Genomic DNA, 72,089 nt, shown 5'->3' with positions numbered 1-72,089 from the left:
TTTAAAAGAAATTAAATTAAAGATTCCCAATAAATACAAAGAGAAAAATTAAACATTTTACCTTAAAATGGAGAAAAGTAATTTTATTATTATATAAGCTAGAAATTAATATTTGAGTACAGACAAATATTTCTTTTAATTATTTCTAAACCAGTTGCTGGAACTGGAATTGTTTTGAAAAATACATTTTCAGCAAAAACTATTTTCAAACATCAAAAAGCCTATCTGTTCCAACTAAACAGCATAACATATATATATATATATATTTTTTTTAAAGACAAAAAAAAAAGAGAGAAAACAAAAGGGTCCGTCAGAATAAGCTACAAACTCACGAAAGTCACTCGACAAACCATGCCATTCACTATGGCCATTGAGAATCTCTCGCCCCAAATGAACTTAGAATCCACCGTTTTTAACATAAAATCCAACTGCCTCGCTGCATAGAATGGCTCACGGCTACTTGAACCTCTCTTTTTTCACCCCTCCTTTCATGTGATAGAGGCAATCCAGTCCATTACAGCAAGTCCAAAAGGGATGGCTGCTCCGACTGTGGTTTGGCATGGGTAGATCTTGAAGTAGAAGTGGCCCCTCTTCCTATTCCGCTTCCTCTGCCCACAGCAGTAGATGGTGGCGGAGCAAGTTTAGGTGCAAGCTCGTTTTTCTTTGGAACCAAATATTGATCCAAGATCTGTTGATTTCTTATCATTATATGGACCCAAAGCAGACATACCTTGATTTTGTTTCATGAAACCAATTGATTTCTGAGGATTATGACCACTATTCAAACTACCAGCACTCATTGTAGAAATCCCTTGGTTTGATTTCAACAGCTCAGATGAACTTTGATTTCAACAGCTAAGCATATTGCTTAGTGGTGTATAAATTGAAATAAAAATAACTAAGTAATTGAAATAATTATTTTCACGTATAACCTTATAAAGAAATATAGAATTTCATTAATTTAAAATCTTTTACATGTTTATAGAACTTTGGAAGCAATTAAATTAATCAGGATCTTTTTTGTTCGTTTATTCCATGTTCAGTCTTATTACTCATACCTGTGATCTCTTCGTGTACTTATTTAAATTTAAGGCTTATTACTCTTATCTGTGCCCAAGTAATCCATAACAAACTATAAAGACTGGATACAAGGAATATACTAGTTAAATATCCGTATGTCTAACATGTTTACATCTGTCATGTTAGGCACAAGGCCAGCGAGCAGGCATAAAGTCAAAAATAAAATCAGGCACAATGGCTAATGGGCAGGCATGAAGCTTGAAGAACAACCATATCAGACATATGTTGTCTATCAATGATCATTCTTGTGGGTAGTACTGCAACCAGTAATCTCTAATTGGTATACCAATCGATCCATGCTATATATATAAGTCTAAGTATACTTTGGACAAATTAGTATTATTAAGTACTTGTAATTTCATTATTTCATGATATGTACTAATTGTGTTTCATAACATTTTCATGTCACTTGTAAAGGGAAACATAAGTCCCACATATATATTCATATTATTTTTATGTTTAACAAGTCATTTTGATTAATTTTATATCATATGCTAAGTTATTTTATGAACCTTTCTCAAGGTCCAGATTTGGTGTCTTTACTTCACCTAGCAAATTGTTCAAGATGTGGCCACTGTTTGGCCACACTTCCTTCATGGAAGTTGTTCCTCTATGTCTTGTCTTTGTTTTCCTTTTTGATTCATGTCATTTGGAGTTTTAGAACTCAAGTTATGGTCAAATAACCAAAACTGGTTCATTAACTCACTCTAGTTCCAGTTGCAAGTAGATTCTAGAATCAATTTTTTCCTAATTATTTAGACATATTACAGCCACTTTTAGGCCTAATATTCTTCATAGGAGTTATTACTCTATGTCTTAAGATCACTCAGATTTAAGATTTGCAATTTTTCAAGTTTTATAGAATTAATTATAGCAAATTAACTGGCCTGGACTCAAGTACCCTGTCTTTCAGGATTCCAAGTTCAAGTCAGTGGCTTTGTCTCTCATTTTAGGGTTCTTACACTCAAAATTTGAGGAAAGTTTATAAATCAAAGTTGGAGCCCTGTCTCTTAGGTTTTCAGAACAGTTTGGCTCATCCCAATTTGAGTTTTTTACTAAAAGTTATAGTATAAACACTGTTCTAGAGTCAAGTGATTTTTTGGTTCTATTTCAGGTTTTGGCATACTGACTTGTCCTAGTTAATTGACTTAGTTCCATTGGGTTCTAGGTTTTGGTCAAAACACCAAAATTGTAGTTTTAGGTCTTATAGAGACTTTGACTTTTGTTTCACTGCATTTTCAGTTTTGTGGATCGAGTTATGGTATTTTTGCCAAAACTGGTCGGATAGGTTCAAATCCGAATTTCAGTCGGTTTGGTTACAGATGAATTGGTGACCTAAATTGTGCTAGGAATTTGGTTGGGTTAGAGGTAGAATTAGGTTCTGTATTCTTCATGAAAAATGTGATCCTATGTCTAACCTTTCCAATGGTTCAAGAATCAGGTCATTCTGACCTTCCTATAATCAGTTATGGCCATTTGAACATTTACTGTTTATTTGGTCATTTTTCCAGGGCCAGATTAGGATTATCCGGATTCAAGCAGTTTTTAGGCCAGGTTAGGGACAGTTTTTGGGCATGGTTTCTTCATGCAAAATGGGGCATTATGACCCTAGTTTCATCTCCAATTGTTCTCACACTAATTGGAGTAACACAACTCTACTTATGGCTCAATAGTCACACTAGACTCATAAGTCCCAAAACCTGCATGAAAATGTAACACTCCCAATTTCAATTCCTCCCAACTCCCAAACTTCAATTGACATTCATAGCACTTCTAATAGTTAACAATTGGTCTCAACATCATTAATTTTCAAGTCATACACAAAGTTCCCAAAGTTAGGTCAAAACCCTAACTCAAAATCACAATCTCTTGCAAACACATGCCAATCAACTTAATTATTACATATACTCATCAATAACACTAATAAACTTAATTAATTTCATCAAAACCATCAAACCCCATGTAACGTCCTCACCAAAGGTAGTCCGTACATTTTACTGTTCTGATGACTAATGTCTGTACGGACAATAAAAATGTCTGGAACTACACTTAAACTATAGTGAGGAGGCATAAATTAATGAAATAAATATTAAAAAAATATAGGAAAAATTTTGAGAAATAAAATAAAATTTAGAGAATTTATTTATTTGGTACAAAAATAATAAAAATAACCCGATATGCACCATGAAAGGCATTTTGGTCATTTCACCCTAGATGTGAATTTTGACTTAAATGTCAAATTAAAATTTGGAAATAGAATAATTAACATAAATTAATTTTATGAATTTGAAATTGAAAAATGAGAAGAGAAAGAAGAAGAAAAGAAAAGAAAAGAAAAGGAAAGAAAAGAAAAGAAAGGAAAGAAAAGAAAAGAAAGGAAATAGATTTATGAAATTTAAAAACAATAAAGTACACATAAATATATATATAAATACCCACAAGAGACAAAACCCACCAACCCTCTTCTTCTTCCTCTTCTCTCTCCCTCCTTGCCGTCTCCCTTAGTGTCTCCCTCCCTCCATTTTTGTTCTTCTTAAAGCTTGATTTTCCAAGCTTTCTCCTCCCCAAAACCCATAGACCCCTTCACAAAAATTTAGCCCACACCATAAGGAAGCTTTAGATACCCATTAGAAGAAGAAAGATTAAAGTTTGAAGTGGGTCACAAGAGGTTAGTGCACTAATCCCTCTTCTTCTCTTTATTAAACATGAAAAACATGTTTAGCTAAGCATAAATACCATTAAAACAAAAAGAAAATCTAGAGGAAAGAACCCTTGAATTTTTGGCAGCCATGGAACTTGAAATTTATTGCTTTTAAGTGATGAAAAATGGTTCTATGAGAATGTGTAATTAGTTGAAATGTTTGGGTGTTTGATTGTGTAGTGTTTGTGTAAATTTGAAACTTTGAAAACTAGGGTTTGTGTAAATGTTGAGGACTTTGTGTAAAATGTTGAAATTGATCTATTGGGATGAGATTGTTGCTTATAGAAGTGTATTGCATGCAAATTGAAGTAAGGAAGTTGGAGGAGGTTGAGTTTTGGAAGTGTCAATTTTCTGCAGGTTGTGTTTGTTGAGGGCAGTGTACATTTTAGGCCATAAATAAAATTGTGTGACCCCAATTGGTATGAGGCCAATTGGAGGTGAAACTAGACCCAAAATAGCCCATTTTCCATGAAGAAACCATGCCCAAATTCTGTCCAAAACTTGACCTAAATACTGTCCAAATTCGGATTTCCCTGCAACCCAACCCAGAAAATGACCAAATGAACAGTACGTGTTCATTTGGTCATAACTCTCTCTATACTGGACCAAATGACCTAAAATTTTAACAATGGAAAGTTTAGACATAGGGCTACACTTTTCATGAAGACCACTTAACCCAGTTTTTCCTTTAACAAATTCAAATTGTTAGCACAAGTTGGGTCACTGAAACTGCCAACCCAGAAAATGACCAAATGAACAGTACGTGTTCATTTGGTCATAACTCTCTCTATACTGGTCCAAATGACCTAAAATTTTACCCATGGAAATTTTAGACATAGGGCTACACTTTTCATGAAGACCACTTAACCCAGTTTTGCCTTTAACAAATTCAAATTGTTAGCACAAGTTGGGTCACTGAAACTGCCAACCCAGAAAATGACCAAATGAACAGTACGTGTTCATTTGGTCATAACTCTCTCTATACTGGTCCAAATAACCTAAAATTTTAACCATGGAAAGTTTAGACATAGGGCTACACTTTTCATGAAGACCACTTAACCCAGTTTTTCCTTTAACCAATTCAAATTATTAGCACAATTTGGGTCACTGAAACTGCCAACCCAGAAAATAACCAAATGAACAGTACGTGTTCATTTGGTCATAACTCTCTCTATACTGGTCCAAATGACCTAAAATTTTACCCATGGAAAGTTTAGACATAGGGCTACACTTTTCATGAAGACCACTTAACCCAGTTTTGCCTTTAACCAATTCAAATTATTAGCACAAGTTGGGTCACTGAAACTGCCAACCCAGAAAATGACCAAAATACTGTTCCTTTGGTATGCTTGACCAGTTTTGGCAAAAATGCCATAACTTGGTCTCCAAAGCTGCAAATTGAGTGAAACTAGTGCCAAAAGTTTTATAAGACATAGCACAACAATTTTTATGTTTTGACCAAGCTCTAGAAACCATTGCATCCTAGGGAAAATATTAGCCAAAGTTAGGAATTGAAATCTAGAAAATGTTAAGTTGAACCCAGAATGCCATTTGATACCTGTGTGTTCATTTGGCCATAACTCCCACTAGGAAATTCCATTTGAGATTTGCCAATATGATGTAGAAACATGATACTTAGGGATACAATATTGATTTAGACACCTTTGCCAAATTCTAAGTGTAAAGACCCTAAAAAGAGGGTCAAACATACTGCCCTGAAGTTGATTTTTGCCCTTATAGGACTGAGAGTCCAGGTTAATACATTGACCATAACTCACTATACCAAGCTTGAAAAATTGTGAAACTGTACCTGGGAGTCCCTAAGACATAGAGGAACATATCTTGTGAAGGAACATAAGTCTAAAAATGACCATAAAATGATCAAATGACTGGTCAAAGTTTATTGACTAGAAATTGTAAATTCTGGACAGCTTAGAGGCAAAGGGACCAGTTATGGTATTTTGACCATAACTTGAGTTCTATAACTCCAAATTCAGTGATTCAAAAACTGAAATTCAAGTTTAAACATAGAGGAACAATTGTTATGAAGGAAGTGTGACTAAATAGACATCCTAACCTAGTCAAATTCCTAGATAAAGATAACACATCAACATGAACCTAAAGAAAGGTTCATGGGAAAAATGCTATATATAATAATTAAAATACTCATAAGGATAATTAAATATTAAAAATGATATGAATATGTAAATTGGGACTAATGTCCCATTAATATGAAATTAATGGTACCGATGAACAGTACTAGGAAATAGTAACAGTGAATAGTGCTAAAATAATTAAAAATGTTTAATTGCCCATAGTATACCTAGACTTATTTATTTAGTTTGGATAAATTGGTATACCAATTAGGGACCACAGATAGCAGTACTGCTTATAGAGCAAATCATGAACTGACAATATATGTCCGATATGATTGTTCTACAGGCTATATGCCTACTTATCGCCATTGTGCCTACTTTATTTCGGCTTTACAAGCTCGGTAGTCCGTGCCCGACGGTGGCCTCGTGCTGATGTGATGTATCTGAGGGTAGACATATGGCTGTCTAACCGTATACTCCGTGTATCCAGCTTTTATAATTTGTTATAGGATTCTTGGGCATTGATAATAATTAATTAATACTGAATATACAATAAGTAAACAGAAAGACCCCAATAATTTTAATTGATTCCAAAGTGTAAAAAATGTAAAAGACCCAGAAGTTATGATTTGTAAATATTATTTCAATTGTTTAATTATTATTATTATAAATTATGCACCACTAAGCGTTATGCTTAGCGCGTTGGTTTTCCATCGCGTAGGTATCAAGATCGGCCGCCACGGTGAGTATTCGGACAGAGTTTCGACTGGATCGCCACCGATCAGAGTCACCTCATCAGTCTTTTGTATTTTAGTAGGGCCCATGTGTAGCCTAGTATTTTGGTTCATTATGTCTAGTCATTATGTAATTACTAGTTTATGATGTATTTTATTTTGGACTTGAAATGAAAACTTATAATTTATTATCTATGAATTTCAATATGAATGCAATAGATGACACTTCATTTTGAGATCTCATAAATAGTTGCGAATGATATGATAAAAGAGAATATGATATGGAAATATGTGAGATGACTATGAATATGTTAACAGGTGATAGTGGAACCCGCCAGATGCTAATAAAACAGAGGAGGATCTGTCGGGTCTCCACAAAAATAAGATATAAAAAAAAATTTCTACACGTAAATTACCTGATTTAAAGGACATTAAAATTTACAATAGACATGACAAGACAAGATAGGGTGCTCTGGCACCGAATGTGGCACTTCTTGCTCGGCTATACAATAGACGGGTAAGGGGCGTCACACCCCAACTCTTGTCATGGTCTGAATTCTAGGGTTCCATATACACATGGTATTTCTTTTTAATTTCATGCAAATTTGTCTTAATTTGACATACTTATACTAGTTAAAGAAGAAAATGGGGTGCATAGTGCACTAACCTTGTTTGTGTCCAACTTGGACTTGCTAAACTTTAAATTTTTCTTCACTTCTTGGCTGCCACTATCTTCCTCAATGTCTAAAAGTAAGTTTTAGTGAAGGGAGGTATGGATTTTAGGTTAAATGGCATGGGAAATCAAGTTAGAAGAGAAAACAATGGTGAAAGCTTGGAGGGGGTGTTGGTTCGGCCATGGAAGAACCAAAAAGAAGAAGAAGACTAAATAGGATAAGAAGGAATTAATTGAAGTTGTCTTATATATATACACATATGTCTAAGTTTAATTGGCCTAATATTTTAATTATGTCATCTTATGTCATGCTTACATCATAATTAATTTCCTTTTTCTTTTCTTTCTTTTCCTTTCATCTTTCTTTTCTCATTTCCATAAATAATTTCATAATTTTAATTTATTTTTATGTGTTTTAATCTCTCTCACTTAATTGAGATTTAGGTCAAAATTCATCACTGGGGTGAAATGACCAAAATGCACTTTGTTGGACTTATCGAGTTATAACTGTCCTTACCGATTGGCTAAATTTTCTTGGATTTTTCTTTGGTATTTTTATTATCATTTAGACTTCATAATTCCTTCAATTTAATCCAAAATATTTATTTCACAGGATTCCTTGCGGGTCTGGGGTTGACAACGGTCTTCACAGTCGCTTCCCATTAGGGTCACCTATAACCGTGATCTCCGGCTCATTTAACTCATTTGCAATTCATTTCTTTTATTTTTCCTTAATTTTTTTTAGTCTTTATTCAGTCAATTTATGTCTCCTCACCCTAGTTTAAGTGTAGTTCCAGACTTTCTTGTCCAATGCAGAAAGAGAATGTACGGACTACCTAAAGTAAAGGCGTTACAAGTTTACTAAATGTTGAATCAATATTTTTCATGTTGATAGAAGAGTTGATCCCTTGGACTTTTGCAATGTTTGTGCTTTGTTTAATTTTTAGAATTAAAATTAAAAAAAAAATGCGTTCACTCATATCCAATTTATTAAAATTGCTCCTAACGATATTTTATTATGAGGGAGTAGACCACAAAATCCTCAAACATAACAATTACATAAAAATTGAAATACATATATAAATTAAATTCAGTGGGTAGACTTGATTGTGTTGCTAATATCAATAACAAATCGATATCTAACATCAGCTTTCAACATGCGTTCCATGGCAGTGTTCACATACTCAATTGGGATAACTTCAATGTCTGCTGTTATGTTGTGTTTGGCTGCAAAATTAATCATTTCTTGTGTTTCCTCCATTCCCCCAATGCCACTACCTCCCACCATCTTCCTTCCTGTCAATAGTAAATATATATTTGACATTGTTAATTAATTTTTATTTGAATTATGAGTAAGAAGTAGACATATAGGAATGGACAATTACCCATTAACAAAGGAAAGGCTGCTAGCTCAAGTGGCTTCTCTGGAGCACCAACCAAAATCAGCTTTCCATTAGTCTTCAATAGCCCAATCAAAGGTACTAGAGGGTGCGTTGCAGACACCGTATCAATTATACCATCCATTGTGCCCATTGTAGCCTGTACCAGCAAGATTTATCAGGATCAGAAATTAAGTATACATGCACATAGGCAACTTCTCTTGAGTGTAAATTATAAATTATACGTACCTTCATTTGATCTTGGTCACGGCTAACCAAAAATGAATCAGCACCAAGATGTTCAACAGCCTCCTGTTTCTTGCTAGGTGAGGTGCTAATCACAGTCACCTTAACCCCCATACCTTGGCAAATTTCACTGCCATATGACCTAGCCCACCGAGGCCAACTACGCCCACATGCATGCCGGGCTTGTCAAGTCCATAATATTTTAAGGGGCTGTACACCGTGATTCCAGCACAAAGGAGAGGAGCAGTAGAATCAAGAGGCAAGGTATCTGGAATACGAACGATGAAGTGCTCATCGGCAACCATGATGTCAGAGTACCCGCCGTAAGTGATGGTTCCGTCATAGTACTTCGCACCATAGGTGAGTATCGTTTCTGCGCAGTAATTTTCAAGATTGTTCGTGCAGTTATGGCAGGAGTGGCATGATCCCACAATGCAGCCCACACCAACTTTATCTCCCACCTTGAATTTTTCCACTTTGCTGCCAACCTCTGTCACCACTCCCACAATCTCATGTCTGCATCATAAAATCACCAGAAAAGATCATTTTTAATATTGGTTGATGGGATTCCAACGCTTAACTTTACACCGTTAAACATTTTAATTGCTAATGTGATCAGAATACGTACCCAGGGACAAGAGGGTAAGTGGAAGTGCCCCATTCATTCTTGACCATGTGAAGGTCCGAGTGGCACATTCCACAGTAAAGAACCTTGAAACAAACGTCTTTCTCTCCTGTTGCCCTGCACAAACATGTCATTTATGGATAATTAGGAAGAACTGGATTATCGAATTTGTTCTCAGACATTTAAGAAAAAGAAGATTTGTTGATTTAAAAAGAGACACAAGAAAGATTTATGGAATTATAAGAAGAAAAAGAACCTCCTGGAGAAGTTGAAGGGAGAAAGGACACCAGATTCGTCTCTTGCAGCCCATCCGAATGCCTGTTTGGGATGCTCTTCTTCTGGCAATTTGGCGACCATTTTTCTTCGCAAGAAATTTAGATGGAAAATACAATATAGCAAAGAGATTTGCAGATGAGTCGAAAGCAGATAGCTTGAATGCTAGCTTCTGGTGATGGGTTAGGGGGTACGTGCCCATCAATATATATAGTAGTTGGAAGTTGAAAGAATCTTGGTTGGGCGATGGAGTGATGACGTATTAGGTGAGCTTTTCCTCTTTGGGCCTTACGTATCGGCTGACCGAAGAGCCAGCCGCAAGACTAGGAAGAAGTCAAAAAAACACAGAAAATTTTAAAATAAGGCTGCTTACCTAATCAAATATGTAATAAAATAATAATTATATCAATTAAATTTAATAAGAGAATAACAGGCTCATTAAAAAAGATCTCATTTTTTTTCAAGTTATTATTATAATTATTTCTGTCTAATGACATCAAAAATTTAAATATTTACAAGTATAGCCTTTTAATCTAGTTCTTTTAATTGTGAACCAATTGATAGATTTTGAAATTTTAATTAAATTTTATTCAATTTTCGAATTAAAATTGGGAGTGTGCCCCTTGACATAGATGTCATCACACCTGACATTTTTTTATTATATTTGAGTGAGTACCACATGACATACACGAAATTAAAAAAAAAAAAGTTTAATCATAGAAAGGGTAAACTTGTAATATATCAAATTTCTTCCTGCACTTTCTTCATCCTCCTCCATCACCAACGATGTATCAAATCTAAGCTCTCTAGCCCCTGAAATCAAAACCATAACCCTCTCTCAATATTTCATTCTATTCTTCTTCTTTTTTCGGTCCAATAAGGCATCATATGCTCAAGATTCCTCCTCACAGACACTCTAATCTCAAGCGACTTACCTCCCGCATCGTTCAACTCATTCGTTGAAGATAGCTCCAACAAGTGTTTTCTCTTCCTCTTCAAATTCTCATTCCGATTCTCAACCCTAATTCTTGATTAATGATTATCCATTTTGCCTTAATTGATAGATTTTTTAGGAAATTGACGTTGCCAAGAGACAATATGCCAAGCTGAACCCAATTGATATGAATGCAGTGATGGAGGCCTGTGTTTGCTGCTACGATATTAATTCAGTTCTTCGAATATTTTGTGAGATGTTGAAGCCGGAAAGTTGTGGCGTTGATGGGATCACATATGGTACACTATTGAAGGTACTCCCGCTACTTCAAAATTTCCAAACATCAATATGAATCCTTCTTCTTAATTTGCTATTTGAAAGGGTTTGGGAGATGCTCGAAGAATCAATGAAGCATTTCAAATACTTGGTCCCTGGAACAAGGTTTTGTTTTCCCCCAAAACAATAGAATATGTTTTTTGCGTTACCATTACTATCATTGGGCTTACTTCTATTTGCCTTGCTTGCTCTGTTGTAGTGTAGGAGATATATGCTGCACTAATGGCCTTCTTGCACATTATGGTTTTTCACTTCTTGAAGGAGGCAATCCTCCTATCTTGATTGAATGCAAACTTGGCAGAGCAAAATGCAGATAATGATGGAATGTGCTATGCATCAAACTAGTGAAGGGGAAGGAAAAATCATCAACCTGATGATAATAGCTGCTTTGAAGAAGGAAGAAGAAAGAATGAACTTTTAATTTAGGGTATAGGATTATGGAAGTTGCAAATTTAGCCTTTCTTTAGGGTTTTTTTTTTTTTTTTTTTTTTAACTTGCTATGTGTCATGTAAGACTCACCCAAAATATAATAAAAAATTGTCAGTTTTAATGACACCTTAGCAGGCAATCCTCCGATTTCAATTTCAAATCTGAATAAAATTTAATCAAAATTTTGAAATCTGATTAATTGATTCAAAATTAGAAAATTTTGATTAAAACACTTTTGCTAGCAAAGGCTTGAATTGTTGGCTCCATTAGGCCCTTTTTTTTCATATTTTCTATAAATAATTGGTTCTCTCACAATAATCTGATTCTTGAATTTATGCTTTGAGTTCTATCAAAAGATTGAAAGGTCTTTAGTTGAGAGGCCTTTTATTAGTTTTTTAATTTTTAATGTTTGTCTCTATATTGTATGGAGTCAGTGACAAATGCAAAAAGTCAATTGAGAGGTCCAATTAAAATATGTTACTTATAAAAATAACATGCATAAAATAAATATAAGTTAAACAAAAGAATTTCTAATACAAAATTAATATGCTGTTATAATTAATTGAATTACAATGCTAGTAGTTTATTATTTGTTAAATAAAATTTATTCATAATAATTTTATTGTCAATACTTGTAAATACATCTATTTTAATATAAATTACCCAACAATCATTCAACAGTTCATTGCTCCTCTATTATAAAGTGAACTTTTAATAACATATCACTTAAATATGAATATATTTCATAAAATTATTACTAAATATCTCATAATTTTAACGTGACTGAATTACAATGACAAAAATTAGTTAATAATATTGTTAGGCAATTAAAAAAAAGAAAGAAGAGCATGTTGGAATTTCTTAAGAAAATTGGTTAACGCTCATCCCAAAAGCTATAAAGGGGGAGAAGTGCTCAAAACTTTAAAAAAACACACTACTCTTGTTTCAAACCAATATAAAATTTTAACATATCTCTCACGCTCAAAACTGAACATCTAAAGTAAAAAAATAAATAGATTTTATTATATATTTTATATTTTAATTTAAAGAGAATTGAATATAAGCTACAAATTTCTTAAATCTTTAATAGAATTTTTTTATATATATACACAAACATATAGCTGTGTAATTGAAGTAAGAAAGCTTATAAACAAGTATGCAATTGTACCCAAGCCGTTGGTGCTCATTATTTATTAATCAAATGAAAAAAGTAGAATTTCTTTATACTTTGGAAAGGCAAAGTCGCTGGGTTTTGTTGAGGAAATTAACTCTGCAATATTGCTGGTGGACTAAAGAAACTTAAAGAGTTTGGCAAACTACTAATATACCCTTGTAAAAATATGAAATTCCAGGGAAAATGCTCCCTTCCTAGCATAGGTCTGTTACTGTATGGAGTATTTATTTTGTTTTTATCTTGTTTTTTGTATGGGTACGCAGTCTGTGGAGGAATTGTTTTGTGGACAGGTACGTAGTGTTTGTTCTGTGAAATTAGCTATTCAATTCTTTCGGTATAAAAGATCCAACGAGTAGTCCAATCACCTTAAAGATCTATCTCTTTTAACATACTCATCTTCTAATTTATTTTATTTTATTAAGATTTCATTTTAAACCAGCTAATTCTGCTATGCTACACACACACACAGATATATATATATAAAGTATTGCTTAAAATTCAATTTCACAATAAATTTAATTTAATTTATTTTTTTAAAATTTTTTTATCTAAATTAATTTAAAAGTTTAAAATTTAATTTAGTTCAAAAATAAAAAAAAATTAAGTTTTTTATTTTTAAATTTAAATTAAATTAAACTTTTTAAATTTAAATCAAAAAATTAAAAAATTTACTACAAATTTTAACTTATTAACTAAATTAAATTTAAATTAAAATTTTTACTTTAATCTAAATAAAAAGTTAAATTAAATTTAAATTAAAACATATCAATTAGTATAAGCAAAAAGTTTAAAAGAAATTAAATTAAAGATTCCCAATAAATACAAAGAGAAAAATTAAACATTTTACCTTAAAATGGAGAAAAGTAATTTTATTATTATATAAGCTAGAAATTAATATTTGAGTACAGACAAATATTTCTTTTAATTATTTCTAAACCAGTTGCGGGAACTGGAATTGTTTTGAAAATTATATTTCCAGCAAAAACTATTTTCAAACATAAAAAAGCCTAACTGTTCCAACTAAACAGCATAACATATTATTATTTTTTTTTTAAAGACAAAAAAAAGAGAGAAAACAAAAGGGTCCGTCAGAATAAGCTACAAACTCACGAAAATCACTCGACAAACCATGCCATTCACTATGGCCATTGAGAATCTCTCGCCCCAAATGAACTTAGAATCCACCGTTTTTAACATAAAATCCAACTGCCTCGCTGCATAGAATGGTCACGGCTACTTGAACCTCTCTTTTTCACCCTCCTTTCATGTGATAGAGGCAATCCACCCATTACAGCAAGTCCAAAAGGGATGGCTGTCCGATCGTGGTTTGGCATGGGTAGATCTTGAAGTAGAAGTGGCCCTCTTCCTATTCCGCTTCCTCCGCACAACAGAGATGGTGGCGGAGCAAGTTTAGGTGCAAGTCGCTGCTTTTGCTGGAACCAAATATTGATCCAAGATCTGTTGATTTCTTATCATTATATGGACCCAAAGCATATACCTTGATTTTGTTTCATGAAACCAATTGATTTCTGAGGATTATGACCACTATTCAAACTACCAGCACTCATTGTAGAAATCCCTTGGTTTGATTTCAACAGCTTAGATGAACTTTGATTTCAACAGCTAAGCATATTGCTTAGTGGTGTATAAATTGAAATAAAAATAACTAAGTAATTGAAATAATTATTTTCACGTATAACCTTATAAAGAAATATAGAATTTCATTAATTTAAAATCTTTTACATGTTTATAGAACTTTGGAAGCAATTAAATTAATCAGATCTTTTTGTTCGCTTATTCCATGTTCAGTCTTATTACTCATACCTGTGATCTCTTCGTGTACTTATTTAAATTTAAGGCTTATTACTCTTATCTGTGCCCAAGTAATCCATAACAAACTATAAAGACTGGATACAAGGAATATACTAGTTAAATATTCGTATGTCTAACATGTTTACATCTGTCATGTTAGGCACAAGGCCAGCGAGCAGGCATAAAGTCAAAAATAAAATCAGGCACAATGGCTAATGGGCAGGCATGAAGCTTGAAGAACAACCATATCAGACATATGTTGTCTATCAATGATCATTCTTGTGGGTAGTACTGCAACCAGTAATCTCTAATTGGTATACCAATCGATCCATGCTATATATATAAGTCTAAGTATACTTTGGACAAATTAGTATTATTAAGTACTTGTAATTTCATTATTTCATGATATGTACTAATTGTGTTTCATAACATTTTCATGTCACTTGTAAAGGGAAACATAAGTCCCACATATATATTCATATTATTTTTATGTTTAACAAGTCATTTTGATTAATTTTATATCATATGCTAAGTTATTTTATGAACCTTTCTCAAGGTCCAGATTTGGTGTCTTTACTTCACCTAGCAAATTGTTCAAGATGTGGCCACTGTTTGGCCACACTTCCTTCATGGAAGTTGTTCCTCTATGTCTTGTCTTTGTTTTCCTTTTTGATTCATGTCATTTGGAGTTTTAGAACTCAAGTTATGGTCAAATAACCAAAACTGGTTCATTAACTCACTCTAGTTCCAGTTGCAGGTAGATTCTAGAATCAATTTTTTCCTAATTATTTAGACATATTACAGCCACTTTTAGGCCTAATATTCTTCATAGGAGTTATTACTCTATGTCTTAAGATCACTCAGATTTAAGATTTGCAATTTTTCAAGTTTTATAGAATTAATTATAGCAAATTAACTGGCCTGGACTCAAGTACCCTGTCTTTCAGGATTCCAAGTTCAAGTCAGTGGCTTTGTCTCTCATTTTAGGGTTCTTACACTCAAAATTTGAGGAAAGTTTATAAATCAAAGTTGGAGCCCTGTCTCTTAGGTTTTCAGAACAGTTTGGCTCATCCCAATTTGAGTTTTTTACTAAAAGTTATAGTATAAACACTGTTCTAGAGTCAAGTGATTTTTTGGTTCTATTTCAGGTTTTGGCATACTGACTTGTCCTAGTTAATTGACTTAGTTCCATTGGGTTCTAGGTTTTGGTCAAAATACCAAAGTTGTAGTTCTAGGTCTTATAGAGATTTTGACTTTGGTTTCACTACATTTTCAATTTTTTGGACCAAGTTATGGCATTTTTGCAACAACTGGTCAGATAGGTTGAAGTCCAAAATTTCTGGTCAGTTTGGTTCTGGACAGAATTGGTGACCTAACTTATGCTAACAATTTGATTGGGTTAGAGGCAGAATTAGGTTCTGTGTTCTCCAATAAAAATGTGCTCCTATGTCTAACCTTTCCAATAGTTCAAGAATCAAGTCATTCTGACCTTCCTAGAATTATGGCTATTTGAACATTTACTGTTCATTTAGTCATTTTTCTAAGGCCAGATTAGGGTTGCCCGGATTCAAGCAGTTTTTAGGCCAGGTTAGGGACAGATTTTTAGCATGGTCTCTTCATGAAAAATGGGGCATTATGACCCTAATTTCATCTCCAATTGGGGTCACACAAATTGGTGTAACACAACCCTACTTATGGCTCAATAGTCACACTAGACTCATAAATCCCAAAAACTGAATGAAAAAGTAACAATCCAAATTTCAATTCCTACCAAATCCCAAACTTCAATTGACATTCATAGCACTTCTAATAGTTAACAATTGGTCTCAACATCATTAATTTTCAAGTCATACACAAAGTTCCCAAAGTTAGGTCAAAACCCTAACTCAAAATCACAATCTCTTGCAAACACATGCCAATCAACTTAATTATTACATATACTCATCAATACCACTAATAAACTTAATTAATTTCATCAAAACCATCAAACCCCATGTAACGTCCTCACCAAAGGTAGTCCGCATTTTATCGCTCGATGACTAATGTCTGCATTTGACAATAAAAATGTCCGAACTACACTTAAACTATAGTGAGGAGGCATAAATTAATGAAATAAATATTAAAAAAATATAGGAAAAATTTTGAGAAATAAAATAAAATTTAGAGAATTTATTTATTTGGTACAAAAATAATAAAAATAACCCGATATGCACCATGAAAGGCATTTTGGTCATTTCACCCCTAGATGTGAATTTTGACTTAAATGTCAAATTAAAATTTGGAAATAGAATAATTAACATAAATTAATTTTATGAATTTGAAATTGAAAATGAGAAGAGAAAGAAGAAGAAAAGAAAAGAAAAGAAAAGGAAAGAAAAGAAAAGAAAGGACATAAAATAAAATAAAGGAAATAGATTAATGAAATAAAAAAACAATAAAGTACACATACATAAATATATAAATAACCACAAGAGACAAAACCCACCAACCCTCTTCTTCTTCCTCTTCTCTCTCCCTCCTTGCCGTCTCCCTTAGTGTCTCCCTCCCTCCATTTTTGTTCTTCTTAAAGCTTGATTTTCCAAGCTTTCTCCTCCCCAAAACCCATAGACCCCTTCACAAAAATTTAGCCCACACCATAAGGAAGCTTTAGATACCCATTAGAAGAAGAAAGATTAAAGTTTGAAGTGGGTCACAAGAGGTTAGTGCACTAATCCCTCTTCTTCTCTTTATTAAACATGAAAAACATGTTTAGCTAAGCATAAATACCATTAAAACAAAAGAAAATCTAGAGGAAAGAACCCTTGAATTTTTGGCAGCCATGGAACTTGAAATTTATTGCTTTTAAGTGATGAAAAATGGTTCTATGAGAATGTGTAATTAGTTGAAATGTTTGGGTGTTTGATTGTGTAGTGTTTGTGTAAATTTGAAACTTTGAAAACTAGGGTTTGTGTAAATGTTGAGGACTTTGTGTAAAATGTTGAAATTGATCTATTGGGATGAGATTGTTGCTTATAGAAGTGTATTGCATGCAAATTGAAGTAAGGAAGTTGGAGGAGGTTGAGTTTTGGAAGTGTCAATTTTCTGCAGGTTGTGTTTGTTGAGGGCAGTGTACATTTTAGGCCATAAATAAAATTGTGTGACCCCAATTGGTATGAGGCCAATTGGAGGTGAAACTAGACCCAAAATAGCCCATTTTCCATGAAGAAACCATGCCCAAATTCTGTCCAAAACTTGACCTAAATACTGTCCAAATTCGGATTTCCCTGCAACCCAACCCAGAAAATGACCAAATGAACAGTACGTGTTCATTTGGTCATAACTCTCTCTATACTGGACCAAATGACCTAAAATTTTAACAATGGAAAGTTTAGACATAGGGCTACACTTTTCATGAAGACCACTTAACCCAGTTTTTCCTTTAACAAATTCAAATTGTTAGCACAAGTTGGGTCACTGAAACTGCCAACCCAGAAAATGACCAAATGAACAGTACGTGTTCATTTGGTCATAACTCTCTCTATACTGGTCCAAATGACCTAAAAGTTTACCCATGGAAAGTTTAGACATAGGGCTACACTTTTCATGAAGACCACTTAACCCAGTTTTGCCTTTAACAAATTCAAATTGTTAGCACAAGTTGGGTCACTGAAACTGCCAACCCAGAAAATGACCAAATGAACAGTACGTGTTCATTTGGTCATAACTCTCTCTATACTGGTCCAAATAACCTAAAATTTTAACCATGGAAAGTTTAGACATAGGGCTACACTTTTCATGAAGACCACTTAACCCAGTTTTGCCTTTAACCAATTCAAATTATTAGCACAAGTTGGGTCACTGAAACTGCCAACCCAGAAAATAACCAAATGAACAGTACGTGTTCATTTGGTCATAACTCTCTCTATACTGGTCCAAATGACCTAAAATTTTACCCATGGAAAGTTTAGACATAGGGCTACACTTTTCATGAAGACCACTTAACCCAGTTTTGCCTTTAACCAATTCAAATTATTAGCACAAGTTGGGTCACTGAAACTGCCAACCCAGAAAATGACCAAAATACTGTTCCTTTGGTATGCTTGACCAGTTTTGGCAAAATGCCATAACTTGGTCTCCAAAGCTGCAAATTGAGTGAAACTAGTGCCAAAAGTTTTATAAGACATAGCACAACAATTTTTATGTTTTGACCAAGCTCTAGAAACCATTGCATCCTAGGGAAAATATTAGCCAAAGTTAGGAATTGAAATCTAGAAAATGTTAAGTTGAACCCAGAATGCCATTTGATACCTGTGTGTTCATTTGGCCATAACTCCCACTAGGAAATTCCATTTGAGATTTGCCAATATGATGTAGAAACATGATACTTAGGGATACAATATTGATTTAGACACCTTTGCCAAATTCTAAGTGTAAAGACCCTAAAAAGAGGGTCAAACATACTACCCTGAAGTTGATTTTTGCCCTTATAGGACTGAGAGTCCAGGTTAATACATTGACCATAACTCACTATACCAAGCTTGAAAAATTATGAAACTGTACCTGGGAGTCCCTAAGACATAGAGGAACATATCTTGTGAAGGAACATAAGTCTAAAAATGACCATAAAATGATCAAATGACTGGTCAAAGTTTATTGACTAGAAATTGTAAATTCTGGACAGCTTAGAGGCAAAGGGACCAGTTATGGTATTTTGACCATAACTTGAGTTCTATAACTCCAAATTCAGTGATTCAAAAACTGAAATTCAAGTTTAAACATAGAGGAACAATTGTTATGAAGGAAGTGTGACTAAATAGACATCCTAACCTAGTCAAATTCCTAGATAAAGATAACACATCAACATGAACCTAAAGAAAGGTTCATGGGAAAAATGCTATATATAATAATTAAAATACTCATAAGGATAATTAAATATTAAAAATGATATGAATATGTAAATTGGGACTAATGTCCCATTAATATGAAATTAATGGTACCGATGAACAGTACTAGGAAATAGTAACAGTGAATAGTGCTAAAATAATTAAAAATGTTTAATTGCCCATAGTATACCTAGACTTATTTATTTAGTTTGGATAAATTGGTATACCAATTAGGGACCACAGATAGCAAGATCTTGCTTATAGAGCAAATCATGAACTGACAATATATGTCTGATATGATTGTTCTACAGGCTATATGCCTACTTACTGGCCATTGTGCCTACTTTATTTCTGGCTTTACAAGCCTGATAGCGGGTCCGTGCACGACAGCTGGCCTCGTGCCTGACAGATGTATACAGGGTAGACATATGGCTGTCTAACCCGTATACTCCCGTGTATCCAGCTTTTATAATTTGTTATAGGATTCTTGGGCATTGATAATAATTAATTAATACTGAATATACAATAAGTAAACAGGAAAGACCCCAATAATTTTAATTGATTCCAAAGTGTAAAAAAATGTAAAAGACCCAGAATTTATGATTTGTAAATATTATTTCAATTGTTTAATTATTATTATTATAAATTATGCACCACTAAGCGTTATGCTTAGCGCATTGGTTTTCCATCGCGTAGGTATCAAGATCACACCGCCACAAGAGTATTCGGACAGAGTTTCACCGGATCTGCCACCGATCAGAGTCACCTCATCAGTCTTTTGTATTTTGGTAGGGCCCATGTGTAGCCTAGTATTTTGGTTCATTATGTCTAGTCATTATGTAATTACTAGTTTATGATGTATTTTATTTTGGACTTGAAATGAAAACTTATAATTTATTATCTATGAATTTCAATATGAATGCAATAGATGACACTTCATTTTGAGATCTCATAAATAGTTGCGAATGATATGATAAAAGAGAATATGATATGGAAATATGTGAGATGACTATGAATATGTTAACAGGTGATAGTGGAACCCGCCAGATGCTAATAAAACAGAGGAGGATCTGTTCGGGTCTCCACAAAAATAAGATATAAAAAAAAAAAATTTCTACACGTAAATTACCTGATTTAAAGGACATTAAAATTTACAATAGACATGACAAGACAAGATAGGGTGCTCTGGCACCGAATGTGGCACTTCTTGCTCGGCTATACAATAGACGGGTAAGGGGCGTCACACCCCAACTCTTGTCATGGCTGCTGAATTCTAGGGTTCCATATACACATGGTATTTCTTTTTAATTTCATGCAAATTTGTCTTAATTTGACATACTTATACTAGTTAAAGAAGAAAATGGGGTGCATAGTGCACTAACCTTGTTTGTGTCCAACTTGGACTTGCTAAACTTTAAATTTTTCTTCACTTCTTGGCTGCCACTATCTTCCTCAATGTCTAAAAGTAAGTTTTAGTGAAGGGAGGTATGGATTTTAGGGTTAAATGGCATGGGAAATCAAGTTAGAAGAGAAAACAATGGTGAAAGCTTGGAGGGGGTGTTGGTTCGGCCATGGAAGAACAAAAAAGAAGAAGAAGACTAAATAGGATAAGAAGGAATTAATTGAAGTTGTCTTATATATATACACATATGTCTAAGTTTAATTGGCCTAATATTTTAATTATGTCATCTTATGTCATGCTTACATCATAATTAATTTCCTTTTTCTTTTCTTTCTTTTCCTTTCATCTTTCTTTTCTCATTTCCATAAATAATTTCATAATTTTAATTTATTTTTATGTGTTTTAATCTCTCTCACTTAATTGACATTTAGGTCAAAATTCATCACTGGGGTGAAATGACCAAAATGCACTTTGTTGGACTTATCGAGTTATAACTGTCCTTACCGATTGGCTAAATTTTCTTGGATTTTTCTTTGGTATTTTTATTATCATTTAGACTTCATAATTCCTTCAATTTAATCCAAAATATTTATTTCACAGGATTCCTTGCGGGTCTGGGGTTGACAACGGTCTTCACAGTCGCTTCCCATTAGGGTCACCTATAACCGTGATCTCCGGCTCATTTAACTCATTTGCAATTCATTTCTTTTATTTTTCCTTAATTTTTTTTAGTCTTTATTCAGTCAATTTATGTCTCCTCACCCTAGTTTAAGTGTAGTTCTAGACTTTCTTGCTGTCCGAATGCATGTAGAACGTACGGACTACATAAAGTACGTTACAAGTTTACTAAATGTTAAATCAATATTTTTCATGTTGATAGAAGAGTTGATCCCTTGGACTTTTGCAATGTTTGTGCTTTGTTTAATTTTTAGAATTAAAATTAAATAAATATTGCGTTCACTCATATCCAATTTATTAAAATTGCTCCTAACGATATTTTATTATGAGGGAGTAGACCACAAAATCCTCAAACATAACAATTACATAAAAATTGAAATACATATATAAATTAAATTCAGTGGGTAGACTTGATTGTGTTGCTAATATCAATAACAAATCGATATCTAACATCAGCTTTCAACATGCGTTCCATGGCAGTGTTCACATACTCAATTGGGATAACTTCAATGTCTGCTGTTATGTTGTGTTTGGCTGCAAAATTAATCATTTCTTGTGTTTCCTCCATTCCCCCAATGCCACTACCTCCCACCATCTTCCTTCCTGTCAATAGTAAATATATATTTGACATTGTTAATTAATTTTTATTTGAATTATGAGTAAGAAGTAGACATATAGGAATGGACAATTACCCATTAACAAAGGAAAGGCTGCTAGCTCAAGTGGCTTCTCTGGAGCACCAACCAAAATCAGCTTTCCATTAGTCTTCAATAGCCCAATCAAAGGTACTAGAGGGTGCGTTGCAGACACCGTATCAATTATACCATCCATTGTGCCCATTGTAGCCTGTACCAGCAAGATTTATCAGGATCAGAAATTAAGTATACATGCACATAGGCAACTTCTCTTGAGTGTAAATTATAAATTATACGTACCTTCATTTGATCTTGGTCACGGCTAACCAAAATGAATCAGCACCAAGATGTTCAACAGCCTCCTGTTTCTTGCTAGGTGAGGTGCTAATCACAGTCACCTTAACCCCATACCCTTGGCAAATTTCACTGCCATATGACCTAGCCCACTGAGGCCAACTACGCCCACATGCATGCCGGGCTTGTCAAGTCCATAATATTTTAAGGGGCTGTACACCGTGATTCCAGCACAAAGGAGAGGAGCAGTAGAATCAAGAGGCAAGGTATCTGGAATACGAACGATGAAGTGCTCATCGGCAACCATGATGTCAGAGTACCCGCCGTAAGTGATGGTTCCGTCATAGTACTTCGCACCATAGGTGAGTATCGTTTCTGCGCAGTAATTTTCAAGATTGTTCGTGCAGTTATGGCAGGAGTGGCATGATCCCACAATGCAGCCCACACCAACTTTATCTCCCACCTTGAATTTTTCCACTTTGCTGCCAACCTCTGTCACCACTCCCACAATCTCATGTCTGCATCATAAAATCACCAGAAAAGATCATTTTTAATATTGGTTGATGGGATTCCAACGCTTAACTTTACACCGTTAAACATTTTAATTGCTAATGTGATCAGAATACGTACCCAGGGACAAGAGGGTAAGTGGAAGTGCCCCATTCATTCTTGACCATGTGAAGGTCCGAGTGGCACATTCCACAGTAAAGAACCTTGAAACAAACGTCTTTCTCTCCTGTTGCCCTGCACAAACATGTCATTTATGGATAATTAGGAAGAACTGGATTATCGAATTTGTTCTCAGACATTTAAGAAAAAGAAGATTTGTTGATTTAAAAAGAGACACAAGAAAGATTTATGGAATTATAAGAAGAAAAAGAACCTCCTGGAGAAGTTGAAGGGAGAAAGGACACCAGATTCGTCTCTTGCAGCCCATCCGAATGCCTGTTTGGGATGCTCTTCTTCTGGCAATTTGGCGACCATTTTTCTTCGCAAGAAATTTAGATGGAAAATACAATATAGCAAAGAGATTTGCAGATGAGTCGAAAGCAGATAGCTTGAATGCTAGCTTCTGGTGATGGGTTAGGGGGTACGTGCCCATCAATATATATAGTAGTTGGAAGTTGAAAGAATCTTGGTTGGGCGATGGAGTGATGACGTATTAGGTGAGCTTTTCCTCTTTGGGCCTTACGTATCGGCTGACCGAAGAGCCAGCCGCAAGACTAGGAAGAAGTCAAAAAAACACAGAAAATTTTAAAATAAGGCTGCTTACCTAATCAAATATGTAATAAAATAATAATTATATCAATTAAATTTAATAAGAGAATAACAGGCTCATTAAAAAAGATCTCATATTTTTTTAAGTTATTATTATAATTATTTTTGTCTAATGACATAAAAAATTTAAATATTTACAAGTATTACCTTTTAATCTAGTTCTTTTAATTCTGAACCAATCGATAGATTTTGAAATTTTAATTAAATTTTATTCAATTTTCGAATTAAAATTGGGAGCGTGCCCCTTGCTTAGATGTCATCACACCTGACATTTTTTTATTATATTTGAGTGAGTACCACGTGACATACACGAAATTAAAAAAAAAAAAAAGTTTAATCATAGAAAGGGTAAACTTGTAATATATCAAATTTCTTCCTGCACTTTCTTCATCCTCCTCCATCACCAACGATGTATCAAATCTAAGCTCTCTAGCCCCTGAAATCAAAACCATAACCCTCTCTCAATATTTCATTCTATTCTTCTTCTTTTTTCGGTCCAATAAGGCATCATATGCTCAAGATTCCTCCTCACAGACACTCTAATCTCAAGCGACTTACCTCCCGCATCGTTCAACTCATTCGTTGAAGATAGCTCCAACAAGTGTTTTCTCTTCCTCTTCAAATTCTCATTCCGATTCTCAACCCTAATTCTTGATTAATGATTATCCATTTTGCCTTAATTGATAGATTTTTTAGGAAATTGACGTTGCCAAGAGACAATATGCCAAGCTGAACCCAATTGATATGAATGCAGTGATGGAGGCCTGTGTTTGCTGCTACGATATTAATTCAGTTCTTCGAATATTTTGTGAGATGTTGAAGCCGGAAAGTTGTGGCGTTGATGGGATCACATATGGTACACTATTGAAGGTACTCCCGCTACTTCAAAATTTCCAAACATCAATATGAATCCTTCTTCTTAATTTGCTATTTGAAAGGGTTTGGGAGATGCTCGAAGAATCAATGAAGCATTTCAAATACTTGGTCCCTGGAACAAGGTTTTGTTTTCCCCCAAAACAATAGAATATGTTTTTTGCGTTACCATTACTATCATTGGGCTTACTTCTATTTGCCTTGCTTGCTCTGTTGTAGTGTAGGAGATATATGCTGCACTAATGGCCTTCTTGCACATTATGGTTTTTCACTTCTTGAAGGAGGCAATCCTCCTATCTTGATTGAATGCAAACTTGGCAGAGCAAAATGCAGATAATGATGGAATGTGCTATGCATCAAACTAGTGAAGGGGAAGGAAAAATCATCAACCTGATGATAATAGCTGCTTTGAAGAAGGAAGAAGAAAGAATGAACTTTTAATTTAGGGTATAGGATTATGGAAGTTGCAAATTTAGCCTTTCTTTAGGGTTTTCTTTTTTTTTTTTTTTTTTTTTTAACTTGCTATGTGTCATGTAAGACTCACCCAAAATATAATAAAAAATTGTCAGTTTTAATGACACCTTAGCAGGGCAATCCCCTCCGATTTCAATTTCAAATCTGAATAAAATTTAATCAAAATTTTGAAATCTGATTAATTGATTCAAAATTAGAAAATTTTGATTAAAACACTTTTGCTAGCAAAGGCTTGAATTGTTGGCTCCATTAGGCCCTTTTTTTTCATATTTTCTATAAATAATTGGTTCTCTCACAATAATCTGATTCTTGAATTTATGCTTTGAGTTCTATCAAAAGATTGAAAGGTCTTTAGTTGAGAGGCCTTTTATTAGTTTTTTAATTTTTAATGTTTGTCTCTATATTGTATGGAGTCAGTGACAAATGCAAAAAGTCAATTGAGAGGTCCAATTAAAATATGTTACTTATAAAAATAACATGCATAAAATAAATATAAGTTAAACAAAAGAATTTCTAATACAAAATTAATATGCTGTTATAATTAATTGAATTACAATGCTAGTAGTTTATTATTTGTTAAATAAAATTTATTCATAATAATTTTATTGTCAATACTTGTAAATACATCTATTTTAATATAAATTACCCAACAATCATTCAACAGTTCATTGCTCCTCTATTATAAAGTGAACTTTTAATAACATATCACTTAAATATGAATATATTTCATAAAATTATTACTAAATATCTCATAATTTTAACGTGACTGAATTACAATGACAAAAATTAGTTAATAATATTGTTAGGCAATTAAAAAAAAGAAAGAAGAGCATGTTGGAATTTCTTAAGAAAATTGGTTAACGCTCATCCCAAAAGCTATAAAGGGGGAGAAGTGCTCAAAACTTTAAAAAAACACACTACTCTTGTTTCAAACCAATATAAAATTTTAACATATCTCTCACGCTCAAAACTGAACATCTAAAGTAAAAAAATAAATAGATTTTATTATATATTTTATATTTTAATTTAAAGAGAATTGAATATAAGCTACAAATTTCTTAAATCTTTAATAGAATTTTTTTATATATATACACAAACATATAGCTGTGTAATTGAAGTAAGAAAGCTTATAAACAAGTATGCAATTGTACCCAAGCCGTTGGTGCTCATTATTTATTAATCAAATGAAAAAAGTAGAATTTCTTTATACTTTGGAAAGGCAAAGTCGCTGGGTTTTGTTGAGGAAATTAACTCTGCAATATTGCTGGTGGACTAAAGAAACTTAAAGAGTTTGGCAAACTACTAATATACCCTTGTAAAAATATGAAATTCCAGGGAAAATGCTCCCCTTCCCTAGCATAGGTCTGTTACTGTATGGAGTATTTATTTTGTTTTTATCTTGTTTTTTGTATGGGTACGCAGTCTGTGGAGGAATTGTTTTGTGGACAGGTACGTAGTGTTTGTTCTGTGAAATTAGCTATTCAATTCTTTCGGTATAAAAGATCCAACGAGTAGTCCAATCACCTTAAAGATCTATCTCTTTTAACATACTCATCTTCTAATTTATTTTATTTTATTAAGATTTCATTTTAAACCAGCTAATTCTGCTATGCTACACACACACACAGATATATATATATAAAGTATTGCTTAAAATTCAATTTCACAATAAATTTAATTTAATTTATTTTTTTAAAATTTTTTTATCTAAATTAATTTAAAAGTTTAAAATTTAATTTAGTTCAAAAATAAAAAAAAATTAAGTTTTTTATTTTTAAATTTAAATTAAATTAAACTTTTTAAATTTAAATCAAAAAATTAAAAAATTTACTACAAATTTTAACTTATTAACTAAATTAAATTTAAATTAAAATTTTTACTTTAATCTAAATAAAAAGTTAAATTAAATTTAAATTAAAACATATCAATTAGTATAAGCAAAAAGTTTAAAAGAAATTAAATTAAAGATTCCCAATAAATACAAAGAGAAAAATTAAACATTTTACCTTAAAATGGAGAAAAGTAATTTTATTATTATATAAGCTAGAAATTAATATTTGAGTACAGACAAATATTTCTTTTAATTATTTCTAAACCAGTTGCTGGAACTGGAATTGTTTTGAAAAATACATTTTCAGCAAAAACTATTTTCAAACATCAAAAAGCCTATCTGTTCCAACTAAACAGCATAACATATATATATATATATATTTTTTTAAAGACAAAAAAAGAGAGAAAACAAAAGGGTCCGTCAGAATAAGCTACAAACTCACGAAAGTCACTCGACAAACCATGCCATTCACTATGGCCATTGAGAATCTCTCGCCCCAAATGAACTTAGAATCCACCGTTTTTAACATAAAATCCAACTGCCTCGCTGCATAGAATGGCTCACGGCTACTTGAACCTCTCTTTTTTCACCCCTCCTTTCATGTGATAGAGGCAATCCAGTCCATTCTGACAAAAAGTCCAAAAGGGATGGCTGCTCATCGTGGTTTGGCATGGGTAGATCTTGAAGTAGAAGTGGCCCCTCTTCCTATTCCGCTTCCTGCCCACAGTAGATGGTGGCGGAGCAAGTTTAGGTGCAAGTCGCTGCTTTTGGAACCAAATATTGATCCAAGATCTGTTGATTTCTTATCATTATATGGACCCAAAGCAGACATACCTTGATTTTGTTTCATGAAACCAATTGATTTCTGAGGATTATGACCACTATTCAAACTACCAGCACTCATTGTAGAAATCCCTTGGTTTGATTTCAACAGCTCAGATGAACTTTGATTTCAACAGCTAAGCATATTGCTTAGTGGTGTATAAATTGAAATAAAAATAACTAAGTAATTGAAATAATTATTTTCACGTATAACCTTATAAAGAAATATAGAATTTCATTAATTTAAAATCTTTTACATGTTTATAGAACTTTGGAAGCAATTAAATTAATCAGGATCTTTTTTGTTCGTTTATTCCATGTTCAGTCTTATTACTCATACCTGTGATCTCTTCGTGTACTTATTTAAATTTAAGGCTTATTACTCTTATCTGTGCCCAAGTAATCCATAACAAACTATAAAGACTGGATACAAGGAATATACTAGTTAAATATCCGTATGTCTAACATGTATACATCTGTCATGTTAGGCACAAGGCCAGCGAGCAGGCATAAAGTCAAAAATAAAATCAGGCACAATGGCTAATGGGCAGGCATGAAGCTTGAAGAACAACCATATCAGACATATGTTGTCTATCAATGATCATTCTTGTGGGTAGTACTGCAACCAGTAATCTCTAATTGGTATACCAATCGATCCATGCTATATATATAAGTCTAAGTATACTTTGGACAAATTAGTATTATTAAGTACTTGTAATTTCATTATTTCATGATATGTACTAATTGTGTTTCATAACATTTTCATGTCACTTGTAAAGGAAACATAAGTCCCACATATATATTCATATTATTTTTATGTTTAACAAGTCATTTTGATTAATTTTATATCATATGCTAAGTTATTTTATGAACCTTTCTCAAGGTCCAGATTTGGTGTCTTTACTTCACCTAGCAAATTGTTCAAGATGTGGCCACTGTTTGGCCACACTTCCTTCATGGAAGTTGTTCCTCTATGTCTTGTCTTTGTTTTCCTTTTTGATTCATGTCATTTGGAGTTTTAGAACTCAAGTTATGGTCAAATAACCAAAACTGGTTCATTAACTCACTCTAGTTCCAGTTGCAAGTAGATTCTAGAATCAATTTTTTCCTAATTATTTAGACATATTACAGCCACTTTTAGGCCTAATATTCTTCATAGGAGTTATTACTCTATGTCTTAAGATCACTCAGATTTAAGATTTGCAATTTTTCAAGTTTTATAGAATTAATTATAGCAAATTAACTGGCCTGGACTCAAGTACCCTGTCTTTCAGGATTCCAAGTTCAAGTCAGTGGCTTTGTCTCTCATTTTAGGGTTCTTACACTCAAAATTTGAGGAAAGTTTATAAATCAAAGTTGGAGCCCTGTCTCTTAGGTTTTCAGAACAGTTTGGCTCATCCCAATTTGAGTTTTTTACTAAAAGTTATAGTATAAACACTGTTCTAGAGTCAAGTGATTTTTTGGTTCTATTTCAGTTATTGTCATAATGACTTGTCCTAGTTAATTGACTTAGTTCCATTGGGTTCTAGGTTTTGGTCAAAACACCAAAATTGTAGTTTTAGGTCTTATAGAGACTTTGACTTTTGTTTCACTGCATTTTCAGTTTTGTGGATCGAGTTATGGTATTTTTGCCAAAACTGGTCGGATAGGTTCAAGTCCAGAATTTACAGTCGGTTTGGTTCTGGACAGAATTGGTGACCTAAATTGTGCTAGGAATTTGGTTGGGTTAGAGGTAGAATTAGGTTCTGTATTCTTCATGAAAAATGTGATCCTATGTCTAACCTTTCCAATGGTTCAAGAATCAGGTCATTCTGACCTTCCTATAATCAGTTATGGCCATTTGAACATTTACTGTTTATTTGGTCATTTTTCCAGGGCCAGATTAGGATTATCCGGATTCAAGCAGTTTTTAGGCCAGGTTAGGGACAGTTTTTGGGCATGGTTTCTTCATGCAAAATGGGGCATTATGACCCTAGTTTCATCTCCAATTGGCCTCACACTAATTGGAGTAACACAACTCTACTTATGGCTCAATAGTCACACTAGACTCATAAGTCCCAAAACCTGCATGAAAATGTAACACTCCCAATTTCAATTCCTCCCAACTCCCAAACTTCAATTGACATTCATAGCACTTCTAATAGTTAACAATTGGTCTCAACATCATTAATTTTCAAGTCATACACAAAGTTCCCAAAGTTAGGTCAAAACCCTAACTCAAAATCACAATCTCTTGCAAACACATGCCAATCAACTTAATTATTACATATACTCATCAATACCACTAATAAACTTAATTAATTTCATCAAAACCATCAAACCCCATGTAACGTCCTCACCAAAGGTAGTCCGTACATTTTACTGTTCTGATGACTAATGTCTGTACGGACAATAAAAATGTCTGGAACTACACTTAAACTATAGTGAGGAGGCATAAATTAATGAAATAAATATTAAAAAAATATAGGAAAAATTTTGAGAAATAAAATAAAATTTAGAGAATTTATTTATTTGGTACAAAAATAATAAAAATAACCCGATATGCACCATGAAAGGCATTTTGGTCATTTCACCCCTAGATGTGAATTTTGACTTAAATGTCAAATTAAAATTTGGAAATAGAATAATTAACATAAATTAATTTTATGAATTTGAAATTGAAAAATGAGAAGAGAAAGAAGAAGAAAAGAAAAGAAAAGAAAAGGAAAGAAAAGAAAAGAAAGGAAAGAAAAGAAAAGAAAGGAAATAGATTTATGAAATTTAAAAACAATAAAGTACACATAAATATATATATAAATACCCACAAGAGACAAAACCCACCAACCCTCTTCTTCTTCCTCTTCTCTCTCCCTCCTTGCCGTCTCTCTCCCTCCCTCCATTTTTGTTCTTCTTAAAGCTTGATTTTCCAAGCTTTCTCCTCCCCAAAACCCATAGACCCCTTCACAAAAAATTTAGCCCACACCATAAGGAAGCTTTAGATACCCATTAGAAGAAGAAAGATTAAAGTTTGAAGTGGGTCACAAGAGGTTAGTGCACTAATCCCTCTTCTTCTCTTTATTAAACATGAAAAACATGTTTAGCTAAGCATAAATACCATTAAAACAAAAGAAAATCTAGAGGAAAGAACCCTTGAATTTTTGGCAGCCATGGAACTTGAAATTTATTGCTTTTAAGTGATGAAAAATGGTTCTATGAGAATGTGTAATTAGTTGAAATGTTTGGGTGTTTGATTGTGTAGTGTTTGTGTAAATTTGAAACTTTGAAAACTAGGGTTTGTGTAAATGTTGAGGACTTTGTGTAAAATGTTGAAATTGATCTATTGGGATGAGATTGTTGCTTATAGAAGTGTATTGCATGCAAATTGAAGTAAGGAAGTTGGAGGAGGTTGAGTTTTGGAAGTGTCAATTTTCTGCAGGTTGTGTTTGTTGAGGGCAGTGTACATTTTAGGCCATAAATAAAATTGTGTGACCCCAATTGGTATGAGGCCAATTGGAGGTGAAACTAGACCCAAAATAGCCCATTTTCCATGAAGAAACCATGCCCAAATTCTGTCCAAAACTTGACCTAAATACTGTCCAAATTCGGATTTCCCTGCAACCCAACCCGGAAAATGACCAAATGAACAGTACGTGTTCATTTGGTCATAACTCTCTCTATACTGGACCAAATGACCTAAAATTTTAACAATGGAAAGTTTAGACATAGGGCTACACTTTTCATGAAGACCACTTAACCCAGTTTTTCCTTTAACAAATTCAAATTGTTAGCACAAGTTGGGTCACTGAAACTGCCAACCCAGAAAATGACCAAATGAACAGTACGTGTTCATTTGGTCATAACTCTCTCTATACTGGTCCAAATGACCTAAAAGTTTACCCATGGAAAGTTTAGACATAGGGCTACACTTTTCATGAAGACCACTTAACCCAGTTTTGCCTTTAACAAATTCAAATTGTTAGCACAAGTTGGGTCACTGAAACTGGGATGCCAGAAAATGACCAAATGAACAGTACGTGTTCATTTGGTCATAACTCTCTCTATACTGGTCCAAATAACCTAAAATTTTAACCATGGAAAGTTTAGACATAGGGCTACACTTTTCATGAAGACCACTTAACCCAGTTTTGCCTTTAACCAATTCAAATTATTAGCACAAGTTGGGTCACTGAAACTGCCAACCCAGAAAATAACCAAATGAACAGTACGTGTTCATTTGGTCATAACTCTCTCTATACTGGTCCAAATGACCTAAAATTTTACCCATGGAAAGTTTAGACATAGGGCTACACTTTTCATGAAGACCACTTAACCCAGTTTTGCCTTTAACCAATTCAAATTATTAGCACAAGTTGGGTCACTGAAACTGCCAACCCAGAAAATGACCAAAATACTGTTCCTTTGGTATGCTTGACCAGTTTTGGCAAAAATGCCATAACTTGGTCTCCAAAGCTGCAAATTGAGTGAAACTAGTGCCAAAAGTTTTATAAGACATAGCACAACAATTTTTATGTTTTGACCAAGCTCTAGAAACCATTGCATCCTAGGGAAAATATTAGCCAAAGTTAGGAATTGAAATCTAGAAAATGTTAAGTTGAACCCAGAATGCCATTTGATACCTGTGTGTTCATTTGGCCATAACTCCCACTAGGAAATTCCATTTGAGATTTGCCAATATGATGTAGAAACATGATACTTAGGGATACAATATTGATTTAGACACCTTTGCCAAATTCTAAGTGTAAAGACTCTAAAAAGAAGGTCAAACATACTGCCCTGAAGTTGATTTTTGCCCTTATAGGACTGAGAGTCCAGGTTAATACATTGACCATAACTCACTATACCAAGCTTGAAAAATTATGAAACTGTACCTGGGAGTCCCTAAGACATAGAGGAACATATCTTGTGAAGGAACATAAGTCTAAAAATGACCATAAAATGATCAAATGACTGGTCAAAGTTTATTGACTAGAAATTGTAAATTCTGGACAGCTTAGAGGCAAAGGGACCAGTTATGGTATTTTGACCATAACTTGAGTTCTATAACTCCAAATTCAGTGATTCAAAAACTGAAATTCAAGTTTAAACATAGAGGAACAATTGTTATGAAGGAAGTGTGACTAAATAGACATCCTAACCTAGTCAAATTCCTAGATAAAGATAACACATCAACATGAACCTAAAGAAAGGTTCATGGGAAAAATGCTATATATAATAATTAAAATACTCATAAGGATAATTAAATATTAAAAATGATATGAATATGTAAATTGGGACTAATGTCCCATTAATATGAAATTAATGGTACCGATGAACAGTACTAGGAAATAGTAACAGTGAATAGTGCTAAAATAATTAAAAATGTTTAATTGCCCATAGTATACCTAGACTTATTTATTTAGTTTGGATAAATTGGTATACCAATTAGGGACCACAGATAGCAGTACTGCTTATAGAGCAAATCATGAACTGACAATATATGTCTGATATGATTGTTCTACAGGCTATATGCCTACTTACTGGCCATTGTGCCTACTTTATTTCTGGCTTTACAAGCCTGACAGCGGGTCCGTGCCCGACAGCTGGCCTCGTGCACGGCGGATGTATCTGAGGGTAGACATATGGCTGTCTAACCCGTATACTCCGTGTATCCAGCTTTTATAATTTGTTATAGGATTCTTGGGCATTGATAATAATTAATTAATACTGAATATACAATAAGTAAACAGGAAAGACCCCAATAATTTTAATTGATTCCAAAGTGTAAAAAAATGTAAAAGACCCAGAATTTATGATTTGTAAATATTATTTCAATTGTTTAATTATTATTATTATAAATTATGCACCACTAAGCGTTATGCTTAGCGCGTTGGTTTTCCATCGCGTAGGTACTGAAGATCGGCCGCCACAGTAGTATTCGGACAGAGTTTCGACCAGATCTGCCACCGATCAGAGTCACCTCATCAGTCTTTTGTATTTTGGTAGGGCCCATGTGTAGCCTAGTATTTTGGTTCATTATGTCTAGTCATTATGTAATTACTAGTTTATGATGTATTTTATTTTGGACTTGAAATGAAAACTTATAATTTATTATCTATGAATTTCAATATGAATGCAATAGATGACACTTCATTTTGAGATCTCATAAATAGTTGCGAATGATATGATAAAAGAGAATATGATATGGAAATATGTGAGATGACTATGAATATGTTAACAGGTGATAGTGGAACCCGCCAGATGCTAATAAAACAGAGGAGGATCTGTTCGGGTCTCCACAAAAATAAGATATAAAAAAAAAAATTTCTACACGTAAATTACCTGATTTAAAGGACATTAAAATTTACAATAGACATGACAAGACAAGATAGGGTGCTCTGGCACCGAATGTGGCACTTCTTGCTCGGCTATACAATAGACGGGTAAGGGGCGTCACACCCCAACTCTTGTCATGGCTGCTGAATTCTAGGGTTCCATATACACATGGTATTTCTTTTTAATTTCATGCAAATTTGTCTTAATTTGACATACTTATACTAGTTAAAGAAGAAAATGGGGTGCATAGTGCACTAACCTTGTTTGTGTCCAACTTGGACTTGCTAAACTTTAAATTTTTCTTCACTTCTTGGCTGCCACTATCTTCCTCAATGTCTAAAAGTAAGTTTTAGTGAAGGGAGGTATGGATTTTAGGGTTAAATGGCATGGGAAATCAAGTTAGAAGAGAAAACAATGGTGAAAGCTTGGAGGGGGTGTTGGTTCGGCCATGGAAGAACCAAAAAGAAGAAGAAGACTAAATAGGATAAGAAGGAATTAATTGAAGTTGTCTTATATATATACACATATGTCTAAGTTTAATTGGCCTAATATTTTAATTATGTCATCTTATGTCATGCTTACATCATAATTAATTTCCTTTTTCTTTTCTTTCTTTTCCTTTCATCTTTCTTTTCTCATTTCCATAAATAATTTCATAATTTTAATTTATTTTTATGTGTTTTAATCTCTCTCACTTAATTGAGATTTAGGTCAAAATTCATCACTGGGGTGAAATGACCAAAATGCACTTTGTTGGACTTATCGAGTTATAACTGTCCTTACCGATTGGCTAAATTTTCTTGGATTTTTCTTTGGTATTTTTATTATCATTTAGACTTCATAATTCCTTCAATTTAATCCAAAATATTTATTTCACAGGATTCCTTGCGGGTCTGGGGTTGACAACGGTCTTCACAGTCGCTTCCCATTAGGGTCACCTATAACCGTGATCTCCGGCTCATTTAACTCATTTGCAATTCATTTCTTTTATTTTTCCTTAATTTTTTTTAGTCTTTATTCAGTCAATTTATGTCTCCTCACCCTAGTTTAAGTGTAGTTCTAGACTTTCTTGCTGTCCGAACAGACAGTAGAATGTACGGACTACCTAAAGTAAAGGCGTTACAAGTTTACTAAATGTTGAATCAATATTTTTCATGTTGATAGAAGAGTTGATCCCTTGGACTTTTGCAATGTTTGTGCTTTGTTTAATTTTTAGAATTAAAATTAAAAAAAAAATGCGTTCACTCATATCCAATTTATTAAAATTGCTCCTAACGATATTTTATTATGAGGGAGTAGACCACAAAATCCTCAAACATAACAATTACATAAAAATTGAAATACATATATAAATTAAATTCAGTGGGTAGACTTGATTGTGTTGCTAATATCAATAACAAATCGATATCTAACATCAGCTTTCAACATGCGTTCCATGGCAGTGTTCACATACTCAATTGGGATAACTTCAATGTCTGCTGTTATGTTGTGTTTGGCTGCAAAATTAATCATTTCTTGTGTTTCCTCCATTCCCCCAATGCCACTACCTCCCACCATCTTCCTTCCTGTCAATAGTAAATATATATTTGACATTGTTAATTAATTTTTATTTGAATTATGAGTAAGAAGTAGACATATAGGAATGGACAATTACCCATTAACAAAGGAAAGGCTGCTAGCTCAAGTGGCTTCTCTGGAGCACCAACCAAAATCAGCTTTCCATTAGTCTTCAATAGCCCAATCAAAGGTACTAGAGGGTGCGTTGCAGACACCGTATCAATTATACCATCCATTGTGCCCATTGTAGCCTGTACCAGCAAGATTTATCAGGATCAGAAATTAAGTATACATGCACATAGGCAACTTCTCTTGAGTGTAAATTATAAATTATACGTACCTTCATTTGATCTTGGTCACGGCTAACCAAAAATGAATCAGCACCAAGATGTTCAACAGCCTCCTGTTTCTTGCTAGGTGAGGTGCTAATCACAGTCACCTTAACCCCCATACCCTTGGCAAATTTCACTGCCATATGACCTAGCCCACCGAGGCCAACTACGCCCACATGCATGCCGGGCTTGTCAAGTCCATAATATTTTAAGGGGCTGTACACCGTGATTCCAGCACAAAGGAGAGGAGCAGTAGAATCAAGAGGCAAGGTATCTGGAATACGAACGATGAAGTGCTCATCGGCAACCATGATGTCAGAGTACCCGCCGTAAGTGATGGTTCCGTCATAGTACTTCGCACCATAGGTGAGTATCGTTTCTGCGCAGTAATTTTCAAGATTGTTCGTGCAGTTATGGCAGGAGTGGCATGATCCCACAATGCAGCCCACACCAACTTTATCTCCCACCTTGAATTTTTCCACTTTGCTGCCAACCTCTGTCACCACTCCCACAATCTCATGTCTGCATCATAAAATCACCAGAAAAGATCATTTTTAATATTGGTTGATGGGATTCCAACGCTTAACTTTACACCGTTAAACATTTTAATTGCTAATGTGATCAGAATACGTACCCAGGGACAAGAGGGTAAGTGGAAGTGCCCCATTCATTCTTGACCATGTGAAGGTCCGAGTGGCACATTCCACAGTAAAGAACCTTGAAACAAACGTCTTTCTCTCCTGTTGCCCTGCACAAACATGTCATTTATGGATAATTAGGAAGAACTGGATTATCGAATTTGTTCTCAGACATTTAAGAAAAAGAAGATTTGTTGATTTAAAAAGAGACACAAGAAAGATTTATGGAATTATAAGAAGAAAAAGAACCTCCTGGAGAAGTTGAAGGGAGAAAGGACACCAGATTCGTCTCTTGCAGCCCATCCGAATGCCTGTTTGGGATGCTCTTCTTCTGGCAATTTGGCGACCATTTTTCTTCGCAAGAAATTTAGATGGAAAATACAATATAGCAAAGAGATTTGCAGATGAGTCGAAAGCAGATAGCTTGAATGCTAGCTTCTGGTGATGGGTTAGGGGGTACGTGCCCATCAATATATATAGTAGTTGGAAGTTGAAAGAATCTTGGTTGGGCGATGGAGTGATGACGTATTAGGTGAGCTTTTCCTCTTTGGGCCTTACGTATCGGCTGACCGAAGAGCCAGCCGCAAGACTAGGAAGAAGTCAAAAAAACACAGAAAATTTTAAAATAAGGCTGCTTACCTAATCAAATATGTAATAAAATAATAATTATATCAATTAAATTTAATAAGAGAATAACAGGCTCATTAAAAAAGATCTCATTTTTTTTCAAGTTATTATTATAATTATTTCTGTCTAATGACATCAAAAATTTAAATATTTACAAGTATAGCCTTTTAATCTAGTTCTTTTAATTGTGAACCAATTGATAGATTTTGAAATTTTAATTAAATTTTATTCAATTTTCGAATTAAAATTGGGAGTGTGCCCTTGACATAGATGTCATCACACCTGACATTTTTTTATTATATTTGAGTGAGTACCACATGACATACACGAAATTAAAAAAAAAAAAGTTTAATCATAGAAAGGGTAAACTTGTAATATATCAAATTTCTTCCTGCACTTTCTTCATCCTCCTCCATCACCAACGATGTATCAAATCTAAGCTCTCTAGCCCCTGAAATCAAAACCATAACCCTCTCTCAATATTTCATTCTATTCTTCTTCTTTTTTCGGTCCAATAAGGCATCATATGCTCAAGATTCCTCCTCACAGACACTCTAATCTCAAGCGACTTACCTCCGCATCGTTCAACTCATTCGTTGAAGATAGCTCCAACAAGTGTTTTCTCTTCCTCTTCAAATTCTCATTCCGATTCTCAACCCTAATTCTTGATTAATGATTATCCATTTTGCCTTAATTGATAGATTTTTTAGGAAATTGACGTTGCCAAGAGACAATATGCCAAGCTGAACCCAATTGATATGAATGCAGTGATGGAGGCCTGTGTTTGCTGCTACGATATTAATTCAGTTCTTCGAATATTTTGTGAGATGTTGAAGCCGGAAAGTTGTGGCGTTGATGGGATCACATATGGTACACTATTGAAGGTACTCCCGCTACTTCAAAATTTCCAAACATCAATATGAATCCTTCTTCTTAATTTGCTATTTGAAAGGGTTTGGGAGATGCTCGAAGAATCAATGAAGCATTTCAAATACTTGGTCCCTGGAACAAGGTTTTGTTTTCCCCCAAAACAATAGAATATGTTTTTTGCGTTACCATTACTATCATTGGGCTTACTTCTATTTGCCTTGCTTGCTCTGTTGTAGTGTAGGAGATATATGCTGCACTAATGGCCTTCTTGCACATTATGGTTTTTCACTTCTTGAAGGAGGCAATCCTCCTATCTTGATTGAATGCAAACTTGGCAGAGCAAAATGCAGACAATGATGGAATGTGCTATGCATCAAACTAGTGAAGGGGAAGGAAAAATCATCAACCTGATGATAATAGCTGCTTTGGAGAAGGAAGAAGAAAGAATGAACTTTTAATTTAGGGTATAGGATTATGGAAGTTGCAAATTGAGCCTTTCTTTAGGTTTTTTTTTTTTTTTTTTTTTTTTAACTTGCTATGTGTCATGTAAGACCTACCCAAAATATAATAAAAAATTGTCAGTTGTGATGGCACCTTAGCAGGGCAATCCCCTCCGATTTCAATTTCAAGTCTGAATAAAATTTAATCAAATTTTTAAAATCTGATTAATTGATTCAAAATTAGAAAAAACTTGATTTTATTATTAGTATATATTTTAGAAAAAACATATATATATATATGTTTCTTTGCCATTGAAGAGATTTCTATATGAATATTTTTTTTATCTATTAATTTAATAAATTTTATAAAGATATATTCATAATTTTGATATTATAATTTATTTGTTTAATAAATTATATTTATACTTATAATCATATTTATTATTTATCTTTAAAATTCTATAATTATGTAAAAATATAATTGAAAAATATTTTCTGCATAAAATTATAATTATTAACTAAAATAAAAATAATAATAAAATGATGAATAATTAAAATATTAGTCGGAGATATAGTTACACTGTCCTCAAAATATTTCTAGCACAAGTAAATTTAAATATGAGAACAAAAATATTTTTTAACTAGAGAATTAATAATTTTATCATAACTAAAAGTAATTGAATAATTATAATAAAAAATAATAAAAATTTAATGAAATTTTATTTTTTATTTTTATTAAAATTATTTAATATTGTTTATAATTTGATTATTAAAATTTATATAATGTATATTTGACATCGAAGAGATTTCTATATGAATATTTCTATATCTATTAATTTAATAAATTTTATAATGATATATTCATAATTTTGATTTTGATACTATAACTTATTTTTTTTAATAAATTATGTTCGTACTTATAATCATATTTATTATTTATTTTTAAAAAATTACAATTATATAAAAATATAATTAAGAAATAATTTCTACCTAAAATTATAATTATTAACTAAAATAAGAAAAAATAATAAAATGATGGATAATCAAAATATTAGTTGGAGATGTGGTTGCATTGTCCTGAAAATATTTCTAGCACAAGTAAAATAAAATATAAGGACAAAAATATTTTTTAACTAAAGAATTAATAATTTTATCGTAACTGAAAGTAATTGAATAATTATAATAAAAATTTAATGAAATTATATTTTTTATTTTTATTAAAATTATTTAATATTTTTATAATTTGATTATTAATATTTATATAATGTATATTTGACATCGAAGAGATTCCTATATGAATATTTTTATATCTATTAATTTAATAAATTTTATAAAGATATATTCATAATTTTGATACTATAACTTATTTTTTTAATAAATTGTATTCGTACTTATAATTATATATATTATTTATCTTTGAAATTTTACAATTATGTAAAAATATAATTGAGAAATAATTTCTGCATAAAATTATAATTATTAACTAAAATAAGAAAAAATAATAAAATGATGGATAATCAAAATATTAGTCCGAGATATTGTTATACTATGCTGAAAATATTTCTAGCACAAGTAAAACAAAATATGAGAATAAAAATATTTTCTAACCAAATAATTAATAATTTTATCATAACTGAAAGTAATTGAATAATTATAATAAAAAATAATAAAAATTTAATGAAATTATATTTTTTATTTTTATTAAAATTGTTTAATATTTTTTATAATTTGATTATTAATATTTATATTATGTAACTATAATACTTTCATTTTAATACTTAATTTTTAATATTTATGTATTCAATTTAGATTTTCAATAAAATTAGTTAATATATATAATTAAATATATCATCATTCACAAAAATAAAAAAAAAAGATTAAAAAAAATATATAAAAGTATTATCATCATGATAAGTGGATAAATAATTTTGAAAATATTCAAATTTAATTGAATAAATATAGGTATATATTTTTTGTTTAGCTATAATTATAATATTAAGCTAAATTACTTCTATTGTAAATGATAACAATTATTATAATAATTGAATGACAATCAATGTTATGACAAAAATAATTACTTTGTTTTATTAATTAATTATATAAATTACAATATATATTAATTTCAAGAATGTGAAATCACAAAATAATAGTCACTTTTCTTTAAATTAATGGTCATTAGTAATATTTTATTATTATTATTATTATTATTATTATTATTATTATTATGGAGAGTGAAATGTGACAAATAATATTTTTGCGTAAATGAATTTATAAAAAAATATAAATAATTTCTAAATATTGCATTTAATCACAAAAGACTTTAATTTTTAAAAATTAAATTTTAAAGAAAATAATAATTTAAATATAAAAAATTAAGATAGTAATGTAAGTAATAATGCTAATTAAAAGAAAGATTAAATAATTAAATAATAATTAGTCTAAAAGAGAGTTATTTATAGACAGTAATATGTGGCAAGTTCTATAAGGAAAATGTCACGTGGCATCATTATAAGAATAAATGTCTACTTTATATATAGATGTAGATATAGATATAGATTCATAAAGGGAGAGGGTTGTTTACAGCCATGTAGCTCATTAATTGTAATTAGCACATTGTGCTTTTATTAAATTAAATAATAATAATAATAATAATAATAATAATAATAATAATAATAATAATAATAATAATAATAATAATAATAATAATAATTTATAAAAGTGTTTATATTAACTTACAAGCCAATAAGTTCTAAAACAAAAATACATATTTGCTTATAATATTTTTTGCACTTACAAGCTAAAAAATTAAGGAATCAGCTTTTTATTTTAATGCTTACAAATTAGTTTGATCATGTATTTTATCATATTATTTTTATTTAATTTTTAAAATTTTATTATAGATCTTATATAATATTCTTTTTAGTCATTTTAATTATAAATATGCTTATAAGCTACTCCCTCTATTTATTTTTATCTATTGCATTCAGAAAACCAAAGAGTATTAACTTTTTTTTTTTTCAATTTTACCTTTTTTTCTACTAAATACAGTTTATGTTTATAAAATAAGTAATTATATGAAATAAATGATAATTTAATCAATTACTAGTGTATTTTTATGAAAATGAGGCTATCAAATTATTTCCTTAATCACCATGCAAAATCTAAATGTAACAAATAAAAATAGACGGAGACGGTATTTTACATTGAGCACATCAACTATTTATCAATAACTTATAAATACTTTAATTAAACACATAATTGATTAAAATTTTAATTGCTTACAAGTTCAAATTTGATTATAAGCATTATTTTATAAATTTAATTTCATAAGTTAAGTCAAACACACTAATAATTGAAGACTGAAAAAAAGCTCAATGTGTAAATATAAAAGTCATATCTATGTTAAAGATCTATAAAATTTCTATGTGATATCACTTGCCATAAAAATTAAACTTTAATAATTAACGATTAAATAGGTGTATAACTCCGAAAGGCTTTATTTTCTAAGTAACTAGGGAATTACCCATGCTAATGCACGTTGCTATTAATAATTTTAATTTATATATTTTCTTTTAATTTTAACATATAAATATAATGTAATTTTTTTAAAAAAAATTTATTAATTATTTCAAATTTTAATATATATGTATATATACTTACAATATATTTCTATTATGAAATCTTTATTAAAAAGTTTGAAAAATAAAAATAATAGAAATAAAATTTGAAATAATTAATAAAAGAGTTTGATATATGGCATTCTCTTTTATAGTATTGCCACATGGCATGAAATTTTCTATTATATATAAGTTATAAATTATTTAATAGTTACACTATTAATAATATAATAAGTAACTATTACTAATAATGGTTACTTGTTATAGTATTAAGAGTGTAACTATTAAATAATTTATAACTTACATATAATAAGATAATACCACATGTCACTCTGCCGCATATTAGCCACATTGCAATACAATGGAAGAGAATATCATGTGTCAGACTCTGCCACGTATTACCTACGTAGCAATACCATTGAAGAGAGTGCTACGTGGCAAACTTTATGGAATACATTCCTGCTTTATATATATATATATATATATATATATATTCGAACATCAAAACTAATTCCATACAAGGTGAACTTTCCTTCCTTTATGATAAGCATGCCTTGCCAAAAATACAAAGGCTCTACTAAAAGTTTTGTCATTTTAAATTTTTTTGCCAAATTATCAACAAGTACCCATCAACTTCAATTTGTTACAATACAATTACCTAATTTTATTTTATATTTGAAAAGTCACTCTAACCTACCATATCCGAATTATAAGTTAAAAAAATGAAATTACAAATTTTTCTCATCTCTCTGTTCTCTTTCTCCCTCTCTCCTTTTACTTTCTCCCTCTCTCTCACATTTTTATGGTCAAATTAATTGATAATTATTTACTACTAAACTTATTTCTTATTTATATTTTTCTATTTAATATTAATTTATTATATTATACAACAATGATCTAAAAGTAATGATTGAAAAAAAATATATTATGTTGTGTTAATGGGAAATTATGAGAATATTTTATTTTCGTCAAATTGACAGTAGATCAACTATGCCACATAATTGACTCTCTCTCTCTCTCTCTCTTCTCTCTCACACATTTTGTCTCTCTCTCTCTCTCTCACTCACTCTCACGCACATTCTTTCTCTTTCTTTGTCACATGCACACATTTTACCTTACTCTCTCCCTCCTCTTTCTCACACACATTTTGTCTCTCTTCCTCCTTCACTTGATTTGCCTAGAAAGCCAAAACCCATAAAAGATATATATAAAAAAAAAAATCTGAGAGAAACCTCTAAACCAAAAATCATATCAAAGAAAACAAAATTCAATCCTAATTCACAAACATCATTCAATCAAAGATTGAAACTTCAAAACAATAAATCCAAATTCAACATGACCAAAAATCAAATATCTAACAATTTGAGACCGAAAAATCAACATAATTCAAAATGAAAAAAAAAATTACAATAAAAATAAGAAAAATCGTTATAATCAAGAAATTAAGAACAAGTGTCTTGGCTAGCACCTTCCTTTTACATTTCAACAAAAACAAGAACCTTGGCCAAGTCCCCCACCACCTCCTCTTACGGCTTTGCTGTTGCCATATTGGCTTGCATTGTTGTCGCCTTAGATCCAAATTACCATTTTCAACACAAATTTTATTAGTGGAACTCCATATATTACTCGAAATCTCAAAATGCCCTGATCATAATGGTTTGAAAGAAAGACCTTACCTAAGTTGCGGTACTTGTTGAAATTGAAGCTTTAATTTGATTTGGACAAAGAATAAAGTGTCATAGTGGTTGCTTCCATACTATGTCATACTTGATTTTTCTTATTTATACTCAGTCCACCATAGACCAAGACACAAGATGTATGATGAGACTCATGTATTAAATGTATGGATCCCACGTGTTTATGTCTTAGGTCCTCACTAACAAGTTTGTATCTTAATTCCATGATGGACCGGATCTAGGTGAAAATTCCCTTATGATACATATGCTAGTATGAGTATGTGACTTGATGTTACCGATAAATCCACCTTAATTTAGAAATTTATTTCTCTCACACACATAAAAGTATCTTTTTTTGTGTATCTAATATAAACTTAAGTTTATATGAGAATGAGTTTAATATCCATTAAATTAAATATTTATATTGAGATGTGTTAAAAATTAATTAAAATATGTATATAGGTTGCACAAATCTCTATGTAAATATTTAATTTAATGGTTGATGAGTTTACTCTCATATGAGCTCGAGCTCTCATTGATCCTTTTATTTTTAATTAACACACATTTTTGACGAAATACTCATTAGTGACTTAAAATGAGTAATTTTGCTAGAAGAGACCTCTGAGGCTTTTTATGAATTCTCGAGGTATTTAATGCTCTTTGCAAGTTATTAAATGTTAGTAGATCTTACAATGAAGGCATGGGCTATAAGGTCAACTTCCATTTATAGAGGTCAACCTCGTTACTCATAGTAGAGGTTGTAGGGGCATGGGAATGCTAGTAAAAATTTTAATTAATGAAATCCCAATAAGGATCAAATGGCACTCTTAATAGAATTATGTTTTGGCAAAAAGTCCTTTTAAGGCTCTAACAATTACTCTTAAATTCAAATAAATTTTTGTCAATTTAGTTGATCCTTTTAAGCCCTTGATAATTACTCTTTGAGTCAAATAAGCTTTTGTAGATTTAATTTATTCATTTAAGCCACTATGAATCAAAAGTTTGCTTTTACAAGCCCCCACTTGACACTATATGTGCTCCATTAAACCTAAGTCTAGCTGTCCAGTGTCACTGGGTCATGCAGCACCTAAAGCTCCTCTTCTACATCTAGTATGAGCATTGAATTCAGCACTGGACATGCTAAATGAAGGTAACAATACACAACACACATATTTTCAATAATTTTTCTCTTGTTGATATAATTAAGTTGTAGAAAGAGAGAGTAAGAGAGTAGTAGAGAGTTTAGCTCTTAGGTTATGTAATAAAAATGGATGTCAACTAAATATCTGTCCATCACATTTAAGTCAAGTGATAGATATTAGGCCTCTTTGACCTAAATTTTCAATATTTTGACTCTATGAGCAATTGTTATGGGTTTAAATGGATCAACCAAGTAGACAAAGATTTATTTGACTCTAATAGTAATTGTTAAGGGGCTTAAGTGGATTAAATAAATTGAAGATGGTTTATTTGACTCAAGAATAATTGTCAGGGCCTTAAATGGATAAACTAAATTGATAAGAACTTGTTTGACTCTAAGAGTAATTGTCAAGGGCTTAAAAATTTTTTTTTGCTTTATATTTATAAAAAATTTGAAATTATAAAATTTAAATAAAATGAATTTTAACTATAAAATTTCTATCATATTGTAGAGCTCTATAGCTTTTAAAAAGATACTTGCAAAAGGGGAGAATATATTCAATTTAAGATTAGAAGAGTGAAAGGTTTAGTGGGAAGAGGAATGGAGAAGAATTCAACGTTGATGTTTGAAATTGTAGTAAAAGGCAAACCAAACTATGCATGAAATTCCTTGCAAGTGTAATAGTAACTTTTCTAAGGTTTAGGCTTCATTTCTTTTGTGAAAACTAACTTGTATATGAAAAATATTTTTCTATTCTTATCTAAATTGAAATTATTGTTTGCTTAACTCTTTGTTTAATGCATTTTTATTTGGTAAAATGTTCAATTTAGCTCCTGTACTTATTGGGCAAGTTCAATTTAGTTCATTTTAACTTTTTGCCCAAAATTAGTCTAAAAGTTTCAATTTAAACTCAATTTAGCCCAAAAATGTAAATTTATAGGCTAAGTTTCTTGATTTAAATTAAAAATCAAGAAGTTCAATTTCTTAATTATGGGACTAAATTTCTTGATATTTCTTGATTCAACCCAAAATTTAAGAAGCTCAATTTCTTGATTTTCTTTATTTTTGGGCTAAATTGATCATAAATTGAAACTTCTACATTAAATTTGATACAAACTTAAAAATAGACTAAATTGAACTTCCTGTGTAATTGAGCTTTAATCTATTTTTATTTTACCACTATAATTGGTGTTGATTATGCATGCTTTGTGATAAATAAACCAAGTCATAAATTAAAAGGTAAATTCATTTGGAATCAATTTTATATTTTATGTGGTAAAATTATAAGTGGTATAATTTTATGGTGTCATGTTGGAAGTTCTTCAAAATATAGATAAAATGTCAACTTTAGGTTAAGATTTCTTTCTCCAACAACAAATTCTATTTAATTATAAACTCAAGGCTGACTTGCTTCCTCTCTTTCTCAAAATGGAGAAAGAATACAAGGGGTATGATAGTAAAGTGATGGTGGCCATAGATTGAAAGCAAGTCCATGGATTGAACATTATTAGCAATGTTCAAGAACGAAATAAGAAAGTCATATTGGGTCTTTTTGGAGAAAGCTAAGAATATGTGTGCTAGTCGAGGGCTCATTTATCTTTTCTATCTCTACCTTATTTTCACTTTCAATCTTACTAGCATAATGTCCATGCTATATGTGGATAATTTATAATTTCTATTTTTTAATTTAATTTTTAATTACATTCTAAATAAGAAAAATTATTACTATTAAATTAATTTTCAAATAAAATTTCTCTCTTATTTAATTTAATTTGAATAAATTTTTACATGTTATAATAATAAATTTTTAATTAATTTATCGTGTAATTAATTAAAATACCTATATATATATATAGTAGTTTACATGATTACTTTGTTTAAAATGTAATAAAATTACTTTATTTAAAAAATAATTTAAACTTCATAAAATTTTTATATTTTATCTCATAATTTATGTAAATAGATATTTATTTTTTATTGATTACAGAAAATATATTAGATTAATGAAAAAATAATGTTATTTTACAAATATATAAATATAATATTTTTTGTTATTAATATAATAAAAAATATATTAAATTACTAATAATGAATTAAATTATTTAATTTTAATAATAATGAAAATATATAACATTATTATTAATTAAAAATAACATTTTATTATATTATTTTTTAAAATTACTACATCTTTAAATTTTTTAAAGTGTAATTTTTTTATTAATATGATATATTTTTTATAAAATAATTTTTTTACAAAAACGGTTATCGTTTTATATAAATTTATGATATAAAATAAATACATTTCATAAAAATTAAAATTTTAAAATATCATCATTTTCTATTGATGTAATAAATGTTAAAAATATATATTATTTTTCAAAAGACTGATCCCATAGTTTTGATATTGTAATTTTAATTTTTTTAATCATCTTTACTTGTAGCTAAATTTTTAATATAATCATATTTATAATCTATTTTTAAAATTTTACTTCTATATAAAAATATAGTTGAGAGATAATTTATGTATAAAAATTTAGATATTTAATTAAAATTTGAAAATAATAAAAAATAGAACAAATTAAAAAAAAGATATGTAGTGAGAGGAGAGTGGTTGATATGTATCAAATGTATCATATGACATACTATATATAAATAAACAAATGAAAATCACTAAAATAAAAATTTAATTTTATAACTAAATATTATTTAATTGAAAAACGTTAGTAAAAACATTCAAATTTAATTTTTTTTAACAGTAAAATATTTCCCATTTACTTGGCCGTTTCAATTTAATTAAGAAAGTAAAATAAAAATAATATTAAATTATTAACACAGAAAATAATATATACAAATTATAAATAAGTCAAATTTCTATATTTTATCTTTTATAACTTTTATCTAGACTACATTTTCTGTCTCTCAAATTTTTTAACAAAAATTTCATAATAAAAATAAAAAAATATAACAATATAATAAAAATATTTATTAAAAATATGAAATAATTTAATGTTGATTAAATTATATGATAGTTGATTATGATATCATAAATTAATGGCCAAATTTCTTTAAATTAATGACTATTATTATTATTATTATTATTATTATTATTATTATTATTATTATTATTATTATTATTATTATTATTATTATTATTATTATTATTATTTAAGAATGATATGTGATAAATAATATTTTTACATAAATGAATTTATAAAAAAAATAATATAAATAATTTGTAAATTTTGGATTTAATCATAGGTTTTAATTTTTTTAAAATCAAAACTTAAAAAAAATAATAATTTAAATAATAAATATTAAAGTAGTATTATAAATGATAATGTTAATTAAAAGAGAAATAAAAAAATTAAATAATAAATAATATAAAAAAGGGTTATTTATAAAAGGTGGCATTCCCTTATAAATACGTTCCTACTTTATAATAATAATAATAATAATAATAATAATAATAATAATAATAATAGCTACTTATTATAATATTAAAGTGCAATAATTAAATAATTTGTAACTTATATATAGATAATTAGGGAATTAATAATTTAATCATAATTTAAAGAAATTATATAATTAATTAATAAAAAATAGAGAGAAATTAATGAAATTACTTCGGACATATATATATAATTTAAAAAATTAATATTAACCAAAGTAATAATATTAATTATTTATTAATTATACTATAAAAATATCAAAAAATAATAAAAATTAAATATTAATATAAATTTCTTGCTTACCATAACTATGAAACTAAAATTTTATTTCATTTTTTCATAATTCATTATACATGTAGCATTTATTATATAATTGAAAATATGTCTTTATTAAATACTTACTAAAATAAGATAAATAAAAATAAAATAACATTAAAGTAAATTAAAATTTATTAAATATAATTAAAATTTATTACATATATAAAAAGGAGAGAGATGTCAAAGTATTTAACTCTATATGACTACTTTTATAGTATAATTTTAAATAATTTTATTAATTTTAAAATATATAATTCTTAAATTTTTATAATTAAATAAAATAATTAAAAATTTAAAAATCATTAAGTGAGAAATTTTTAAAATTATTGAAATATATCTAATATTTTCAATTAATTATCCATAAAAATTATAGTAACAATGATAATAGTATATATATTTAATGGTAATAGTAATGGTAATAATACTTACATTAATTATTATAATTATTAAATATAATAATTTCTATATGGTAAGTGTCACATGGCAACATTAAAATCTATAAAGCGATGTAGCAGTAGGAAAGGAAAATCTTCTTACTTTATAATGCTACGTGGCAGTATCAAAATTTAGAATGTCACATAACAATAGTAAGGAAAAATCTCTCTATTATATATATATATATATATATATATATATATATTGATTTTTGATTTTTTCAATTCTGTATTCAATAATGAGGGATTTTTGTTTTCAAACTCCAAAAAATAAAAGTGGAGACAATTATAGAAACTAGGGAGCTTAGAGAGTTGATATACAATTCTGTTAAAAATTGGAAAATTAATATGCTTGTTCCGGGTAATGAAGGTGGAGCTTTAAAAAGGCTAGTATTTGGTACATTTTCTCTTTAATGAACCATATATATGACTAATTTCAAGAAAATCTATTAGGTAATCTGCATTTCTAACAGGATGATTGTACAAGTTTTGGTGCTGATTGATATTTTTCTTGCAAAGCAACAATTGTCGATACAGGGCTTGTCTAGGTAGTGTAAGAAACTATTGCCTGAATAATGCCAAGTGCCCTGTTTTTGTTGTGAAGAAACCAAAATGAAAGAGAGCATTAACCCATGTCAAGCATTGAACTTTTCTCCTGCCGAATCAATATTTTTCCTTGTATATATGCACTACCAAAGATGTGTTATCATTATAAATTACTTGAAGTCATCTATGATTTGTTGTGCCTTGTTTTGCTTATTATTTTTTTTTCTAGTGCTTGCTTTTTTATCTATCAGTTTACTAAATGTTGAATCAATATTTTTCATGTTGATAGAAGAGTTGATCTCTTGGACTTTTGCAATGCTTGTGCTTCGTTTTATTTTTGGAATTACAATTTATGAAAAAAAAATGTCATTCACTCAAATCCAATTTTATTAAACAATGCTCCTCGTGATATTATATTATGAGGGCATAGACTACAAAATCCTCGAATGTAACAATTACTTGAAAATTGAAATACATTTATATATCGAATTCAGTAGGTAGACTTGATCGTGTTGCCAATATCAATGACAAATCGATATCTAACATCTGCTTTCAGCATGCGTTCCATGGCAATGCTCACATACTCAATTGGGATAACTTCAACGTCTGCTGTTATATTGTGTTTGGCTGCAAAATTAATCATTTCTTGTGTTTCCTTCATTCCCCCAGTGCCACTACCTCCCCCAATTTTCCTTCCTGTCAATAGTAAATATATATTTGACATTGTTAATTAATCTTCATTTGAATTATGAGTAAGAAGTAGACATATAGGAATGGACAATTACCCATTATCAAAGGAAAGGCTGCTAGCTCAAGTGGCTTCTCTGGAGCACCAACCAAAACCAGCTTTCCATTAGTCTTCAATAGCCCAATCAAAGGTGCTAGAGGGTGCATTGCAGACACTGTATCAATTATACCATCCATTGTGCCCATTGCAGCCTGTACCAGTAAGATTTATCAAGATCAGAAATTAAGTATACATGCACATAAGCCAACTTCTCTGAGTATAAATTATAAATTATACGTACCTTCATTTGATCTTGGTCACGGCTAACCAAAAATGAATCAGCACCAAGATGCTCAACAGCCTCCTGTTTCTTGCTCGGTGAGGTGCTAATCACAGTCACCTTAACCCCCATAACCTTGGCAAATTTCACTGCCATATGACCTAGCCCACCAAGGCCAACGATGCCCACATGCATACCGGGCTTGTCAAGTCCATAATATTTCAAGGGGCTGTACACTGTGATTCCAGCACAAAGGAGAGGGGCAGTAGAATCAAGAGGCAAGGTATCTGGAATACGAATGATGAAGTGCTCATCAGCAACCATGATGTCAGAGTACCCGCCGTAAGTGATGGTTCCGTCATGGTACTTTGCACCATAGGTGAGTATCGTTTCTGCGCAATAATTTTCAAGTTGTTTGTGCAGTTATGGCAGGAGTGGCATGATCCCACAATGGCGCCCACACCAACTTTATCTCCCACCTTGAATTTTTCCACTTTGCTGCCAAACTCTGTCACCACTCCCACAATCTCATGCCTGCATTACAAATTCACCGGAAATGATCATTTTTCATATTTGTTGATGGGGTTCCAACACTTAACTTTACACCGTTAAACATCTTAATTGCTAACGTGATCAGAATACGTACCCAGGGACGAGAGGGTAAGTGGAAGTGCCCCATTCATTCTTGACCATGTGAAGGTCTGAGTGGCACATTCCACAGTAAAGAATCTTGAAACAAACGTCTTTCTCTCCTATTGCCCTGCACAAACATGTCATTTATGAATAATTAGAAAGAACTGGGTTATCAAATTTATTCTCAGACATTCAAGAAAAGGAAGATTTGTTGATTTAAAAAGGGACACAAGAAAGATTTATGGAATTATAAGAAGAAAAAGAACCTCCTGGAGAAGTCGAAGGGAGAAAGGACACCAGATTCGTCTCTTGCAGCCCATCCGAATGCCTGTTTGGGATGCTCTTTCTCTGGCAATTTGGCTACCTTTTTTCTTCGTATGAAATTTAGATGGAAAATGCACTAGCAAAGAGATTTGTAGATGAGTCGAAAGCAGATAGCTTGAATGCTAGCTTCTGGTGATGGACTAGGGGGGGTACGTGCCCATCAATATATATAGTAGTTGGAAGTTGGAAGAATCTTGGCTGGGCGATGGAGTGATGACGTATTGAAACTCTTTGGGCCTTACGTATCAGCTGACCGAAGAGCGAGCCGCAAGACGAGAAAGCAGTCCAAAAAACAGAAAACGCGGTGCTCAAGAAGTTTATTTATTTATTAATTTTAACTAAATTAATAGGGTGTTATGTTATTCTGAGCATCATGGAAATAAGGCTGTTTACGTAATCAAATATGTAATAAATTATACTATTTATTTTATTATTTTAAAAATATTGAATATAATAAAATAATAATTATATTACGTAATCAACCATAAGAGAGTAACACAGCCTCGTTCGGAAAGATCTCGTATTTTCGTCAAGTTATTATTATCTTTTTTTTCATATTTTCAACGAATAATTGCTTCTCTTTCACAATAATCTGATTCATGATTTTATGCTTCGAGTTATATAAAAAGATTTGAAGATCCTTGATTGAGAGACATTTTATTAATTATTAATTTTATTAATTTATTAATTTTAATGGTTTTTTATCTTATACAGAGTCAATGATAGACATATAAATTTAGTTAAAGGTCTAATTAAAATATATTATCTATAAAAATATTACACATAAAATAAACATAAGTTAATAAGAGAATTTTTAATAAAAAATTAATAAACTGTTACAATTAATTGAATTATAATGATTATCATTTATTATTCGTTAAATAAAATTTATTCATAATAACTTTATTATCAATACTTTTAAATATATCTATTTTAATATGAGTCATCAAATAATCATTTAGTAGCTCATTATTACAAAGTGAATTAAACATTTCATAAAACTATTAATATATATTTCATAATTTCAGCATGACCGAACTAGAATGACAAAAATTAGTTAATAATATTGTTAGGCAATAAAAAAAAAAAGAGCATATAAGGGAGGAGTGTGCTCGACTAACTCATATCCAAAAAGTTATAAAAGGAAGGAGTGTTTAAGACTATATAAGAGGTACAATACTTTTATCCTAAATTATTATGAAATCTTAAAACACTCTCTGATGCTCAAAATTGAATATCTAGAACAACAAAGAGATAGATTTTATTATATATTTTATATTTTAATTTAAAGAGAATTGGACTTAAGCAACAGAATTCTTAAATCTTTAATAGAAATTATATATATACACACTCAAATATATAGCTGTGTAATTGAAGTAAGAAAGCTCATAAACAAGTATGCAATTGTACCCAAGTCATTGGTGCTCATTATTCATTAATCATCTCAAAAACATAGAATTTCTTTATACTTTGGAGAGGCAAAGTCGCTGGGTTTTGTTGAGGAAATTAACTCTGCAATTATGCTGGTGGACTAGAGAAACTTAAGGAGTTTGCCAAATTACTAATATACCCTTGCAAAATATGAAATTCCAGGGGCCCAAATGCTCCCCCTCCTTAGTGTAGGCCTGTTACTGTATGCAGTATTTATTATTATTATTATTTTTGATAGGTACGTCGTCTGTATTGTTTTACAAATTTTAATTTACATAGTGCGGTATGTTCCTCTGTGAAATTAGCGAGTCAATCCTTTTGTATCTTTTCTTTTGTATAAAAGATTTAAAGAGTTGTCACATCACTTTAGAGACCTATCTCCTATCTTAAAAGGATTTCATTTAAAATTAGCTAATTCCATTATGCTCTGTTTGTAATAATAATTTATTTCATATTTGATATTCAAGAGAGTCCGCGCACGCACGCACACACACACATATATATATATATATATTAAAAGTATTTTTAAGTTTAATTTAATTTATTTTTAATTTTTTTTATTTAAATTAATTTAAAAATTTGAAACTCAATTTAATTCAAAAATTAAGAAAATTAAGTTTTTATTTTTAAATTTAAATCAAATTAAACTTTTTTAATTTAAATAAAAAAAATTTACTTATAAATTTTAACTTTTTATTAAATTAAATTTCTGCGTTAATTAAAAAAAAACAAATTAAACTTAAATAAAAAAATTATCAATTAATTTAGACAAAAAGTTAAAGGAAAAAAATTGAACATTTTGCCTTAAAAATATGGACAAAAGTAATTTGATATTATCAACTTTTATATAAGCTAGAAATTATTATTTGAATAAAGAAATATTTATTTTTCATTTTATCATTTCTAAACCAGTTGCTGGAACTGGAATTGTTTTGAAAAATAAATTTCCAGCAAAAACTATTTCCAAACATCAAAAAGCCAAACTGTTCCAACTAAACAGCATAACATAATTTAAAAAAAAAAAAAGAACTAACAAAAAAAGAAAAGAAAAGGGTCAGTCAGAATAAGCTACAAACTCACAAAAATCACTCGACACACCATGCCATCCATTCACTATGGCCATCGACAATTCTCGCCCCAAATGAACTTAGAATCCATCGTTTTTAACATAAAATCCAACTGCCTCACTGCATAGAATGGCTCATGGCTACTTGAACCTCTCCTTTCTTTTCTTACCCCTCCTTGCATGTGGTAGAGGCAATCCAGTCCATTACAGCAAGTCCAAAAGGGATGGCTGTTCCGACTGTGGTTTGGCATGGGTAGATCTTGAAGTAGAAGTGGCCCCTCTTCCTATTCCTCTTCCTCTGCCCACAGCAGTTTATGGTGGCGGAGCAAGTTTAGGTGCAAGCTGCTCGGTTTTGCTGGAACCAAATATTGATCCAAGATCTGTTGATTTCTTATCATTATATGGACCCAAAGTAGATATACCTTGATTTTGTTTCATGAAACCAATTGAATTCTGAGGATTATGACCACTACTCAAACTACAAGAACTCATTGTAGAAATCCCTTGGTTTGATTTCAACAGCTCAGATGAACTTTGGTTGCTAAAGGCCCAGCTATTATTTCCATTAGCTTGGAAGTTCATACTGTTGGGCGTGCTCGCATTCAAGCTGGTACTGTAATTGTTTCCCATTGATCCCAACAAAACATTATTAGAAGTTCCAGATGCACTGGAAGTACCACTAGGTCTTGGAGGCCAATTAGCAAAAGGATCTAGACCATCAAAACTTGAAGAAGATGATGCTCCCGTGTTCAATTGCTTATCAGCATCACGTAACTGAGGGGTTACACCTGAAGATGCCTGAGGAAGCCATTCTATGTCAACTGGAGGGCATGATGCAGTTGTTTGCTGACCAGGTACAGCAGAGATCAAGTAAGATTCTGATTGCAAAGTAGTTAATTGACTTGGCTGATTACTCAAAACAGAGGTAGTTTACAATGGCCTGCTTGTAGAAGGCTGGTTTCTAGCGGTAGGTCCTTTTGAGACAGGACCCCAATCCTCATCCCATGAAGAGCTACTTTTTGAAGCCGGAGCAACAGTTCCACTTGTTTTACTCAAGGCTTGAGACTGAAGCCCAATGGGAAAAGGTGCCGTCATTACCTCTGGAATTCCAGAATCAGTAACTGTAACTCCTGTTTTTATTTTTTCTATTATCCTATAATAAGCTCAAACCATTATAAAAATTAATAAAATAAAAATGATAATGTCATTAGTATATGCAAATAGACATAAAGATATTACTAACATTTAACAAGAAAATAAAAAAAATGATTAAAATGGCGATTTACAGCTATAAGCCCTTACCTTTTTACATTAGTTTTAGATGAATTAACGAATCATATACAAGAGAGTATACCTTAGTGCATGATGTTTGCGGATGATATAGTTCTGACAGATGAGACGCAAGAAGGAGTTAATAGAAAATTAGAACTTTAGAGAAGTACTCTAGAGTTAAAGAGTTTTAAGTTAAGTAGAACGAAAATAGAATATATACATTGTAAGTATAGTAAAGGCCGAACTGGTGATAGGAAAGGAATTAGTTTGGATGGAGTGATATTGTCCCAAAGTAATCATTTTAAATATCTCGGCTCAGTACTTCAAGTAGATGGGGATGTGAGGAGGATGTTAGTCATAGGATTAAAACTGTATGGCTGAAGTGGAGACGTGCCACGGGAATTTTACGTGATCGCAAGATTCCCAATAAGTTGAAAGGAAAATTTTACTGTACAGCCATACGACTGGCCATATTATATGGTAATGAGAATGTGTCTAAGATAAGAGTTGCAGAGATGAAAATGTCAAGATGGATGAGTGGCCATACTAGACTAGATAAAGTCCGTAATGAGAGTATTAGAGAAAAGGTAAGAGTGGTACCAATTGAGGATAAATTGAGAGAAGAGAGATTGAGGTGATTGGGTCATGTGAAGCGTAGACATACGGAGGCTCCAGTTAGATAAGTAAAGTACATTAGGGTAGAAGATAGAAAGAAAAAAAAAGGGTAGACCTAAACTGAATCAGAGGAGAGTAGTACAACATGAACAAGAATCATTACACATTTCCGAGAATTTAACCCAAAATCGTTTAGAGTGGAAAAAGAGAATCCATATAATCGACCCCAAATTTTTGGAATAAAGGTTTAGTTGAGATGAGTTGATTAAAATGGCGATTTAACTTGCATGTGGATATAAGCAGAGAGGAAAGAATTTTTCGAATTCATGGTAAAAAAAAAAATTATTGTTGTACCTGAGGATATCCTTTACAAAGAGCATATATTTGGCAAACTGCTGAACATTTAATTGTTGGAAAGTGAGAAGAAGGAAAAGTAGAGGAAGGACATACTCTGCCACAAATTCTACTCCATACTGACAAGAATTAAGCAAAAGGACAATGACTGAGATTCTTCTACATATAACCAATGAAGGGAAACTAATACTCGTGTAAGGAAACTCTATTACCTGCTTAAAAATTGAATTTGCAACTTCAGGGGTACACATAAGGGCAGGAGCACGATAGTCAACAGCTGTACAACATTGAATTGTTTGCAAGATTTATAGAACAACATATTTATCGAGTGTGTGAACAAGAACCCCAAAGCATAACAGAGCATTGACTCTTACAATAGAAACAAATTCCAAGCTTTTGATTAATATATGCAATTCACCCAAAAAGCATGGATGCATCACGAATCTCTCACAGGTACAACTTTTCTCTTTAGGTGTTCACATGAACAGACCAACTCATTAGAATCAGCTACATTAGCAGAAAGATCAAAACAAAATAATTGAATATGAATGATAAATAAATACAGAAACAAGCATACTACAGCAAGGGTTGTTTTTAGTGCTAATCCATGGACACAAGGCAAAATTGAATGTGTCACTAGCTGCAAGGAATAAAGTATAATTGAAAGACAGAGAGATATGATATGGACTTTGGAAACCCACCACTGGTAAAGCATGCCATGAAGAAGAAAATATCGATTACTTAGCAATGTCATTCTTTTTCCTTCTCTCTTACATTGCTGCAATATACACATAAACAGCTAATAAAGGAATATGACACCCATAATTGTGCAAATTCTAGAATGAAATGACAAAGCCTACCTCCCATCAGCATATTTTATTATGCCAGTTTATACAGTTTTTTATTTTTTAAGACAAAAAAAAATATTATTAATCTGCACAAAGGTGCAAAGGGATACAAGCTCAAAATTAAGGCAGGCTTACACACATGAAAAGGAACCTGCTTAATCAGAAACAATATGTTCATTAAAAGATATCTGTTCCAAAGACCAAAAAAAAAAAAAAAAAAAAAAAAAAAAACCTTGCTTCCTTCTAAGGAGACTGTCGGTGATTAAGATCCTCTATGAGATGCTTCACAGAAAAAAGCTACTTTAGATGGATTCTCATATTTCAAATGCGTCTACATGAAAAATTAAGCTTTCCATCAGGATTGAAAGCCTCACTTACCTTATCAATGAAGGGCTTAAAATAAAACCATTCTGATTTTCATTGTCCACCTAACAGTATCCTCCCTGATCCACTAATTTTTCATACCATCCACAACTGGAAAAACCAGAGAAGAAATAAAGCTCCCACTATTGTATTCAGTTAAGATTGGCATCCTGTGATATATTCCTGTTTATAACATTCGTGCAAAAACTGTTCAAGTTCTCACAATAGCTAGCAAAAAAGTTATTGGATTTGAATTTAAAAGTGGGATCAATATGTTGAATATCATTGCAGAAAACAAAATATAGAGCTGAGCCCCCATCTCAAAGAAAATCGACACCTATTTTGGACGCCCATCCATTAAGCTTCTCAGTGACAACCTTCCTCCACAAATAGCTTTCATAGCCCTGACAGGTCAGACATTTTTAATGTGCCAAAGGATCACGCATGAATTAACATGTCAAAGGATCACACATGAATTAATATGTCAAGCACCATGAACAAGAATCGGTTTGAAGAATTGCATACTATTTGCTATAGTATGCATATGTGAAATCTATATGAAGGAAAAAGCTAGGCAAACATTGAACTTTAGTTATTAAGATGCCAAAAATGATTGCTGCTCAATTTGATAACGATCAGTGACATTGCTTCCTTGGCCTGACTAAAAGTCCCTTAGAAATGATGCAAAACGGATCTTGTTCCATCTTTCAGGCTTGATCAGAGATTCTCTAAAAAATCCAATTAAGAGTTTGAAATACTATCAAAAATCCATTCTTATTAATCATCGATTATGACGCCTTTTTCTCTGCAATCTCGAATAATGTCTTTTAGGCGTTTTTATTTGTTGCTATTCAAATTGGATTATATGACTTTGCTCCTTTCATCATTTTTCTTGTTACCTTTCTCTCTCTCTCCTTTGATATTTTAAGATGTTCCTCATAAGCCATGAAACACTTTTAATCAACCTACAGAAACTCCTAAAATCTGCAGGGAAAAAAGAAAGCATATTGACAATACTTAAAAAAAAAAAAAAAACCAGTCATATAAAAAAAAAACACAATGATACAATTGAAATGAACAACAGATTGAATAGATCCCCAATAAAAATAATTGTTACATTTTAGAACATAAATAAAAGAATTTTTCATTTCCACTCTATGGCATCAATTTGAACTTATAGTTTCTGGATTATGATTGTCAATCACCATGTAATTGTCATATTAGGACACTGCTGCAAATTTTCACCAGCTTCCTAGGCAAGGATGAAAGCAACCAATATATGAAAATGAAAATATGCATTCACATACATGAATAGAATATGTTGTCTGCATAAACACATGCAGGCACACAAATCTATACAAATGGCAATCACCTGAACATCGAGTTGCTTAGCAAGAGACGCAGATTTTTCAGGACTTCCTCTTGAATGCCCAGATCAGTATCATCATAAGCTCGAACGAGCAACGGCAGGACATGGAATATTAAGTTCTCCTGAGTAGTCTACAACAATTAGAGAAGACACAACATCAGTATTGAGTATGATTCATGCTGACAAAAATATTTATAAATGCTATAAAGGAGGGGAGAGGCGGAAAGTAAGACACTGAAGGAAAAGGGCCAAAAACAAAGAAGCTATTTAAATTTTATAATCCGTGATTCAGCTAAGAAACTCTCATATAGAATAAGAGAAAATAAATCCATATGCCAGCCATGTTCATTGCTACATGTCAACATAATATTGCCATCAAGCTTGCTCCTTTAGAAGGCGAATTTTAGAGACAAAATTTTCATAAGTTGACATGATTATAGAATTTTAGCACCAAGGCCCTAGGAGCCTAAAAACCCTTTTTAGTTTGAAAAACAAAAATTACAAGGACAAAGTCCTGCAAATAGAGATCCTACGGAACAGAAATTATAACCAACATTTTTGCAATAAGCTGATCTCGAGACTCATGTCTACAATCTTATAGCTGCAAGCCCAAAATTTTTAAACATCAGGAATTTATATTAGTAATTGAAGTCATCAGCAAAAGCATTAATGCAATCAGTAATAACTAACTTCCCAATCACATTCAAGAATAACCATGCGCAGAAGCATACATCATATTTAAATCACACTTATTAACTACATATATAATTAATCTATTGCAATCACCATAATTGATGAACTTTGACAACCTATTAATCCCTTTTATTAATGAAGAGACTGTCTTTGACAAATCAAAAACTATGATATTGGTGACATAATTAAGTCAATTGCATCTCTGCAAATAATCAATTATCCCATTTATGAGTAATTAATCAATTACAAGTAATCATTACCATCCAATTCACTTATCCAGCGATCGATCAACACAATCGACAAAGAGGGCATGTCTTAGTCTTAGTCTTACTCTTCTTCAGCCGCTCCATGATGCAGTTGCCGTGGTAGACATGAGAACACGGCAACCGCCTAGCTTCCGACTCGATCGACAATTGGCCCAAGCAAATCGAGCACACCAAACCGGATTCTTCGATTCTGATCACCTCGAGCTTTTCAAAGAGTTGGGCACTGGCGGGCTGTGTATTTGGACCATCTTCATCAGTAGCTAATTCCGCCATCGCCAAAGCATCTTCGTCGTTGCCCATCAAAACCAGTAGCGGCAAGCGCAACGCAGGGGAGGACTCTTGGGAACCTGAGAGTCGCCCCATGAAACCCTTAAGCTCGTCACCCAAGAAAGACTCAAATTCTTCGTTATCCCCGAAGAGAAGAGTAGAGAATAACTGAGACATTTTCGAAAGCAGTACGAAGAAGAAGAAGGAGAAGTAGAAGGAAAAGGACGATGAGTTGCTTGACAGATTGTGTTAAAGAGAATAGTGCGAAGAACAAGTGGAAGAGACGAAGACGAGGAAGATGAAGAAGAAAGTAATTTAGTAGATTTCGTATCCTACAAGGACATGGACTTGCACTGTTAACCCTAACCATCAACGGTATAAAAACTGTTGGTCTCCGGCTTTACAAGTCGGTTCCTGGACACCTAAACCTTTGAACTCTGGAGTAATATATATATATATATATATATATATATATATATATATATATATATATATATATATATATATATATATTTCTTTGCCATTATTAAAATATGACAGTGCTAATTACAAAAAATAAAAATAAATAAAATAAAATTCTGAAAATACATAAATTATTGATTAGACATATCTTGACTAATAGAGTGTAAAATTTATTAATGACATTGAAGAGATTTCTATATGTATATTTTTTTATCTATTAATTTAATAAATTTTATAAAGATATATTCGTAATTTTGATACTATAACTTATTTTTTCAATAAATTATATTCCTAACTATAATCATATTTTTTATTTATCTTTGAAATTTTATAATTATATAAAAATATAATAGAGAAATAATTTTTGCATAAAATTATAATTATTAAATAAAATAAAAAAATAGATAATCAAAATATTAGTACAAGATGTAGTTACACTATCCTCAAAATAATTCTAGCACAAGTAGAACAAAAAATAAGAACAAAAATATTTTCTAACTAGAGAATTAATAATTTTATCATAATTAAAAGCAATTGAATAATTATAATAAAAAATAATGAAAATTTATTGAAATTATATTTTTTATTTTTATTAAAATTATTTAATATTTTTTATAATTTGATTATTAATATTTATATAATGCAACTATAATTCTTTCATTTTAATACTTTATTTTTAATATTTATATATTCAATCTAGATTTTCAATAAAATTAGTTAATATATATAGTTTAAATATATCATTATTCACAAAAATAAATAAATGAAAAAGATTAAAAAAATATAAAAATATCATCATCATGATCAGTGGATAAATAATTTTAAAAATATTTAAATTTAATTGAATAAATATAGCTATATATTTTGTATTTAGCTATAATTATAAGTATTAAGCTAAATTATTTTTATTTTAAATGATAACAATAATTATAATAATTGAATGACAATTAATGTTATGACAAAAATAATTACTTTATTTTATTAATTAATTATATGAATTACAATATATATTAATTCTAAGAATGTGAAATCATAAATTAATAGTCAATTTTCTTAAATTAATGGTTATTATTATTATTATTATTATTATTATTATTATTATTATTATTATATAAGGTGACATGTAATAAATAATGTTTTTGTGTAAATAAATTTTTAAAAAATATAAATAATTTTTAAATATTGCATTTAATTATAAAAGACTTTAATTTTTAAAAATCAAATTTTAAAAAAAATAATAATTCAAATATAAAAAATTAAGGTAGTATTATAAGTAATAATAATAATTAAAGAGAAATTAAAAAATTAAATAATAAATTAGTCTAAAAGAGAGTTATTTATGGATAGTGATATGTGATAAATTTCCTAAGGAAAGTGTCCCGTAATCGCATTACAAGAATAAATATCTACTTCATATATAGACCAGCATAATGCCCATGCTATGCATGGGTAATTTATAATTTTTATTTTTTAATTTAATTTTCAACTATATTTTGAATAAGATAAATTATTAATATTAAATTAATTTTAAATTAAAATTTATCTCTTATTTAATTTAATTTAAATAAATTTTTACATATTATAATAATAAGTTTTTAATTAATTTATATTGTAATTAATTAAAATATTTATTTAATTCTTTTTATACATATATTAATAGTGATTTTAATGATTATTTCGTTTAAAATGCAATAAAAGTATTTTATTTAAAAAATAATTTAAATATCACAAAATTTTTATATTTTATCTCATAATTTATGCAAATTGATGCTTATTTTTCATAAATTATAAAAAATGCATTAGATTAATGAGAAAATAATATTATTTTAAAAATATATAAATATAATATTATTTATTAATAAAATAAAAAATATTAAATTATTAATAACGAATTGAATTATTTAATTTTAATAATAATAAATATATATAACATTATTATTAATTAAAAAAACATTCTATTATATATTTTTTTAAAAAAATACTATATTTAAGTGTAAATTTCTTTTATTAATCTGATATATTTTTTAATAAAATAATTGTTTGACAAAAATAATTATCACTTAACATAAATTTATGATAATAAAATAAATACATTTCATAAAAATTAAAATTTAAAATATTGTCATTTTCTATTAATATAATAAATATTAAAAATGCATACTTGTCACGACCTAAACTCGCGGGGCGGACCAGCACTAGAATTTGGGTCAACATAAGACTCCCGAATTCCGTAGTAAGCCCAATTATCTTTCAACCAAAACATAGACCCATATTTAGCCAAATTTCAAGGAAACAACCGGACAGAGTCCGGTCATAATATGGACCATCAAATGAGGAGTTTTTAGCTCACCCGACCTGTAAACACAAAAGTCCAATCCATTGGGCAGCTCAGCTCACCCTCACAATCATCCACAAATCACAATAAGATCAAATGAAAGCTCAGCTCCCTCAAACCAAGCCATATACCCAGTTCATTCAACATCACATGCATCATAAGAAATTTACAAATTTTTAAAAGAAAAAATTTTTAAAAGAAAAGAGACATAATCTTTTATGGCCCAAATCAAATTAAATAACACTTATACATGCGGAGTTCTAAAAGTTCCCTTAATTACATAAATTACACAAAATGAACATAAGTGGACCTGTGAGGAAAGAAACAAGTCATTTACAATAAGGCTCTCCTGTATCCTAGAAAAATAGTGAACAAGAGTGAGCGTTCGACTCAGAGAGTAAATATTTATTTGACCTATAATTTCTATAACTATCTGATTCTAATGCATCCTTAGAAATGAAATGCATTATTTTCATACAAATCAAATAAATCATATTAAGTCACATCAAGGATAATCTGGAGCACTCACACACCCGTGTCAAGTCCATACTCATGCGTACATATATGGGGAGCTGATCCCCCTACCCAACTCTCTTAATCTAAGACCTGCCAGCGAGATCAACTCGAGCCGGACTTTCACTTAATAATCCATATGCGGGGGCCAGCGAGATCAATTCAAAGCCGTGCCTATCCCCACTTATCCATAATAAGGATCGGGTCCCAGCAAGTCAAGCTCCAGCCTCGTTTACTCGTCCTACCCATATCCATATACTCCACATACATACCAACTCACACACACAGCTTCAAATTATCAAAACATAGCAATCAAAGTAATATCATCATGTATAAATGCAAAACAAGGTATGCCTAATATTTAACTACATAAATATAAGTAATGCATGCGCATGCCAGAAATATAATAATATTGAAATTGTAAATAAAATAAATATCTACTCACGGATTAGTCGACTGGACTATAGCTAGTCTGGCTAAAAGGAGAAGACGGCTGGTATCAATCACCTAAATATACACATTGACTTCTATCAAAAGACTGACAAAACTAAATAATTGATTTAAACCATAAAATCAAAATAGTTTCTAAGATCTTGTTAAATTTTCGGCAAAATTTTCTCTGCACCTAAGACCTACTCAACCTACACAATGGTTCAAATAACACTTCTAGAATCACACATCTCAACCCATATCTCATCAATATTATATGGCCCCTCCTGGGCCCTCCAAACTAGGTAATAGTCACAAATTTGAAATAGTACGTTTTAGCCCCTAAAATGGATATTCTGCAAAAATCACTCAAATAAACTCTAAAAATTCTAAAATTTTGCCCCGCGGTCCTCAACAATATTATAAAACTATTGCAAAAAGAATTATAATTTTCTAATAATCTTTGAATATTTTATTAATTTTTATTCTAAACCTGACACTAAATTACGGAACAAACTTTGGGTTCGGGTTTACCTATGTCAATTCTAACGCTTGAAATGCGTCCGGGATATTTACAAATGGTGGGCTAGCCTATAACTTTGACCCGGTTCTGAAATGGGTCTGGTAGATTATCTGCTCAGCCCAAAATTGCAAATCCAGGTAACGATCGAATTTTCACGAAACGAAAGTACCTACGCGAAATCCATAATACTAGGGTTAGAATAAAATATTTACATATAAAATAATTACTTGAAAATTAGGGATGTTACATTCTTCTCCCCTTACAGAAAATTCATCGTTGAATTTTATACAAGGCAGAATAAAATTACAGGATTACATATTGAACAAGTACGGGTACTTACAGTGCATATTCCGCTCTGACTCCCAGGTGCATTCTTCCACTGACTGGCTCCTCCATAAAACCTTAACCATAGGGATCTGGTTTGAACTTAGTTGCCTCATCTGATAGTCCAGTATGGTTACAGGCTGCTCCTTGAAGGTCAGGTTCTCATTCAACTTTACTACATTTGGTTGCAGCACATGTGAAGGGTCAGGAACATACTTCCTTAACATGGAGATGTGGAATACTGGGTGGACAAGAGAAAGGCTTGGTGGCAACTCCAACTGGTCAGCAACTGTTTTAACTCTATCAATAACCTCAAAAGGACCTATGTATCTTGGTGGCAGCTTGCCTTCCTTCCCAAACCTCATGACTCCTTTCATTAGGGAGACCTTTAGGAATACATAATTACCCACTGCAAACTCTATATTTTTTCGCCTAGGATCAGCATAGCTCTTTTGCCTACTGTAGTATCCTAGCTATCATCGTCATTTCATAGCGAAACTCATACCTCAAACCAACCACTCCTTAATCTTTTTTTGACATTTTCAGTACTCACTATACCTCCACTGTGCTTAACTTGATATCTCATAACTTCCATCAGCTTTAGTGCTTACCTCTCCTTCATTGTGCCCTAACGTATCTCTTAGTAACTTCAGTCCCCATACCTCTATTTCAACAATCTCTGCTTCCTACAAACATGACTTATATTCCTTGTCTTATAGTATCCTATGAGATGCTTTCTTGTAGCATCTATCATAGGCATCTTGTTCGACATCTTTACTTGTCCCATGACCTCAATGGTCAACACTTGTGCATCTTCTCACTCCCATGACACTTCGAATTTCCAATCTACCTTGTGTCATTAGTAAGGTCCTTAGGCCAACTCTTGTCCATCTTATGCATCTAGTCCCATAGAGCTCCATCCAAGTGCCAAGTGTACCCTACACCATCTATCAACATTGGTGTCTTCTCTTATATGACAAAAGTGTTTGTATTCCCTGACAACCCAGTTCATGTGACTTTATCATTTCCCACTCCTCCTCTGGAATAGAAATATCTTGACTTCTTTCTAAAACTTCTTATCATGTGACATACTTCCTGACACATTAACACTTAAATCGTGATTCTACTACTCCTTGAATCTATCATCTCACCATAACTTGTTTTAAACATGCCTTAGTGTGTCCCTAGCATACTTATTCTTCTTATTCTCATCATTGTAACCAACTCTACCGAGCCTTTCTCCTATTATTATCATTTCCTTTTAAGGAGAATGCATACGGACTAGTGCCTACCAACTTCTTAAATACTCGGTTACCTCAACATAATTTTCCTTGCTTATATAGTCTTCTTGAGCTAAAAGCGCGAGCTAAACTTGAAGAGAAGGAGAAATCTCCTCTTACAATCATCAGCACACTATTGTTTATAGAATAATATTCAACTCATGTCTCTTGGTCTTTTTCTTGAAATTTCATCATCTCTTTCTATAAGATATCAACTGCAACAATCCTTCTGTTGTACCACCGATTTGCCTGACATATCATCTTGAGATTTACTATCTTTACTTATACTCCATTTTTACCTTTTATGCTTACCCTCGTTCTTTTACATCCTTACATCTTACTGTATTTTAGAAGATACCTCTCACTAACAAACTCTTTCAGAATTGATTCGAATCATATTTACTGCCATAACTCTTATTCTGGTACTTCTTAGTGACTTGTGACTATTACTCATATATATTTCTTTTGACTCTATCTCTTACTATCGTTCTGTCACTTATTTTCATTCATGTTTCCTTATAAAGTGACCCTATTGGTCATATTGAAAATGCTTACCTAACCATTGATCACAGACCCCATAAATGCTATATCACCATCTCTTCTCAGGACCTAAGCCTATGTGCCATTTTTCACCATCCTTTTTGTTCGTCATGCCTATTTGAACCATTAGGTTTACTTTTATTTAATTTACCACTTATTAATTAACTCCTTTGCCTAATAGGACAGTTCAAGACACCATTGCACATCCTATAACTTTTGTCTGCTCTGGTTGCATCCCTTAACTAACTTTCCTTGTAACAGCCTTATATTAAGTAATCTATACATTCTACTGTTTTGGTGACCAGTGTCTGTCCGAACAGTTAGGATGTCTAGAACTATGTCTGTACCACCTAGAAAAGTCTGGAATAAAAATTAATAGTAATTATCTGAAAGTAAAATACAAATAAGAAAAACAAAGTATAAAAGGTTAAATGACCCAAGGCCACAGCGATGGGTGACCGTACCGAAAAGTGACTGCGAGGTCAGTCAAAACCCTAATTTCGTATGAGACATTGTCACACTGCAGGCCTAAGAATTATTGCGAAGCTAGTGAAAATGAGAGAACCACAAAAAAGAATTGAAAACAAGGTCAAATAGTTAAATCAGGATTCAGGAAACAAATTAATGCTATTCGTAAACCGAATTAGACCGGTAATGGGCAATTTGGTCAATTCACCCTTAGAGGTGACTTTTGGCCTAAATGTCCAATAAAATGTAGGAAATTAACATATTGAAATTTAAATTCAAATTGAAGAGGTGAGTGAAAGAAAATGAAAAAGAAAAGAAAGAAATTCAAAAAAAGATAAAAAGATTATAACATCATCCTTGACATAAGCATGACACAATAAATATTGAATTTTAAACTTTGAAATTTTGGGATAATATCTATATAAGAGACAAATAAGAATTCAAAAAAAAAAAAGAGGGGCCTTCTTCTCCTTTATGCCGTCCACCATCTCTCTCTTCTCTCTCATTTCTTTTCCAATTCCACCATGAGAGCTCACCTCAAACTCTTATAAACCCTAAGTTTAGCCACAAATTCCCTAACTCCCTTAAGTAAACCTTGCAAGTGAACCTTGATAGGAAGCTTGGCTGCCAATAAAACTAAGAAAGTGAAGAGAATTGGAAGTTGTAAATTCTGCTCAACAAGGTAAGGTTCCTTTCTACCTTGATTTGTTAAATAATCTTTGAATTAAGGTTGTTAAGGGGAAATTTAACATAAGAAGTGAAAGAAATGTGTATGTATAGAGAGTTAAAATTTTCGGCCAGCATGATGAAGTTTAGGGTTTGATAGTTTGAATGGAATTAAAGATGTGTGCAAGCTTAAAGGACTAGGTAAATGTGATTAATATGTTTTAATTGCATGAATTATGATGATTGAAAAAAAGTAGGGTTTATGGCAATTAGGGTTTTAGTATAAATTGGGGATTTTGATGAATCGATGCTTAAATTGGTTAATTTGTGTGGTTATGAGTGCATGTGAATGCATGGAAATGGAATTGGGATTGAATGTGATGTTGCCCCAATCTGGATAGATTGACCCCTGTCCACTTAAATTGTTATAAGTTGAATTCTATTGCTTCAATTGGTGTGAGGCCAATTGGAGATGAGAATAGAGTCATAATGCAACAATTTTAATGAAGAAACCTTGCCCTAAAACTGACTACAAGTAGGTGAAAATTTTGGTCAAATCCGAATTAGGTGCCCTGCCACTGGGCAAAACTAACCATATGAATAGTACTTATTCAAATGGTCATAACTTGGTGTAGACAGGTCCAAATGACCTGATTTTTATACCATTAGAAAGCTATGATAGAGTAGAACAACTTTTATGAGGAACACAATCTCAAATTATGACCATAACCAAATCAATTTGCTACCCAAAGTTAAGTCACCTAATCTGCTAGAACCTAAAAATTTCCTAGAAATCTAGACTCTAGTCAATCTGGCCAATTATGGTTAAATGGCCATAACTTGAGCTACAAAACTCCAAATAGAGTGATTCAAAAAGGGAATTAAATCTAGGACACTAAGGAACAACTTTGATGAAGGGAAGTCAACTAAATTCCCACTGTAGAAGGTCCAATGGAACAGTAGAAACAAGTGACCCAAAACTGAATTTTTAGAGTTTCACTTAAGGAGCTTAGAAATTCAATTGGCAATCAATGCCAACTTAATTGTGACCTAAAATGTGGTATGGGGGTGCAATTAGGACTAGTACACCTATTTAATATGAAAAAGTCAACATCTTACCTAATTGGTCAAATGAATAGTAACCTCCATAACTAAGAATACAAGGAGCTCAATTTAAAGGACTTTATAAGTAACTTTAAAATGCAAAGTGCAATTACTAGAATTATAGTTAGATATAATTTGGATAAATATTGAAACACCTTAATTTTGTGCTTTAGTGAAAAAAGGGCCTTCCGAAGAAGGGAATCGACAGGAGTGAAGTAAGGAAAGACTAATTTACGAGGTTTATGCACAATAACTTTTCACTTTTGATTCGTTATTAGAAAATTATTTGAATACATTTTGGAACAATTTATGCTAAATAATGCCTTGAGAAATGTTGTGTTGCCTACTTTATAAATGGAAATTTGAAATGAAAATTAATTAATGTTTTGCATGAAATATTGAATAATACGATTTTGAAATTGTTTTTGATTCACATTTGGCATGGCAATATCACTATGTGCCTCCTTCGTTACGGGGTTGAGTTTGATTATTTCCTCCCTCTCTGACTTGCCAGTTTGAGGTTGAGTTCGGATGAGTACTCATATAGCTAGCTAGCCACTTCCCTCATTGATTTCGATTAGTGGGGTTGAGATTGCTTTGTTGTGGTGTACAACACGACATTGTTTGAAAATTTTATGTCATGACCTAAGTTGTGTTATTGATTGACAACACTGTGGATTGTAAATTGTTTGATAAAATAGTATTATAAGTGTTAAGCTTAGTTTTGTGAAAAATGCTTGTGAAAGGTTTTAAAATTTCTATTGATCGATGAATGATTATTTTAGTAAATTTTAATTTTTTTATTGTGCACCATTGAGTAAAATTACTCAGCGATAGCTTTATTTTGTTGTTGCAGATAAGGGAAAGGATAAAGCAGCAGAGTGAGCTGCGAAAGTGACAAGGAAATAAATTTTAAAGATCTTGTACGGGTATTTATTTGTACCCTTATAAATTAGCTTGACATAAATATTTTAGTCATATGTATTTGCAGACCTAATTGAGCAGTTGTACATTAAAGCTTGTACTAATATTATTTTTGATTTTCTTTTGTAAATTGAGACTTGTATATGTAAATTAAATTAAATGCAATGATGATGAGTTTTATTGAAATGTGTTGAAATTGTGTGGAATTGAGAACTATTGGAGTTGAGTTTGAGAAGAATTTATTGGAAGTGCTTTCTTTTCAGGTTTTTGAAGAACTGTTTTATCAAAATATAGCCGGTACTCTGCTGAAATTTTTATAAAATTTGCGAAAAATCAACTTAATCAAAATGTTCAATTATGACATAAATTCCAATTAAAGGCTTTCTAATAATGTTTTAACATTACTTTAGAAATTAAAATGAATGAAAATTGTTTCAAAATCCCTTGTAGTGTATCTAATGGATTATTGGTAGTTAAAGTTTGGTAATCCATTAGGTATACTATGGGATCATGTTATGCCTTACGGAGGGGTAAGGTGTGACATTCCTCACACTATTAGAAGTTTAAATGGATCTTATTTCAGTGCTACGTACTCCATCTCGGGAACAGGAATAGACAGAATTTGATCCATATCCTACAACTCTGAACTCCATATTTTGGCCCCTGACATTGCCTAAACTATGACCTGCTCTAAGTCCTACACTTCTGGATCCTATATCTTGACAACTATCCTCACTCATGTAATCTTGTTATGGGCTTTCTAATATTGCTTTTCAGTTCATCCTATTTACCTTGCCCAGGATAGCACTTTATGTACTTTATATCTCACTTTGGTCTTCCTAATCTTATCCTATCCTTGGCTATTCGGTTTGCTCTTTAATTCATCTCTTTTATCTTACTCAAAATAGAACTTGACTATTTTATTCTTTGGTGCTACTCTCTTTCTTGATCTGATTATTATGTCAGGAACTTATATCCCTTCACTATCTCTATCAAGTCATCAATACCTTGATGTTACTCAAAATTGGTCCTCTAATCGCTCTGGCTGGTACTTCTACTGGTATTCAGGTTATCTCTCCCGCTGCACTTGATCCAACTATTTTATTTTTGCCTTCTGCACTTTTTCTATATATACACATATTCTATGATTTACCCATGCTAACTTCTATCCGTATCCTTTCCTTTACTTAGAGTATACCTTTGTCTCAAGCAATAAGAAGCTAATGAGGAACTCAAGGAATAAGAGCCATGCATTCACTATGTGATTTATGTTTATGTCCTTTAGACCACATACTACCCCTACTACCTCAAAGAAGGAATCTACAGGATTTCCTTTTTCCCTTGCTACTTAAAAGCTCTGCATCCATCATGATCAGATCACTTATAGTTCCTACAATGAAACTTATACCCTCTTCAGGATACTTGAGCCAACTACTCTCTACAACACTCTACAGTCCCATCTAGGACACTATTCTTTAGGTCACCATCACAAGTAGTAATCTTTTATCTTATATCATAACTAACTACAAAAGGAGTACTACACCTGCCACCTTGCCAAAACCATGCCTGGCCATATGCTCTCTTATCACACTGTAAACTTATTAAAATGTTACTTCACATGCTATAAACATCATTCATAGCATCTTGTCTCCTTTTAAAAGCAAAGTCATATTCTACACCTTGTTGCCATGTAAGGAATATACTATTCTCACTACACTCTAGGTAAAACATCCATCATACTGCTAAAACTGTCCAAAATCCAGCACTGAAGACCAGATGGTCTCAATCTATTGGTGTCACCTTTACTTTGCAACTAACTTGACACCTCTGGTCTGATGACAACTCCTGATGTAACTCTAGCTTATGTTAGGGTAACTGAGTCACTGACTCTAGTTACCACCCTACTGTGACCTTTCGATATTCTGATTCTAGATCCCTAACTAGGAGTTTCCAACTCCTCTGCAGATATGGAACTCTAGTATGGCATAACTATACCAAACAGAGGCCATCTACAAACATCCTCATCATGGAGCACCACGGGGAAGCACACAGCTCTACATAATAATCCCATGTTGGTACTATAATCTACAGCTTACAATACAAACATCGAGAACATTGCATAGTTACTATGGTACGTCTTAACAGACTAGGTTTTTCAATCTCTTATCTCTCTTGAATCCATCGATCTCGTAAACTTATTTTGACTGTGATATCCACTGATAACTACCAGCAGTGATACCTTTGCCCTCATCTGGGGCAACTATATTGCCATAACTCACCTTTATATCCTCTTGCCTTATACTAAATAGGCACGCCAATTGGCCCTATACTGATAAAAACACAGAACTTCATGGAATACATATACTTATGGTAGACCTCAACACATTTGCTAACTCTAGTTTATATCACCATGTA

At 31.4% G+C, this 72,089-nt stretch overlaps 5 protein-coding genes and 4 pseudogenes across 6 annotated transcripts; 3 read left to right on the top strand and 6 right to left on the bottom strand.

Annotated features, from left to right (window-relative positions):
* Positions 1 to 8,270: 8,270 nt before the first annotated feature.
* Positions 8,271 to 9,972, bottom strand: LOC131174569 (probable mannitol dehydrogenase; annotated as a pseudogene).
* A 904-nt stretch (positions 9,973 to 10,876) lies between these two features.
* Positions 10,877 to 11,519, top strand: LOC131174774 (pentatricopeptide repeat-containing protein At5g10690-like). The gene is made up of 2 exons (XM_058138706.1): positions 10,877 to 11,054; positions 11,123 to 11,519. Exons 1-2 carry the CDS (start codon positions 10,929 to 10,931, stop codon positions 11,279 to 11,281), a joined length of 285 nt encoding a protein of 94 aa, XP_057994689.1. The 5' UTR covers positions 10,877 to 10,928; the 3' UTR covers positions 11,282 to 11,519.
* A 10,208-nt stretch (positions 11,520 to 21,727) lies between these two features.
* On the bottom strand, positions 21,728 to 23,428 carry LOC131174572 (probable mannitol dehydrogenase; annotated as a pseudogene).
* A 905-nt stretch (positions 23,429 to 24,333) lies between these two features.
* On the top strand, positions 24,334 to 24,988 carry LOC131174573 (pentatricopeptide repeat-containing protein At5g10690-like). The gene is made up of 2 exons (XM_058138284.1): positions 24,334 to 24,511; positions 24,580 to 24,988. Exons 1-2 carry the CDS (start codon positions 24,386 to 24,388, stop codon positions 24,736 to 24,738), a joined length of 285 nt encoding a protein of 94 aa, XP_057994267.1. The 5' UTR covers positions 24,334 to 24,385; the 3' UTR covers positions 24,739 to 24,988.
* Positions 24,989 to 35,208: 10,220 nt separating this feature from the next.
* Positions 35,209 to 36,911, bottom strand: LOC131174571 (probable mannitol dehydrogenase). Its single transcript, XM_058138283.1, has 5 exons — positions 36,730 to 36,911; positions 36,477 to 36,590; positions 35,851 to 36,364; positions 35,608 to 35,761; positions 35,209 to 35,518 (listed from the first exon to the last, which is right to left on the bottom strand). The coding sequence occupies exons 1-5, from the start codon at positions 36,828 to 36,830 to the stop codon at positions 35,313 to 35,315; spliced, it is 1,089 nt and encodes a 362-aa protein (XP_057994266.1). The 5' UTR covers positions 36,831 to 36,911; the 3' UTR covers positions 35,209 to 35,312.
* Positions 36,912 to 37,813: 902 nt separating this feature from the next.
* On the top strand, positions 37,814 to 38,452 carry LOC131174818 (pentatricopeptide repeat-containing protein At5g10690-like). The gene is made up of 2 exons (XM_058138841.1): positions 37,814 to 37,991; positions 38,060 to 38,452. Exons 1-2 carry the CDS (start codon positions 37,866 to 37,868, stop codon positions 38,216 to 38,218), a joined length of 285 nt encoding a protein of 94 aa, XP_057994824.1. The 5' UTR covers positions 37,814 to 37,865; the 3' UTR covers positions 38,219 to 38,452.
* An 11,495-nt stretch (positions 38,453 to 49,947) lies between these two features.
* On the bottom strand, positions 49,948 to 51,870 carry LOC131174409 (probable mannitol dehydrogenase; annotated as a pseudogene).
* Positions 51,871 to 53,858: 1,988 nt separating this feature from the next.
* Positions 53,859 to 57,013, bottom strand: LOC131174408 (SCY1-like protein 2 B; annotated as a pseudogene).
* Positions 57,014 to 58,639: 1,626 nt separating this feature from the next.
* LOC110671761 (E3 ubiquitin-protein ligase SIRP1-like) lies at positions 58,640 to 60,524 on the bottom strand. Of its 2 annotated transcripts, none has more exons than XM_058137524.1 (2): positions 59,834 to 60,524; positions 58,640 to 59,011 (listed from the first exon to the last, which is right to left on the bottom strand). In XM_058137524.1, the coding sequence occupies exon 1, from the start codon at positions 60,281 to 60,283 to the stop codon at positions 59,861 to 59,863; it is 423 nt and encodes a 140-aa protein (XP_057993507.1). In that variant the 5' UTR covers positions 60,284 to 60,524; the 3' UTR covers positions 58,640 to 59,011; positions 59,834 to 59,860. The 2 variants fall into 2 exon arrangements, with proteins under 2 accessions (XP_057993507.1, XP_057993506.1); XM_058137523.1 differs by having other exon boundaries at positions 59,905 to 60,524.
* Positions 60,525 to 72,089: the final 11,565 nt, after the last annotated feature.

The sequence above is a fragment of the Hevea brasiliensis genome, chromosome 16, assembly GCF_030052815.1.
Source record: "Hevea brasiliensis isolate MT/VB/25A 57/8 chromosome 16, ASM3005281v1, whole genome shotgun sequence".
Lineage (NCBI taxonomy): Eukaryota > Viridiplantae > Streptophyta > Magnoliopsida > Malpighiales > Euphorbiaceae > Hevea > Hevea brasiliensis.
The sequence above is the reverse complement of the archived record's forward strand: the minus strand, read 5'-3'. Positions and strand labels throughout refer to the sequence as shown.

Bases quoted from the DNA above. Each gene is read 5' to 3' on its own strand.
- LOC131174774 (XM_058138706.1), top strand. From the start codon at position 10,929: ATGAATGCAGTGATGGAGGCCTGTGTTTGCTGCTACGATATTAATTCA. The intron at 11,055-11,122 runs GTACTCCCGCTA...GCTATTTGAAAG, and splicing joins CATATGGTACACTATTGAAG to GGTTTGGGAGATGCTCGAAG.
- LOC131174573 (XM_058138284.1), top strand. From the start codon at position 24,386: ATGAATGCAGTGATGGAGGCCTGTGTTTGCTGCTACGATATTAATTCA. The intron at 24,512-24,579 runs GTACTCCCGCTA...GCTATTTGAAAG, and splicing joins CATATGGTACACTATTGAAG to GGTTTGGGAGATGCTCGAAG.
- LOC131174571 (XM_058138283.1), bottom strand. From the start codon at position 36,830: ATGGTCGCCAAATTGCCAGAAGAAGAGCATCCCAAACAGGCATTCGGA. The intron at 35,762-35,850 runs GTACGTATAATT...TTGCTGGTACAG, and splicing joins GTGACCAAGATCAAATGAAG to GCTACAATGGGCACAATGGA. The intron at 35,519-35,607 runs GTAATTGTCCAT...TACTATTGACAG, and splicing joins AGCCTTTCCTTTGTTAATGG to GAAGGAAGATGGTGGGAGGT.
- LOC131174818 (XM_058138841.1), top strand. From the start codon at position 37,866: ATGAATGCAGTGATGGAGGCCTGTGTTTGCTGCTACGATATTAATTCA. The intron at 37,992-38,059 runs GTACTCCCGCTA...GCTATTTGAAAG, and splicing joins CATATGGTACACTATTGAAG to GGTTTGGGAGATGCTCGAAG.
- LOC110671761 (XM_058137523.1), bottom strand. From the start codon at position 60,283: ATGTCTCAGTTATTCTCTACTCTTCTCTTCGGGGATAACGAAGAATTT. The intron at 59,012-59,904 runs GTAAGACTAAGA...TAATTGTTGTAG, and splicing joins CATGGAGCGGCTGAAGAAGA to ACTACTCAGGAGAACTTAAT.